This window comes from Rhopalosiphum padi, chromosome 1, assembly GCF_020882245.1.
Source record: "Rhopalosiphum padi isolate XX-2018 chromosome 1, ASM2088224v1, whole genome shotgun sequence".
In the NCBI taxonomy this organism is placed as follows: domain Eukaryota; kingdom Metazoa; phylum Arthropoda; class Insecta; order Hemiptera; family Aphididae; genus Rhopalosiphum; species Rhopalosiphum padi.
Window position 1 is genome coordinate 16,065,134 of NC_083597.1, and position 72,089 is coordinate 16,137,222.

At 28.1% G+C, this 72,089-nt stretch overlaps 2 protein-coding genes across 5 annotated transcripts; both read left to right on the forward strand.

The window, feature by feature from the left end:
• Window positions 1-1,807: 1,807 nt before the first annotated feature.
• On the forward strand, window positions 1,808-6,530 carry LOC132918047 (synaptotagmin-15-like). Of its 4 annotated transcripts, XM_060979108.1 has the most exons (10): window positions 1,808-1,908; window positions 2,086-2,129; window positions 2,211-2,373; window positions 2,503-2,746; window positions 3,162-3,272; window positions 3,344-3,630; window positions 4,891-5,091; window positions 5,152-5,278; window positions 5,411-5,516; window positions 5,656-6,529. In XM_060979108.1, the coding sequence occupies exons 3-10, from the start codon at window positions 2,228-2,230 to the stop codon at window positions 5,985-5,987; spliced, it is 1,554 nt and encodes a 517-aa protein (XP_060835091.1). In that variant the 5' UTR covers window positions 1,808-1,908; window positions 2,086-2,129; window positions 2,211-2,227; the 3' UTR covers window positions 5,988-6,529. The 4 variants fall into 4 exon arrangements, with proteins under 4 accessions (XP_060835091.1, XP_060835092.1, XP_060835090.1 ...); XM_060979109.1 differs by lacking the exon at window positions 2,086-2,129 and having other exon boundaries at window positions 5,656-6,530; XM_060979107.1 differs by lacking the exon at window positions 1,808-1,908 and having other exon boundaries at window positions 1,917-2,129.
• A 5,859-nt stretch (window positions 6,531-12,389) lies between these two features.
• LOC132932339 (calsyntenin-1) lies at window positions 12,390-23,645 on the forward strand. Its single transcript, XM_060998663.1, has 15 exons — window positions 12,390-12,924; window positions 16,543-16,703; window positions 17,326-17,447; window positions 17,509-17,717; window positions 17,826-17,972; window positions 18,059-18,250; window positions 19,367-19,630; window positions 19,710-19,837; window positions 19,919-20,096; window positions 20,198-20,371; window positions 20,440-20,572; window positions 20,648-20,847; window positions 20,909-21,213; window positions 21,307-21,711; window positions 21,785-23,645. Exons 1-15 carry the CDS (start codon window positions 12,843-12,845, stop codon window positions 21,995-21,997), a joined length of 2,913 nt encoding a protein of 970 aa, XP_060854646.1. The 5' UTR covers window positions 12,390-12,842; the 3' UTR covers window positions 21,998-23,645.
• The last annotated feature ends 48,444 nt before the right edge of the window (window positions 23,646-72,089 follow it).

Consider the following 72,089-nt stretch of genomic DNA (forward strand, 5'->3'; position numbering starts at 1 on the left):
CACACGAATAATATGTTATTGGTATTTAAAACGTAAAATAATAATAACAAAATAATAGAAAACCGTTATAAATTATAAAGGTATAAATAGTGTAGAACGTCACTTAAGTTTAAATAAACAGATAACTTTCAAGAATCCGTGAAAAACCGGTCACACGTGCAGTCTTTTACAGGTACACCGTACACTTACTAACATACCGTTACACGATATATAATATAAATTAAACATAAAATATATATATTATATACACATACTGTGTGCACCGACGTTTTGAGTGGGTGGCTCGAACGAGTGTGTTGGAGAAACGACTGTCGTTTCAAAATTCGACAGTGATTAATTGTGGTCACATTCTGAGTAATTGTAGAAATTTTAGTATTGTACCGATGAATAAACTTCATTGTTTTATTCACTAATAAGGGTCCAACAGCTATAATATCATTATAATTTATAATATATATAGCCAATTATATATAAAAATCACATTATTGATTTTGTCTTGTATCGTCAATAATGTTATGAACTAAAATATCAGGTCTTTCAATCAATTTCCCTACTAATAAAATAGGAAATTGATTTTAAGATCCCAGAACGCTTTCTCATTAATTTGTGGTCACCTGTACATCGTTTATAATATGAATACCTATATACTTTTCGTATACTACAATTTTAAAGTACCCTGCCCCTTTTAACTTCTAGTTTTCCATCAGCCTGCTACAACATAATATACAGTATATACCTTCAATCTTCATGTATTACAGGTATTTAATTCCGTTTTTGATTCAACTGCTTCCGCCATAATGGTTTATTGAATTACATCCACCATCCACTAGTGCCACTTCTTTTTCCGCTCATCTTCCTCCCTTTCAATGACCTCCGTCACTAATGTAGTAATTATAGAAGTCTACGATTCCATAATAAACAGCATGACGTTCGTGTTCACGAAATCTCTCTGGTGATTGGTGACTTCCAATCAAATTTTTGTATTAGCCACGATACATGCTGAACACCGATCATACTCAAGTCTTAAACGATACCTATGATCCGCGTTATCTATAGAGTAGAGGTAGTGAGAGTGCACTCAGTTAAAAATTTAGTATTTTCACAGGTAATACGCAAGCATCCATGATCCATAGCAATATAGCATTGATTATATATTAATCAATGTCCATATAGTGCAGCCTGTGTTGATATGTGAACGCCTCGTGCTTTCTGCTTATCCATTTATCGAAATCTCCGATTAGCTGTATTAGTAGATCCATAATAGAAGTACAGAAGTTTAGAAAATTAGAACTAATAAATCTGAAGAGTTTGTGTAAACGAGGTATCTATACATGTTGGACTTTTTTTAAAATGGTAGAGTGGTACGCGTATCTATGTTAGAGCCTTTTCTCAAATTATATATTATATTCATTATTGTGACCTCGATTGCGACCTGTGCGATACGCCTCGATTTATTGTTCTAATTATGTATCATAATATATTATGTGAATAATTTATTGTTTTAGTAATTTTGGTTATAAATAAATTATTTTATAGGTGCCTACATAGTATATTCTAACAATACAATAATATGCAATCTAATCCATTATAACACGTTGAACCTATTAAAAATTATTTGTTTTTTTTATATAAGAATAAATAAGTATTAATTATTAATATTAAATATACATATTATATATAAGGTTCAGATTGGCAAAATATATAAAATTATCACCATAAAAAGATAGGTACTTCCTATGCCGATAAACATATAGTACACCACACTAGCATATATACTTTTGTGTAGTTTTACACCGATAGGGGCCTATATATGCCGATGTTCGCCTGCATAATATACTAAACTGTTTACACAGTTGACCGAAACATCTGTCTACATTGAGGTTTCATTATTTCCAAGAGTGTTTATAGGTAACTACAGTCAAATTTGAGTATATTCGCCGGTAGAAGTACACAAAATCAAATTCTTTCTTTCTTTATTTTTTTTTATGTTTTATACTCTTATGAAACTATTATAAAGTAGAATATTAGTAGGTTTTGTTTATTAACTATTAAGTAATAACTGATATTTTTTTAAATGGCTTATAGACTAATCAAGGTTAGAACGTACCAGTTATAATATGTTTGCAGTGGTGCGTCAAAATGATATAAAACAGATGGTTTGATATTGCAATGTTTTAACCAGAATATCAATGGCTTATTCATTTTTCCAGAGCGAAATTATACTGACATGTTCAAGAATTGTTACCGATGTTGTTTATTTTATTTTGGTTTCGGTCGTCGTTCCGAAGAAGTGGGCCTCAATCTAGGGCTGTTGGAAAATGGAAACTCAGTTGCCGGCAGTACCGAACACTACACTGTTCAAAAGATATCGAGGTTGGTACTTATCAAGTTATTATAACGAAAACCGCATTACATTTAATTTAAAATTGTGTACATAATAGTATAATACTCGTGCACACTACTTTACGTCATATGAAGTTAATTATTACCACCACATTACAGTTTTGGTCGACATATTTCTCATGATGAGGATGGACTTTCTGTGTCAGGTTTTACGAGCGATGGCGAAGACGACGATCCTCCGCCAAAAACACATACCATGAAGAAAAGAGGTAAATGGGGAAAACCAATAAATAAACTCAAAGACCCAAAAACTCCAAATTCATTTCAAACACTAGCTGGTGTCAGTATGATGATGTTACAGCCTATCACAGCGGGAGCTGGTTCTACTTCAACACCAGATTTGGTGAGTTAGGTTTTAAAATACTTAAAATATTACACTCAGTGATATTTAGTAAATTATTGAAAATTAATTAAAATCAAGCAATAAATTATTTTTCAAATTGTTCGTCGACTTCTATTATATATATATATATTTTTTTTAAAAGTTTAAACGTATATATATTAATATAAAAGATGAATATATATAATAAGTGACTGAACATTTAAAAATAATACACATTATTAATTAAACCTCAACACACGATTTTACCATTATATAACACGGTTTTCAAATCAATTATAAAAAGACCTGTCAATTGTAAAAAACCAGATAGTTTTAAAAAAAAACTCAAGAATAAATTGTACGAAAATAGAACATTTTTTAGATATTGACGTCCTAACTCTTGTTAGTGCGTTTTTATCCTTATTATTTTTTTAAGAGTTTAACATCTGGTAAGAAAGAATTTTCCAAGAAAGAAGATAAAATGGATTATCTTTCTCCTGCATCGTGTAAAGAAACTACAGGTTGGCTTAAATCTCAGAGTATGCAGGTAAAAAGGGATTATCCTCTATCGATTAAAAATAAATTAACTAAAAACAATACATTGATTTTTAATTATAGGATATGACGTCGACAACAGACTCCGATAGTTTTGCATTATCGTCAAAAAGTGCCGACGACAATACATCAAATTCAACTGCACGTCCTCATCGTTTCGGATCGGTAGCAACATCAATGATTAATGTCACTAGTAGATTAACATCAATAAGATCAAAATCTAGTGAGGTGGTTTCGAATACTTGGAAAACACCTGTAGACAATGCACCTCCAGTTGATCCTAATGCACACCAAGAACAAGCTTATGGGAACGTTAATTTTAAAATCACATACGATCAACATACAAAAAAGTAATATTACTAACAAAATACAATATACATATTATAGACTAAGGCGCCGCAATAGCATGCTGAATAATTTCCAAACTTGAGGCAAACTACCATTTGATCACACATGCACTCACAGCTTTTAATCTACATTTTTTTTTACTTAATAGTATAAATATTATTATTAAAAACTTGTTATCACACTAAGCCACTAAATCTATTGCCCGGTACCCACCTACCCACCCGCCATTTTCATATTGGGATATTGCCTATTGCCTCAAAAAAGACTACTCCGGCCCGCCACTCCTAACAGTCCTAACATATACCTATTTTATATACAGAGTTAGTACTAAATAAGACTAGAGAAGTTATTCATGATTTATATATTTATAGTACGTAAGTATGATTCAAGTGTACCTTGTAATTGAAAAGGCAGGTCACTTTAATGGATGTATTAAATTTAAATTTAATAATTTATTTATTGCATCGAACAACGATTCTGAGTGGATATCGCATTGTCAGCCTTTTTATTTCAAACTTCCTAAGAAATATATATCATCATTCATTTTTCAATTAGTAATATGGACAGTTCAATTATAGTTTTCCAAGAACATCACATTAATTATATTATTTATTATTTTTATAGTATTGTATCATGAATTAATAATTATTAATTATATACAATTATTACCATATAATTAAGTTAATAGATACGCGTGGTATAAATAACTTAAAATTAGTTTAAACCTTTTACATTTTAAGCATTTCCTTGCATATAGAAAATAATAATTTACTACGTAATGGTGAAAAATTTAAAGTAGGTACCTATTACCTACGGTTAATATTTTTTGAGTTATAACAGAAATAACAAAAATTGTCAGAGCTGTGGGTTTAAAGGGATTTATTGATCGTTCACAAAAAGATTGTACACACCATTCTCTCCTACCTTGCATTATTAAAATACGAAGGGAACTTATTATCGTGAATTAAAGTAATTTCGCTTCTCTCTCCTCAAGTTTCTAATCGTGTCTATTTATAGGTATATATGCTTTGCCGTCTCAATTTATCCCAAATTTCCGCTATAATAGCAGTTAAAATATCATTATTTTTGTTTCATGAACCTCTTTAGATATATCTTAAATATGAATAGTGTTCAATATATTATTGCATTTGTATATAAATATTTATATATAATATGTTTACTGTGATTATTAATATTATTAAGTCATATATTTATGTAATAAGAGAGTTTTAATTAAAAAACACTTTTTTTGTTTTTTGAAGGCTCTTTGTTCGTGTGGAGAATTTGGATGGATTAGCGCCAAAAGGAAAAGATAAACGACCGTATAAGACAGTTTTAAAACTTACGCTTTTACCTCAAGAAAAAACTACTAAAACTAGTAAAACTATAGCTGCGGCTATGAGCCCTGTTGTAAATGAAGATTTTTTTATTAGTACCAAGTGTATTACTAACAAAGTTTTGAGGTAAATAAATTTTAATGAAAATGTTTTATGTATATTTTAATAGTGCAATAATTTATTTAGGATATCTGTGTTTGATCATGAATACCAAGGAAAATATGATGCAGTTGGTCATGCTTTATTTTATTTAGATAATATAACACCCAGTAATGATGGAGCGCAAAGTGTTAAACTCTATAAACATTCTTGGGTAAGAGTTTACTAGTTGAATAGAATAATAATATTTTAAACTCTATACTTATTATATAGTGTAATTAGATACTACTATTTGTGAAAACTTTATTTTTATAGTTATGTTTACTTAAATAATTTTTTTCCACAGCCCGATATAAATCTTTGCAATATCAATATCAGTTTAAGTTATAAAAAACAACAGGAAACTTTACATATAGTTGTTCATGAAGCCAACAACTTAAATCTTCCACACGGTTAGTAAAATAATAATGTATTAATATAGCTATATCAACTATTGGACATTGCATATTTGTATAATTTAAAACTTATAATTTACTTAATAGAACGTTTACTAATATATTTTTGAAATAATGAAATGATATATTTGTTTAGAAAAATCGAAAACTTTTGTGAAAATAGCATATTTTAGCAAGGGTAAACGCATCAAGGAATATCAATCACCATCAGTGCCCAACACAAAAAATGACCCTAAGGCAACATACGAATTTAAAGTTGATTTAAGAATAGATTTAAATTCCACCGCAAATGGCTATATAGTAATTGGTTTAAAAGAAAAAGGATTTTTAAAAAGGAATGAAAGTAATTTAGGAAGAGTAATATTTGGGCCCTTTCTGTACACAGAGAGAGGCTATGATTTAACTCCTTGGGGCAAGGTTCTATTAACTAAAGATGGTGTTTCAGATACATTCAAAACATATTTATAACGTATAGAGAACAAAAATATATATAGGTAAATATTGATATAAAATATATAATATTAAGTAGTATAATATTTTATTGTTAAAATGGAACATTTTATTTATATTGAAATTTGTAGTTTACTATATAGAAAATAATTTTTATAAGCCAAAATTAATGCTATTATGTCTAGGTATAATTTTTTATTTTCATTTTTTGAGATAAACTATAATAATTACTAATTGTAAGATATTATATATAAAACTTAAACTACATTATTATTGATTTAAAAATATCAATAATACAACGTGTAGCTATAAACCTTATTAAATTATATTGAATTAACCTGCCTCCAGAAATAATTGTACTTAAAAAACTATAAGTATTTATAACTTTACATTAAATGTATTTATAATAAAAATATTGGAGTATTTTTGATTTTTGTTATTACATTTTTTTGGCTAATGTTATTATTATTTTTTACATTTATTTTTTTTTTTTGTATATTTTAGTATTTTAGTTTTAATCATTTTCTTTAATTAGTTTATTGTGAACTATAAACGTCCCCATTAGTTATTATTTATTAAAAATAAAATATTTATACATGATGAAATATAATACAACAGTTACATAATTGTATCTAAAAAGTAAAAGGTTATTAGCAAAGTTTCAAAATTATTCAAATAATCTGTAAGATATTTTTATTGTTTTTAATTTAAAAATGTTGCTTGGTCCATAGTTTTATAAAAAAAAGTAAGTGATATTCCTTATTAAAATGTTTTGTCTTTTTATTGATCTATTAGCGATTATAGATTTCTTTATTATTTACATATATGAACATATTATTATGGCAAGTATGTGCAATAGTTATAGAAAACTGTTGTTTAATTTTTTACTATATATATAAATGCAATGGTGGTACTGTAGTAGTAGTATAATAATATTTGAAATGGTTATATTTTGAATTTCTGTTTTTTAAAAACTAAAATAAATGGAATACAATTAAAAAAATTAATACTGTCAATATCTGCTAGTAGTTACTGCTTATCAGATTGCTATTTCATTTTTTAGAAGAATCTTTATTACCAATTTGATATTTCCCTAAAACGCAAATTCCCCCGGTGGTAATTTTCACTAGTCCCATCGGAACACCTATAATACTTGGCGGTAATATTTCTGAAACTCCCCTTTTCAAGCTCTATGAACGGATATACATGTACAAGTAAGTACATGTATTAGGTCTAGAGGGGAAGATATACGGATAGATATATAATTATATATTAAAACAATTCTTACTCTCATACATAGTATATACTATAGCTACAGCATTAAGGTTTAGCGTATATACTAGCTATATGGTAAATCCATATAATATTTATATATATAGGTATATGGTTGAGCCAATACGCATCCAAAATTTTATATAGGGTATAAGTATTTTTACCCCAAAAAATATATTCATTTTTTATACGTCGTATTTACCAGTTTAAACTAAATATACATGAAAACTTGAAATTATTATATACTGGATGATTTTATACTTTTAAATGAGATGGGAATTGATCATAAATATAAATATATTATTTTATATGTGTGTGTGTATTGTGAGTTTGTGTATAAATGTTATGTTATTATATATAATATTGTGTTTATATAACATGCATTGTATTATTTGTACTCGGTATCGGATATACCCTTTAGTTTACGTGTTTATATAACACTATTACAAATAACGATAATAGTTATCCAATATCCATCCGACCGTAATTTAAACGGTTTAATGCGAGATTTAAAAAAAAGTTATACGCTCTCATAATACACATATATATTGTGGAGACAAATCCGAACTGGTTTAAAACTTAAAATTATTTTTGTAATATTTGCTATATAAACGCATAAATAATATATATTATATCATTTTATGAATGATAATAACAATAAAAAAAGTTATGCAGAAGCCATAATATACGAATACTTATTATTAGTATAATTGCGTAATAAAATATTTAACAGATTCGCGTATACTCCAAATACGGATGGCAACCAAAACGCGCGCGCGCGCAGACACAAACACGTATTATTTAAAATATAATTATAGACGCAAGACGCACGTGATCAATTATGTATATACGCTGTCATTTTTTTTTGCCTAATGTACCTACTCTACTCTGAGTAATTGACTTTGATAATAATAATTAATATATTATTACCGTTTAGATAACGGCCGTTACATATAGGTGCTGCTGTGTACCCACACCATACACAGAGCATATATAATAAGCTAAACGTGTAAACAACATAAAGACGGATAATGAATGTTGTTTTACACTGCTTATGCCGTGGTTCGCATGAAAAATTGATTAATTTAATGGATCAATCACGAGTCACTAAATCATATTTAAGGGACCATTAGCTCACGACACACTATAGTGATTCATTAAATGTTTAATGATTGTTCATGCAGCCCGGCAATTATGTTTTAGTTGATATATCATTAAACTCGGTACTCGTCGTCTTCATAATAAAATTGTATCGAGCAATATGGCTACACGCCAATGACAAATGTTATGTAATTTATATCATATAGCTAAGTAAAATACAAGCGTGTACACAATTTCGTGTTCGTGTTTATACAAAAAAGTCCGGTTCAATAAAATTAAGGCAACTTTTCTGGGTTTAACCCGCTCAGTCTTCGAAAAAATACATAAAGTAAATCGTAGGGGGTCCTATATACCGCCTAATTTTAAAACAAATTTTTTGGTAGAGCTCATGTTGAGATTCAAAGATATTTCATAAAATCATAATATTGAACACTTCCATTTGTTAAAAATTAAAACTTTTACGTTGATAAAATTTTTATTTCCCAGTCAAAAAGTTTGAAAATGTTATACATAGTTCCTTTTATGTTGTTTTATAACGATATTTTTTTCCAACAATTAGTTCAACCTATCACATTACTAATAGACTATGGTAGGCAATGAAGTAAAATATTAAAAAATATCATATATCAATATAATAAATCGAGGCTGACACTACACTGTTTGCGTGTTCAGAAATGTTTTTCGTATTGGTTATTGTTACAATATGATTTATCATTGAATTAGAATTTAAGTAACTTAACACGTCCGTCGTCCATTGTAATATTTATGTCTTACTCGATGACCAGATATACTCGAAACCAACTATACAGCAAAGCAATTTATTGTTCATTTAATCATATATTTTTGATGTGAAGACACATTTTATTATGCAGTTTGTACCTGTCACTATAGGTACTAAGTTAAATTAGCTAAACTCGTACTTTTCACTTTTTGTAGATACAACTATACAAGTATTCAATTATACTTTTATTAACTTCTATTCCATGAGTCTATAAATCTTTATATAGCTTAGCAGTTAGAATGCTTACTGCTTAGATAGATAATACACCTGCAATATATACAAAAAAGTATTAATGGAGTTATTCGATGATGTTAAATATTTTATTATGATTTACGATGACTATAATATTATGAAATTGGATAGATATTTAATTTCACATTGGCAAAAAATATGAAAAAGTTAAGAGTCAAGACGCACTGAGTACCTGTGAGTAACGTGTGTGATATAAATAATGAAGACTTAGTAAGAATGTAATTTATTAAAACTCTAAGTGAAAAATATTATAAGTATGAGTATATGCCACACGGCTATACAATTATAATAATATTATAATTGCATAACAACAATATTTCGAGTATCTATATATACTTGATGAAAAATATAAATCGATTAAGTAAGAAAAATGGATTGCCGATCTGTTGTACATCGCTATGAAATGATGCATATAAATATAAGTACGTAATTAGGTGCCTATCTATTATTATAGGCACTATAGGTAATATGTATATACTTGATATATCTTATTATTAATCATATTATATACAGCCGGTGTAGGTGCAGAAGTACCACTAATCTCTAAATAATTCTACTATAGTATACCTACGTGAATAATACTCCTCATGAAATCTTCTGCGTAAATAATAATACATTCTTATTATGTGTTTTAAGCTTTAAATATATATTTGTATCTATTGGCTATTATATATTTATATCTACAAAGGTGCAGTGCTATAAAATCGTATACGGGAATATGTATATATAGGTCCTAATAAAGCTATTGTTGCAATGCAAACGTACAGTACCTACGTCATGTAAATATGTAATATGTACTTATATTATATAAGCACCCAATGCGCGCATTTGGAGGTTTCTCGTAGGTAGGTAAACGCTATTAATTATTGAATAACTATATAATGTCTTATAATATTATATTAGGTATATTGTTTCGGTCTTTCGGGTATCCATTAATTCGAATTAACTTGATTTATACTATAATCATTCGCTTAAATATTCCAATACCATAAAAAATTAAAAAACCGTCAATCACTGTGTTCTTGTCTTTAAGTTTGATATTTTATTATTTTGATAAATCCTTTCGTTATAACTTACGCATGCATATAATAATTCAAATTAATTAGAACTATAACTCATCGTATTGAATCAATGCGAATTAGGGTGCAAGTGTACATGTACAAGCAAAACTATATTAGCGTAATACGCTTTCACTAAAACAGTTTAAGACCGTAATTTGCTACATTTACATGCACAGTTGTCAAACTGATTTACGCCACATTTTCTTATCATAGTAGATAGAAGTTAGGTATGACCTACTCTAAGCCTGATGGTTGATTCGATTGTAATAATGTTTTTAGTTTATATTATATAGATAATATATGTATATTGTGTATTTAAAAATTCCAAAAGTCAGATTTCGAATAATTGCATTATTGAAGAAAAAAGAGATCAGTTATGAGTAATGAGTAGTTACCTATACTTAGTAAATCACCCTACACAGACAATAATTATAATAAAAAAGAAAATGTATATTTAATTTAGTATAAAAGTATAACTATTATAATATACCTATACTGCAAATTCTGCAGGTTACGGCGCATATATAGATAGGTATACTACATATATACAGGTCCTATAAGTAGGGTAATTAGGGTATTAAAACAACTTAAACAAATCTGCGAAGTTGTATAGTATTAAATATTTATTATTTACTAGACAAATTTAAATATGAAATAATATCAGTTATATAACAAATTCATATTTTTCAAAATTATATTTACAGTTTCAATTTTAACCAATACAATTGATATAATATAATATACAAATAAATAATAAATATCGATGTATATTGTATGCATTACATTAAAAATAAATTACTTTAATAGCTATTATATCAAAAAACATGCGAAATATATACTTGGTGATACTATAGGTTGACTTCCGCTCAGAATCATTTTTAGTAATACAATGATTGAATGATGTATCATTGAATTTAAATTTAATACATCACCTTGCATAATATTGACACACGCGATAAGTACCTAATATATACAGGATACAGCAGAGTGGTACCCATTTGTCTCGCTTTTTATTTTTATTTTTATTTTTTTTGATGGGGAGGGTAGGGTGAGCCACTATAAATTCTCTCCTCGATTTTCGCCTAGGAGATAAACACACACGAATAAATGTATACAAGTCCAGTGATGTTCAAACAATATTTTTTTCGATATTATTAGTAAATTGAAGTGGGTAAATAATTTATAATGTGTCTGTGGTAATGCAATACGGCCAATACGGCAATATATCCCAAGACATCAATGTATTCAAACAAAATGTCTATGAAATAAATTTGTATGCGCCATGTGATACACATATTATGCGACACATACCGTCCACTCGTCCACATGGTTTAAAGTTTTGGCGCGACCAATGCGCGATGCTAGTCGGGGTGCGTATATGACGGCGTACGCGCGGGATAGACTACATAGTAACGGGTGTGCCCTTTCAGACCCACGATCCACCCCTGATGCCGCCACTGCGATGGTATATTGCCGCGTGTGTGCACTATGTAATCAAACGTGAAATTTATTGGTCCTTATTATTTAAATTTTGCAATATATAATAAATAATGTAAACATTGATGGACGTTTGCGCGCGCGCACATAAATATAAATTCATTCGATTTAAATATTTGTGTTAACAATTATTGTGTTTTATGCACAACAGCGTTAATTAAGATTATTGTCCGTAATAATACACGTCGTGTGCATAATATTATAATTTAATAATACGCACTGCCGTGTATAGGTAAACGTTGTGTTATTGTTGGACGTCGGCACCGACCTTGACACCGGTGCGCTTAGATTTTTTCTTCCATGACACCGGACAAAAGAGGAAAACGGCACTCTGCGCTCTGACTCATGTAAATTATTGATTCGTCTCGGTGGCGGCGTCGGCGGTGGAGGGTCGCGAACGGTCGTTGCAGAGAGCAGGACGAAGTGGTGGTGGCGTTGGAGGAGGAACATCTATCGTCGGCGGCGGAGTAGGAAGAGGAGGAGAGTCCACCACCGCCGCCGCCGCCGTCGACGTCGTCGTTCTTGTAATGTAACGTTGTACGAGTGTATCGTGTATGGTGAATCGTGAGTGCGTGCGTGTGCTACTTGATTTTTTCTCGTTTTTTTTCTATGTCAGTGTATAGTTTCGCTTCTCCGCGTGCGTGTACGCCGTCCGTTTTTACTGCCGAACGTCGGAATTCTGTTTTTCACGTGTAACCTAAGGGTTGTCATATACCGCGACCCTTGGGAATTGTATTATTTTTTTTTTTCATTTTAGGTAGTTTGTTATTATAGTTTTTTTTTTTTTATATATACATATTTTGTAAACATCGTCATTACCTATGAGTTTTTAATAAATACGGTGAACTCCGTCTTGCGTTATCCGTCGTAGTTTTTCCCCCCGGCCCAGACACCTGCAGTGTTAAAAAAATGTCTTACAAGACGTCGACGTCGGTCGTGGTGGCCGTCGCCTTTGTCGCTCTGTTTGTCCCATTCGTTTCCTGTTTCGACGGTAAGTTAACGATTTTTTAACTCGGCTTTGTCGCCGTTTACGGCAGCTGTATTGTGTATTTTATCTAACACCCTATTGCCTATTAATATTTTGATGGGTTCCGTGATTTTTGTACGGCTATGCACTCGTCTGGCCGCCCGGATATAATTATTTGCCGTGGCAGACGAGTGCGTTACGGGCGTACAAGTGCTTATATATATTATAATATATACCTATACATATGTATATAGAGAGAGAGGGAGAGAGAAAAAGAGAAATATTTTAATAAAATAACAATAATAAAAAAAAACGTGATTTACGTGCCGAAGCTTGGTCACGTAGGTGGGTGGTAGGCAGGTGGTGTCCTGCCGATTGGGAAAGAGATGCTCGACGGCCGGTTAGAGAGAGCGTAGGCTGTGAATCTGTGATGTGATGTTGATCGTAATTCGCCGTGACTGCGAGTCTCTATTTTGGTTTATTTTATCTCCAATGGCGGCGTCATCTGTAAATATAGATTTGCATCTGTTAGATTTTTCAGTTTTTCTGACTCGTTTACCTACCCAATAATAGTATACATTATACAATTTAATAACAAATTGTCCGCTGTGGGGGGTAACGTTGTTTCGTGTTCTTGCACATACCTATTTCATGTTATCACATAACTACCTATATGATACTTAGCCGACCAAAGAACTCGGGCCTTGAGTGTTTGCCATTTGTTCAAACTGTCAATAATGGTGACTGTACTAAAAGATACCGACAATCGACATACCTACATATTTTTGTTTGAGTATTGATAAAGTTAATACTGTCATAAAAAATCGGCATTATCAATTATTTTCTTCGCTGTTTTTTACTTCAGTAATACTATACCGAGACAGGTTATTTCTCTCGGTGATAACAGTTTTAGAGTTCTTTAACAAATACATAATTACCATTGTTCTATGCAATTACTGAACTATCTTATCCTCTAACCAATTGCAATTGCACTCGGTTTAACGCGAGATTTAGGAATATCTTAAATTGTGCCACTTATATTAGTGATAAATTGATAACTGATAACCTATTATGAACTTATAGAATTTGTTTTGTTTGTTATCTACCTTCCTATATAGTAAATTGAAAAACAAAATATTTAGGCATTTAATTATTGATTATTAATTAAATATTAATATAAACAATTAATCATTTTATCATAAAAAGTCATTAATTTAGTACTTATAATTAAGAGATAGCTGAGAGGTAGGGAATCAATACAGTTAATAAATGATCTAAACTTATTTTATTATAAGGACAAAAGTAACAGTTTGTTTTATTTGTTCTGTAGTATTTTTATTAATAGAATAATTTAACAAGACCATTTTTCCCTACTTAATATTTTAAATACTAAAATCCACTTAAGTAATTATTAATTATTCAAAATTCAACTTAATTATTCCTGTTTTAGATTCAAAAAATATATATATATATATTTATGTTATGCAAATTGTAGTAGTTCTTATAACTAATTTTTATTTTTATTCTTCTTTACAAAACAAGTTATTTTATAAGTTAATTTAAAAAATTTAAGGAGTTAACTTCACTGAAATTCATATAAAAATCATATATCTACTTCAAACAAAAAATTTTGGTACCGATTTTACAATCAATTAACAACATGTTATTTATGTAACTATAAACATAAACTCTATTTGCTTAAGCATTTATTACATGCCCTTGAATTAAATTTTACATTAGTATTTAAGAATATAGCAAATTAATAAAATTTGACTTATCTTGTGTTGAAATTTATTTAAAAACTTAATGTGATATTTTTATAATTAGATAATCAGTCAAATTCTTTACTAGAATTATAATTGTTTAAATATGAGACATAACTCATAAGTTGTATTATCTATCTAAAATAAATACTGTCTATTACAATTTACAATATGTTACCTTTTGTTCTATTTTATAAAATGTTAAAAAAAAAAATAGGCAGGTACCTTATACTACCTATTATTAATCTAAAAAGTTAGGTTGGTACAAGATTTGTACTTGTGTTCTTATTGGAAATTTATTACTTTTAGTTCGGTATTTTACTCGGTATTTTGTTATTGAACAAAATAAATGTATACAATATAGTATAGCCACCTAATTAGGTATAGTTTATAAATGTATTATCGATTAGGTATAAAAATAATTAGCTTTCAGAATATCTAACAATTAAAAATATGCATTGTTATAGAGATTGTTAAAGAAAAAAATCAAAATTATTATGACAAAAGTTTATAAGGATAATAAAATCTTAACCAGATTGTATATCTATATATTGTATATTGATATGTCACGTAGAATAATGTATCTACTCTGTTTGATAAAAAAAAAAAAAAAATTCTTTTTCAAATATTTGAAATTATTTCCTTCAATTAGATATTTAAAAAATAATTTTATTATTTATATACACAATTTTAAGTTAATTCTTAGATTATGATAAATACCAATAGTAAAATTGTAAAATTATGAGTTGAATATTGGGCTCAATAGGTATATTATATTGTATTTCTATGCTACTTAATTTATTTTAATATTATTCAGTTAAAACATTTTGCTATTGAAATACAGTTAAATGTTAGATTAAAAGGTATTCTTTTTTTTTTTTACTCAAACAATTTCAAGAAAATTTAAAATATATACTTGATAAAAAAAATAAAATACTTAAAAGTATGTAGGTACTCAATAATTCAATATACCTACTAATTGAGTATTGGTAAAAAACAAATGCACTAATAAACAAATAAATTAGTTGTCAGTTTAAATAATGTTTGTTTAAAAAACAATGTACCACTCAATGTCAAAAACTTTTTGTTAAATTTTCTTTCGTTGGATAGTAAAACTTTTTTTTTAAATATATTCTTTTAATAAATCATTTATGTTGAAACATTTAATAATAACATTATGTTATTGAATAATAAAACAATCTGTTCATAAAATCATTTTAAAGTGATACCTTTTTTAAAATATTTCATTCTTTAAGTATAATGAATTATTTAGATATTGAGACTTTAGAGTAGTACCTAATATTCTAATGCTTTGTAATATTAATTAGGTATAAGCACTTAATACTTAAAACTAATTGTATTGTTTAAAGATAGCCTTTCTTAAAATTAAAATAGCTTTTAAAAGAAATGAGTAGTAGGGTCCTCCCTTAAGATCGTAAAAATTTAATTAAAATTATTTTTCTTTGATTTTTAAATGAAAAATGTTTTTAAAAATAAGTACATTTAATGAATAAATATAAAAAACTTCATTATGTGTACTTAACTACTAAACTCACACTGTTAATTTCACTTATTCTTTTAAAAATAATAGGTAATCGATTACCTACCTATTTTTAATAAACTATAATATTATATTATTATTAATTGGGATAATACATTTCAAGCAAGGTATTAAGTATTCAGTTAGGCATGTTTATTGTTAATCATTATACCTATAGGTATGATATATTTATCTAATAGTTAATTAACTTCAAACATAAACATTTTAAACGTGAAAGAAAGAATAACTATTCCATTTATTATTTAATAATAGGATATACCTAATCAAAATTTTTTTTCATAATAAAGAATAACATGGAAAATAACTTTTGATTTTCAGAAATCTTACCTAAATTGGTGATTGATGATAAACTTAGCGGATATCATGGCTTAGTAAGAGAAAATGAAACGTTAGTTGAAGTTGTTCCAGAAATTTATGCCATTGGTGATGTTTGTAATTTTAACATAGTTAATAAACATCACGGAGAAGCACCTTTTGAAGTAAGTAAAACTATTCTAAAAATTGTTTAAATTATCTATTAGGTACTATTTACTATTTAATTAAATATTATTTGAAAATTTCCTAAAAATTTCTTAATTATTTTGTTTTTTATTTACACATTTTAATTGTTTATATTATGTTGTACTGTTATATTTAATTAGTTTTAACTCTAGTTTAAAATTATTATACTTTAGGTCAGTGTTTCTCAACCTTTGTATTATGGCGACACACTATTAAAATATTTCATATTTTGTGAAATAAGAATAATACCTATTAATTTTTATAAATATAGTGTCAACAAGGTTTGTATGTTTTGTGTAATTTAATATTAGTACTTCCCGCGACACGTTTGGACTTTACCCGGCGACACATTGGTTGAGAAACACTGCTTTAGGTAGTTAAATAATCTTATAATATTGTAGGTACTTATTTATAAATATTTGAAAATTTTAATAATAATTAATAAGTATACTTGTTTAACAAAAATAAGTAAGTTAAATCAGAATAAAAACTTTAAAATATTTACCTAATAAAAAATAAAAATTTATATTCATAATTTATGCATCAAAAATTAGAATTAAATTAATATTTCAGTTTTAAACAATTAAAATTAATTTTTAGATTATTCTTCGTCCAAATGGTTATGCTGAACTTCGAGCTCGTAAAACTTTAAATTGTGAGAAACGTAAAACATATAAATTTGAAATTGCTGCAGTTTCATGTTCTGGTCTGATATCTGATAAGTGAGTATTGAGTATTTTTAATTTAATTATTAATATTAATTTGTTTTTTTAAATATTATAGTGTTACTGTGCATATAACTGTGGTTGACATCAATGAATATGCTCCGCTATTCTTAGATGCATCTTATGTTAAAGATGTTGACGAAGGTCAGTTGTATGAAGAGATTTTACGAGTAGAAGCCACAGACCGTGATTGTACTCCACGTTTTGGTGACATATGCAAATATGACATACTTAATGATGATCAACCTTTCACTATTAACAATGAAGGTATATTTGTATATTTGTTATAATTTTTTTTTTTTTATAAATATTCATAAAAAATATGTAATTTTTAAAATAGATGTGTTTAAATTGCTTATGTGGTTAATTTTTTAGGGAGTATCAGAAATACTGAACCATTAGACTATGACCATAGTCATAATTACATTTTGTCAGTTGTTGCTTATGACTGTGGCATGAAGCAGTCTGCTCCTGTTATGGTCACTATTAAGGTGAATCGAATTTGCAAACTGGGTTGGAAAAGTGTGTATATCAAATCAATCAATAATGAACTATACTTTTTAATATAAATTTACTAATTATATAAATTATTATTATTATTTATTTAGGTATCCCAGAAGAAATTGATTATTACCCTACTTCGGGTCGTAAAGATTTATTTCCTAATGCACAGCTAAGACTATGTGATGATCCATGCCATGTGAAAAATGTTAATGCTAAGCTGACTCTAGCAACATCACATATCGGCAAAGGATGTGATCGTGATACATATTCTGTCCAAAGCCAAAGAAAATTATGTGGTAAGTAATAACTTCAAATATATACATTTATAAAAGAGAAATATTTAATTATAATATTTTTAAAACTATTGTTTATCAACTTTCGATCTAGATCATATGTAAACCTTTATTTTCAATTTAATTATGTAAAGTAAAATACTTTTCAGGAAATGTAGTTTTGTAAATATTGAACATTTTTTTTTATTTATATGTATTTAATATAAAAACATTAGATGAGGAATGAAATAACAAGGTATATCTTTAATCATTTTGGTATATCTAGGTACTTATACCATTTTACTCGGATAAACTAAAAATGCTTTTAAATTTAAAAAAATCTATTTTTCAGTATCACAAATATTAACTCAACATCATTTTTTAAAATCTTAATTTGTTTCAGATTATGAAATCATAAATAAACTATTATTTAAAATAAAATAAATTTGATATGTATCCCTGAGGCTTCATTTCAGATTTAAAATAGGGTTGCCAAATTTTTTATCAGGACACATTTTTTCACCACCAGGCAACAGTTATAATAATGAAAATTGAAATGTAGCCACGCAGGGATTATTTCAGACTAGGGATGAAAATAAATTTTCAAAATGCCTATAGCAATAAAAATTAGAATCTTATGCATAAAATTGAGGTAGGCCTAGTGCATGGAAAAATAAGGTCATCAATATATATCTTCTGGTACCCCAAAATGACACTGCTGGGTTATATTAATAAATATAAGGTTAAAATTATACATACTAACATTTATTAGAATTATGTAATACATATTTTTAAATCCTTATCAAGGGACTGTTTCATGAAATTGTCTTGATCAATCTATATTATATGTATTTATTATTTATACATAATATGTTAAATATTTACAATTGTTAAACATATTTATAAAACTTTTGGATCATTTAAAAAAAAAAAATTACCAAAGAATCCCAGATAAGTTAAAATGTACCAATAATAGAATCACCTAATTTTCCAATATTAATATACAACTTACAATGCTGACTAGGATTTACATTATAAACTAGCCAACCATGTGTATGCTTTTGATTGATGACTAGTAAATAATAATGAGAATTAAATAACGAAATACATTTTTTGTTTTACATTTGTGATCTTGTATAGGAGCAAGTGAAGAAAGTGTAGAACTTTTACCCGCTAACCATGTACCCTTATCTGCTGGAAATGCAATTAAACATGACGAAGGTCGTGAATCTGATCAGATGTATGAGTTTGATGGTAGTAGTACTGCTGTTGCTATACCCAATGATGTTCTTGATCATGGACTTTCATCGGCATTCACTATTTCAACATGGATGAAACATAAGCCGATGCCACACCAAGATAAGCATGTTAAAGAACACATTTTATGTTCTGCTGATGACCATAGTATGTTATTTTTGATTTTAATATAGTTTAATCCGTACTGCAATATTTTGTTTTATTTTTTTTTTATTTTTCCAATTAGAAATGAATCGTCATCATTATGCTTGGTTTGTACGTAATTGTCGTCTTATATTACTTTTGAGACGTGATTTTTCGCAAGGAGATCTGAACATCTTCAGACCAGCTGAATGGAGATGGAAAATTCCACAGGTTAATATTTACAATATAAATAATTACTAATTAGTAATATAAGTGTGAAAAAGGGGAATTATTGCTATCTTATATTTTTAGGTATGTGACAATGAATGGCATCACTATGCTGTTTCAGTACAATTCCCCAATGTTCAGTTATACATTGATGGAGTTCTTTTTAAAACTGAAAACAAGAACCCTGAAGTTATTGATGATTGGCCTTTGCACCCAACAAAGGGTATTAATACTACTTTGACTGTTGGAGCTTGTTGGCAAGGTATAAAATAATTGTCTTGTATTAGTATTTAATACTAATAATATTGCAATTTTAAATTATGATTAATTAATTAATAACAATATTGTAATATATTGTTTTAGGTTCAGAAAATAAAATGAAACATCATCTTCGAGGATATTTAGCGGGCTTATCAGTACTTTTGCATCAACTAGAGAAACCTGAAGTACTTGCATGTTTACATAAATGTAAAGAAAGTCTTGAAGTTCCTGCAATGGAGTTGTTGGAACCTGGAATGGAACTACTAACTAACAGTGGTAAGTCCCATTAATTACACCCTTCTATAAAAATTATTTAATATTATGTTTTTGTATAATTTTTGTAGAGTTAACTGAATTATCAATTGAGGGTGATAACAAAACCAATTTGGAAGTCTTGGTAAGGAAAATTGGTTATTCTAACAGTCGTGACTATCCAACTCCTGGTAGACGTAATCTTCACTTAACTACATCTCTTATGTGAGTTAAAATTTATTTTATTATTTGTTTTATTATTTTGTATTAATTTATAATTTTACAATTATTTTAATAAAGTTGTGATGGTGGTCGTGAAGTGAAGATGCCTCCTGCTGAAAGTTATATAATGGTCCACCGACCTCAACAACCTAATATTATCATTAACGGTACTAATACAGTACCTAGGGAATACCATGAATTTAGACAGGGTGTACAAGTTTTCCCTGATCTTGCCATTAGTATTGAGCCAGAAAGTTATGATTATGAATCTAAAAACCGTAAGTTCTGACTTTGTTTTATTTTTGAAATTACTTTTAATGTTGTACTTTTGTTTTATAGCTGAATTGACAAATGTATTAGAGCGTCGCATTGATTCCTGTATAATTTCTGTTTATCCTTCACTGAATCCTGATCATGAAACATTAACCATCCCTGCTGATATGTTGGCTAAATTCGGAATTTCGGCTAAAGTTTCAAAGGACGGTGTAGCTTTCAACAATGCTGATATTGTATTCCATTATCAAGAAGCTCTACGTGATGTCCATTACACCAACTTTAAGCCTGCATACTACCTAAATCGTCAATTCAAATTGGTGTGCTCGGAAATGAATGGAAGGTTTTTGAGCAATGAATACATACAAACTGTGAGTTAATTTGTTAAAACATTTATGGGGTTCACATAGTATTTATTATTTGTTATCTTGCAATAACTAAATTATATTTAAAATTATTTTCAGTTGACTGTAATCCATCCAAAATCTCCAACCATTGCTTACACTACTACTACAACACTTCCAACAACTGCTCTGCCTGCTGCTTTATTAGTAGAAGAAAATGATGCCGAACCAAAACCAGCTCATGCTCAAATAGTTCAACATTCTGTAGAATCAAAACAAGCACAAACCATTTTTGGAAACTACTTGGACGGATCTATTGATGAACGTGCACAAGCTATTGTCAATGGCGGTGGACATGCTGTTACAATTATCATTGTAGTGTGTGTTGGATTTTTAGTTTTAATGATTACATTAGGTATTGTGCGTATTAAGGCCGCCCACCAAAAAGCATCTCAAGATGAAGTCCAGGACACAGAAATGGCTTGGGATGACTCAGCTCTTAACATTACCATAAATCCTATGGAGGTAAATTTCAACTATTTCTGTCTAATGTCTATTGATTACATTGATACCATTTTCTATATTCTATTACTTTTAGCAATTGGAATGTGATGGCAGTGGATCAGCAGGTGGTGCGTTATCAGCTGGCAAACATAGGCATGCTGAAAATGATGATGATTCTTCTGATGACAATATGAGTTATGATTATGACGATAGCTCAGATGATGGTGGTGGCAATGAAGAAGATGATGGTCTACACAGAGGCTGTGCACCTCGTTTAGAATGGGATCATTCTACTATGTCTATCTAGGTCGTGTTTTATTATCAAAAATCATGCACACTTATTCGACTTGCAGCACCTGACCTTTTATAGGTTACATGGTGATTCTATTTTTTAATACTAAACAAAAATCACTCTTTTTTTGCATATCTTTCGAAAACGCTTGACTAACGCGCTTTAGAATATTTGAAATTCGTTTTTTAGACATACAAGTTTTAAATAAATTAAAGAGTGGGGCGTTGTTGGGAGTCAATCAGACTTAACTTATTTTGCTGTCCTTAAGTTCAAATAACTTACACTATTATTTGTTTGCACTGATATCAATTTATATATTATGATAAACATGATTAAAATAATATGTAACATTATAATCTTGACACTGTTCGCGCAACTATCTATTTATTCTTATAATTTTTTTTTATTAATTTTAACTTGTTTTATAATTTTTTTTCAGACATATCCTAAATTGTATTATTATTTTAACTAGCATTATCCCCACTCTTTCTTTAATTTAGTGTTCATACATAAAATGTATACATATATATATATATAGAACAATTTTTTTTAAAAAAAAATGGAGAAGACTGTAAATAATGTAAAAAGAAAAGAAAAAAAATTAAAAGGCTAATATTTGCATTTTTAATGTGCCATTCGATCAATCAATATTATATGTTTAGTTTTATAGTTTTGAAAGCTTTACAAATCACAACCATTAACAATAATGTTCTCCTCTTTACTCCATAATTCATTCCAACGCACTTGCTTGTCGTCTTCTCAACACCTGAGCAGCCAACTTCTTGCCTATGTTCGTGTTTCCATTTATAAATTTGATACCGTCCAAATAGGTTTCCTTGTGAATTTTTATTTTTTAAAAAACTGTGTTTTTCAGTTTAGTATTATTGGTTGTGCAATAAAGTACTTAAATATATTATAATAATAACAACAACTTTAATGATGAAACTATTGTGCACCTTGTTACTTTGTCAGTGATATTTTTTTTTGTATCATCATATTATGTGACACAAATATAAACTTGGTGAATATTTATAAATTTTCTTACTACGGATAAATATCATCTAATCTTATACTAGTTAAAAAAGTGAATAAATTAATACATATTATATTATGATTTATATTGTTACATAATATATACATTTTATGTTTATTCTAATTTTTATTCAAAATAATAACCAATAAATTAATAACTACGAAATACATAATGAAAATAAATTATCATTACCTTTAAATACATATTTAAAATCTAAAGATTATAATAAATGAATTAAAAGTATATAAGATTATTTTTATGTAAATTTAGAGTAAATTGTAAGATTATACACATACATTTTAAAAGTATTAATTATAACATCTTGCTTTGGTATATCATAAGTATATATTAACTAATTAGGGTGTAGGTAGTGATTGGTGGTATTATAATAGTTATTATCTTTAATGATTTTATTTTATAGTAAATGTATTATTATTTTTATCCTTTATAACTAATGATTATTAGTACAGTTATAATTTAAATTGATTTCTTCCTAATCAAAGAAAATACAAATCAATGTGCAATAATTTGTTAAACATATTTTCAGTATTGTGTGTATTCTTTAGATAATATGCAATGTAACATTTTTTTTTTCTGCTAATATAAATAAAACACCTACACCTGTTATGATATCTGTGTTAATTTATTTTTTTATCTTCCAAGTGCCATTACTCTACTGCAGTGGTTGGCAACTGGCAGCCCGCGCCACTAAGGTTTACGTCTTGCTTTCAGTATTATTTTTTCATAGAAAATAATTTAGAATATATAATTTATATTTTTTTCCAGCCTACAAATTCTTTTTAGTTTGTTAATGTGGCCCAAGAGTGCAAGAAGGTTACTGATCACTGCTCTACTGACCACTTTAATAATGATTTACTGATGCAGATATAATAGAAATCTAAAATGGTAGTGGTGAAGAGGCTATATTTTTTTCTGAAAAAATACAATTAAATTGTATTACATAATAGATTATAAAATCATAGATAACGATATTTGCAATTTTATTTACATTTTAAAACGTATAAATTATTTATTTTATAAATAAATAAATAATATATGAAATTGTCAAGGAAGGACTTCAGGAGTTTTACCTAATGTATAGCGATGCTTGACAATCAAATATACGGTTTGTTTTTACAGAAACATCAAAATGTCAAAAACACAATATAATAAGTACCATTTTTTTTTAAAGACTTCAAGTAGGTAAAATTTTTGATATTTAAATGAAAATTAACAATTTTATTATGTAAGTTGAAACTTTTTAGTATTATGTTTATTATTATTTATTATTTACTTTGTGTAATGAAATATCCAAAATATTAAACAATATAATATGTGTGATTTTTTTTTTTGTAGAATTCAGTTCACCCTACTTACATAATATAGTTTTATAAATACATTTTAAAATTTTAGTAGAAAAGAAGTTGACATTGCAGTCTTGTCCGTGTATGATGCAGTGATTTATGATTGAATTATAATTGCAACATAATATCTAATATAATCTACTCATTACACGTTGGTATACGTTCAACAATTATTATAGGTACCGCTACAACAGATTCTTCCCCAGTTAAACTATATGATGAAATCCATCCATTAATGTATTTCACCTTAAGATGAGTGAAAGATGATACACTATATGTAGATGAGAAATAAACTAAAATGTAGTACTACTGATTCAAACGTTTATAATAATTACTGTAAATCAAAAACTCTGCCTGTCACCATCATTAAATTAAAATAATATATAGGTATGTATTTAGGTACTTTTGCACAATTTTACGAGAAAAAGAAACAGAATACATAATATATAATTTAATACGTATAAAATGGAGTATGTATATTTCAAACACGTTTTCGTATACACAGAAGAAATTAAAAAACAATTTTGTTGAATATTTCCCCATTTCATAGCTTTGTTAATAATTTATAAACTAATATAATATGACAATATCATAAATTACATTATGGATTATTCAAATATTTCAAATTTTTGACAGTTCGTCGAATTGAGGGTTTTATTGTTTATAAGCAAACATTCTACATTTGTCTTGAAGAAATTATAATATTATTTATTATTTTAAATTTCTCGTACTTGGAATATTGTGTATCATTGCGATGACTATAATATTTAAAATGACCTTTTTAAGGCCTGTTTTGATTTTGAGCAAGTTAATTGGATTGATTAATATAACCTACACTATGGAACAATCTGGATTTTTAGTTAAAAACACACACACAACATTCTATGCGTATCTAGAATTTGTTCGCATATTTGTGTTATTGATATGTTCATATTCATATCATGACCCGAGTTTTCCATACTTCCAAGTAATGATATTAATAAAATTTTGGATTGTCATTATAGCAGCAAGAGTGTCAGAAACATGGATGATCAAGTATGAATTTCAATATTTTAAATAATTATTATAATAGCTTGTTAAAAATATGTTTTCCAAAAGTAAAGAGCACGAGGTATTAATAAAAAAATGTCAATACTCAAAAACAATTGAAATAGTAACGCGTTGTATTAAAACACGGGAATAATAAATTGCTTACCGAAAGAAAGTAATTTACACTACGTTTTTATTACAAATTACGAAGACGACGCATTAGAAACAAATTAACGTAGGTAGGTAGATATGTATAGTGTAACGCAGCGGTTCTTAACCATAGGGTCGCGACCCAATTTTGGGTCGCCAATAATCTTAAATGGGTCGGCTAAAATTTAAATCGCCATTGAACATTATTTATACAAAGGTCGTATGAAAAATTTGGTAAATATCTTGGGTCCCCACTACACAAAGGTTAAGGACCGCTGGTGTAACGGACTGTTCTCAAGTGCCTATACCTATAGCTATACAATTTTGAAAATATTTAGTCAATTTTAATCTACTTATGCGTTATTCCATCAATGTATTCCTACTGTTCTGCGACACGTTGATATTGACTTATACATTTAATGATCCACCATCCACTAAAATATGATTGTTGTATCCGTGTATTTGTTGTATGAATTGTACAGTAACGCATTACTTTTTTTTCATTGGGCATTTGGGCAGCCAGTATTGTATATGAAGTGTAATACTTTTTATCTATGATATTTCTCGGCAAGTTAAATTTGGTATAAACTTTAAATTGAAGAAAACCCGTCAAAAGTAGTGTTAAAACGTTTTTTGAATGAAACTTAATTTAAAAAAAAAAGTTAATTCATATTTATGTTGTTATTTTTTCAAGATTCATCAATGGAATTATCAAATTTGATCAAAAAGTTACGAAGCTTTTAACATGTTTGTCGATTCAACAGCGAGATGTTTCAAGTAAAAAGTTTTGGATGACAACCATGATTTTATTACTTGTATACGTTGTTGTATTTGAATTCTATCAATTTTACTTATGGCCTCTAAAAGCAACATTATTGTATTCAATCTCATACTATTTATTTTCTACACCATTCGTTATGGACATTGCAGTTGTAACGTCATCGTGTTTCTTCCTCTATAACTTATATGTTAGATTCGAAGTATTAAATGATTTCTGGAAATGTCTTCCGGACGGACTGGTCGCTGTTTCCGACAAATGGACAAATTCCGAAGTCGCTGTATTGATGGAAAGTATACGGTTGCTACACGCTGAGCTATGTGAACTAATGAGAATATTCAGTCTGTGTTATGGTCCAGTGCTTTTTTTTTTTTTTTTATTCGGTTATATCAATATGATTTTTGATTTTTTATTTTTAATTTGCATGAGATCAACTCCATCAGATTCATATTACACTGAAGATTTCTTAAGAGATTTAATTCCACACTTAATAAATCTACAAATCGTTTTTTTTATGGTTTCTATTGTCATGGCTGTTTCGCTAATTAATGAAAAGGTAAAAAAATTAAATGTATATTTAGTTATATAATAATTAAACGTATGAAATTTAAAAACTTTTAATGGCTTAAATAATTTATACATTCTGATATCATAATCATATCATTTTTTTTTTCAATTAGCAATTTTATGTAATAATATATAAATACTATAATTTGCAACTTATCTAACATTACGAACAACGGTTCTTTAAAATAAATATTAAAAATATTTTTACAGAAAAGAAAGATGATATCATATTTACGATTAAATCGTATTTCGAACTTACCTGAAGAAATAAAACGACAAGTAAAATATTTGTATTATAAATAATATAATATATTATATTATAAATTATTTTTGTTATTGTTATGTATTCAAAATAACAATAACCTATGCATTATTAATTTAAATAAAAATATAACATGATTTAATTTTATATAAATAAATTAACATTATATCAATTATAGGTTAAAATGTTTATGAATCAAATATTAGTCTTGGACGCTGATGAAATTACAGCTTTTGGATTTTTCAATATAAATTTAAATCTTATAATATCAGTAAGTATGTAATAACCAATAAATTATTTTATAACTTATTAGTTATACTAGTGTCTAGTAATAAATAAGTAATAATAATAATAATAATAATAAAGTGACTTTTATTAATTATTAATATGGTTCTGAATTTTTTTTGATCTTACCTATAATCTAAGGTCGTATGCATTAGTGTAAATATAAATTTGTTATTGAGGGGAAGGGGGTGTCTATAACTGTATAGCCCTTTAAAATCTTCTTTAGACTATACAATGTTACAAATCATAATAATTATGAACAATTATCATTGTTAGTGTTTATTCATGTGTCATAATCTGATGTTTTTAACTATATATTTGTATAAAAATAAATATATGTATAATATTTATGCAATGTACATGCTTTTGAATTTTTAATACCTATACATATTATAAATGCATTGCCTTTATACTTTATAGAACTATTAAACTACATCATTGAACATTAGTTGAAGACTAAAATATGGTTTTACTACTTATACTGTATTTATAAAATAATTAAAAAATTAATTTGAAATTTTATCATTTTTTTTTTACAGATACTAGTATTGTTGATATCAGGACTATCCACATTAATACAAATGAAAAAGCATCCCATGATTTCTATATTATTCAACGATACAGTATCATTTGCATCTAGAAGTGTCGAGAATATTGTATAATAATTACAGTTTATTGTCCTTAAAGATTTATTATGTTTATTTATTATCTCCTATTTTTAGTGTAGTTCATTATATTTCTTAAATATTAAATATAAATATTATGTATTATCATTAGATGTATACAGTATAGAAGTATAGTTAAATAGCACATAACGTTTGACGTTTACAACTACATATTATAAATTAAATATAAAAATGAATTATATTATTTATTTATTATCATAATAATTACTATTAAAAATATGGTTAACAACATCACGGAATAGGCAACATATTTTGCTTAAAACCAATTATTATATTGTTCTATTTAAAATTTAAAACAACATTGCCTAATGTTTAGGCTTAAAAAAACAGATTACTTACCTGTTGTATAACAAAGTGTTACATCTGTGGTCTTAGTGGTCTTACAAAAAATATATAGTTACAACAATCAAATTTTGGTGGATGGTAGATCATAAAACTAAATTTATATTATAATTTTATAAATCAATATCGACGTACCGCAGAATTGGACGAATAAATTGATAAGATAACGCTTAAATAGAATAAAATTGACTAAATATTTTCAAAATGTAATTGAGTATACCCATAATAAATCCATAATATACTGTACGCTATAGAGTAACATACGCAGAACGTAATATAAATCTAGTATTGCAATTTTATAAAATTTAACTACAAAAACAGAAAATTTTCTTAGTTTTGATGAATTTTATCAAAATTAAAATTTTAAATGCTAAAAAAAATGTTTCAACAACTGTTTGAAAAATATATTACGGTACTTTGTTTATTTTGAATTTTAAAAAAAGTTATTAATATAAATAAAAATTGTTAAAGTTATACCTAGATTTTTTGGATCAGAAAAAAATTTAAATGCTTTAACTTTAAACTTTGAATGTGGTTTCTGGTAGAATATTAGATTTAGTTGGTACTTTAGAATAAAAAACTGTCTGTACTTTATACTTAAAATATTATTAATATTAAAATTTTCAAAATATTAAGGTTTATCTTATCTATTGTATTTATTAGTTTTAATACGAATTTATTTAGTATTCATGCTGTTTTATGATACGTGGTAGTGCTGTCTAAGTTAACAATAATGTATAATATATTTATATATATATTAATTAATATAAACATATATAATATTATAAGAATGCAATAGTTTTGTTAAAAATAAGCTTTATATATCATTGTACTATAATATCTAATAGAGAAATAAACTAATAATAGTAATATAAAATATACATATTACGAAATATATTTTGAAATAGAGATTGACGAGAATCTATCTTAGAAGGATCGTTTTTGAATGCAATCAATTCATTAAAATTCATTCTTAATAACATGATCCATCTACACAACAACCTTCTCAATGACAAGGTAAACTTGGCATCTATACTATACAACAGAGCGACTCTTCCGGCCGGTTGTATATTTTAATAGTACCTATGGGTTGATAGCAAAGTATTCAATAATTGTGTAAAATGACAATTGTTTAAAAATATTATTTTTTTAAATTTTAAATATATACAAAATTTTAAATTGTTCTAAAACCTATTTATCTAAATTAATATTCTTGTTTTATATTATACTATAGTTATATGTAACCCTATTTTTCCAAGGAAAAACGAACTAACATAAGATACAGCGTTTTAATATCAGTGTATCTCGGTTTTAGTGTACTTCAGTTCACGAACCAATCGACATATACCTCGATTTATGAACTTATTCGATTGAGATGGGCAAACCACCGGTGGTGGATTAGATATAGCACTTCGACTTGGTATATTTTTGAGCGTTGTTCAAACTACTATATGTATTTCTTTTTAGTTTAAAAAAATATCTCTGAAGCTCGTAAAAATTAGTCGAATATTAGTTTGTTATAGCTACAATAAGCATTTGAACATTCAGTTCCAGACAGAATAGGTATCGGCCTACCAAGTTTTAGAACATTTACGAGTCTAATACTCGTTAAAATTGGTTAGAACAATAAATTAAGTTGAATACCTATACTAACTTAATCTACTAAAATACCTATAGTCTATCCCACTGAATTAACCTCGTGGTAACTCGCTGATTCTATCCAATCCAGTAGGCATTGCTTTTTGTTTTACATTTGAATAACAGAATATAGTTAATTAAATATTTTTTTATTCTTACTAAAAAAAATCCCATAGTAACGTATATAGAAGGTCAGCTAGTCTATATCAATTATTATTATTTTTTAATCGCTCTAACTAATGGCAACACTATATTATACAAACTAACTAATATTATTCGATTTTCGTGAGCCACCCTATAGCAACCTATAGGGTTTGAAAAATGAATCAAACTCCCCGACTCTCAAGAAATATGCGTATACACAATTTGGCAATAATTGGTTTAGCACTTTCCAAGTCTAAACAATATCGTTTACAATCATTAATATTATACTAGGGGGTGCTGCACTTCTGTCGTTTCACCACCGCGGTATGACAAGGATACAAGAGTTGCCCGACTTTTCGTCTTGAAATAATTTAAAATTTGTTATATAAAATATATAACCTTTGCAGAGGATAACATCATGTACAATTTTTGTTTTTTTTTAATAATAGATATAAAAAAATAAAAATTTACATATATGAATAATAGCCAATAGGAGACTTCGGTTTATAAATTTGAGGCCCATCAAGTGGTGTAGTTATGATATGACATTATACCTACTAGGGAGGGTGGCAGAATATGAGTAGTTGTTGTCTTATCCAGTTTTAAGTATATAAACGAGTCGATCTAGTAATAGCGAAGTACCTGTGCTCACGAGGTCCTCTGGTCGCAGTGGGAAGCCTATTATCAAAGGTGCACGAGTAGAATTGGTCGCCAATTTTAGGGGGGAGGGGGTTGCAATCTCACCTGCCGTTTGTCCGCGGCGGCGCATCGAATCTCCGTTGCCCCTATTGATACCGCCGTTGTACTACTACTACTACTACTACTACTACTACAGTGGTTGTGGTGACGGTGTGCGCCGCAACGTAGAACGTCGTCGTCGTCGTCGTCTCGCACTCGCGCGTGATACCAGTCCTCGGTCAGTCGACAGTTACGTCTCGCCGTCGACGGTTGTCTCTTCTGCCGTCATTTCACACTCGATCATTTACCCGTCTCCGAGTGGTTCCGCACCGCAAGTATCGTTGTACGCTCCATACCAATCACTTCCCACAATCGGAAACGCGTAATCGTAATATTAAAACATTTACGCGGCCTAATAATTAGATATTGATATCATCGTCCGATAACGATTGTATACCGTGTTTGTACGAGAAACATTCGACGATCGACATCATGCAGGAACGTTTGACCACGACGTGTTTGCTGAAGGAGGCACCCGCAAACGAGGTAAGCATAGTATGCGATGATAGATATTTAATAAAGTAATCACTGTTAGGTCTATTAGAATAAAATGTACAACTTACGTCTTTAATTTTTAAATTCACACACAATTTCGGATCAGCTTTTGTAATCCTTTAAAAACCGTTTATTACAAAGTATACAGCTTTAGATATTAATTGTATATCTACCTAATAATATTTAATGTTGATTTAAAATTATTATTGAAACGTTTGAGACATTTTCATCCGTAATAATTATATTACTTTTCAGTGTAAAATATAAAATTACGGCATTTTTTTTTTAAATTATGTGAAAATATTTTGATCTTATAGAAAAAAAATAATTTTGAAATTTTAATATAGTATTCTTTACCAACAATATATTATTTTAACTATATTTTAGCTTGTTATGAAAAAAACAATTTTTTTCTTAAAAAAATAAGGTAATTCTTTGAAACACGTTTCAAATTAATTAATATACTTGCCCGTTGTTTTTGTTTTATAGAAAATATTGACATGTTGTTTTTAAAAAACAATAACCATTTATATGTCATGTTTGTTTTGTTATTTTTACGTATTTTTACTTATTTGTTACTTATGCCAATTGCTTATTATTTTATTTTACGAAAACAGTTTTTGAGTAGGTATTTAATTTGATAAATTCAATTAATAAAAATATGTCATTGTAAAAGCTTAATTATTTTTTTGTATAAGTTTTTATATACTATTAGTTTTTACTTAGTAGGTTTATTACTATTAACAGTAAGATTACACCTCGGATTACACTATTACCTACATATTCTAGATTATAGTATACTATTATATTCTTAATAATGTAGGTATATTAATTATTTAATTATCAATACCTGATTTGAAAACTTAGATAATATTATTGTATGGTTTGGAAATTTACGAGTATTTCAATAGGTATGTGAATAATTAATATAGATTGTGTGTTAGGTAACTGTAGGAAGTTAAATGTTTTTTACGTATGTGATTAAAATTTAGAGTAACAGAAACTTTTATACAATTTTGTGTTAATGTTTAATTACACATGTAAAATGTAAATTAAATTTTCCTTTATTAAATTAAATTCCAGCAATAGATACATAATGACGATGGGACCGGGATAAGTCAAACCGCGAAAATGTTCGCATTGTTCCGCATGTACCATATTATACAAACTAGCATATAGATGCGCGCAAACTTTAAATAATATTATGATAGTTTAAAGCCTCTTACTAACCAACTTAAAATATAAAACAATCAATAACAAATTTAAACCTTTTTAGTCTGTTCAAACATTTTTCTAAAAAAAGCCCATTATGGGAATTTTACACCTTGATTCCTTATTTTTAAACTATTGAATTATGTATGTTAATAATATAATCATAGTTAATAAAAAATACCTATAACAATTTAACACCTACGTATCAATTTGTTAAATTCGTTTAATAATAGTGCTTTAAACTTGGCATTTTATTAAAAAACAATATATTTTGATATATGTGGCAATATATATTAATGAAATCTGACCTTTTGACACTATAAAAAAAATATAAAAATGACATGTATGCTTAGGCATAAATATCTCACTTTAAGTAGGTCGTCTTGACTTGATTTTTGACCATGTAATTACACTTTACCACAGCGGTATTTCAAGGAAGTTAGTGCTTTACAACCACTTTGAAACTTTCCGTTTGATATTCCAAAATTAACTCAAAACTTTCGCTATGCTGCAAGTGCCATGTAGCAATATAATATATATATGTAATAAGATCGACCTTTACGCACATTATAATAAATGCATTAAACTGCGTACAATAAATAATTTTACAGAATTACCTGTAACATCGGGTGGTTGTTTTTGAGACACCATAATTATAATATTATATTATCCATGCTTACTACAATAACTGTATATTTTACTTTATATTATTATTATTATACTGTGAGCACACAATGCTCATCACTGTCGTGTTGTCCGAACTAAACAGCACGTTGCATTTGTATTTTCGTATAGTTACACTAGTACGGCGATGACAATAATATATTGAATAGGTGTATTCACGTGAGAGAGGGTACATATTATATATTATTATATTATACATTGGTGCGTATGATTTTTGCAGATTTATCTATAATCGGTACCTATACTTCCAGCTACCAATATATATATATTATATATTTTAATATAAGAAACCCTTTCTCAGGGCAAATTGTGTATACCTATATGAAAAGCAACCCTTTTTTTGCTTTCGTATAGGTGGAATTATTTGCAAAATGCACAATATAATAACGCACCCGCACATACCTTTTCCTAAGACGAATCTGCGTGAACATTTGTATTTGTTATTTATCAGCTTATATATTATATTATATTATACCTGATCGAACACATGCAACGATGTATAGGATTATTAGTATACCTACGTTTGTATTATTATTATAAGTACCTATGCGAAATGTGGCTCTTAAAAATCCATTGAATTATTCCAAAAGGATTGCACGGTGTTAAAACAGTAATACAATAGATAACAAAACTTAAACTTTTTGTAGCATTCGTTGAAACTTACTACTATATAAGATTTTTTTTTATTTTCCCCGGTGCGTTCATCTACTGAAAAAATGGCAGATGGTGAAACGGCCATGTGGGGTTGATGTATATAGGCTTATTATCAATAATATAATATACACTTATATTAGGTACGTTTTTTATTCTATGTTCAAGCTACGTATATACTCATCAGCCAGCTGTGCTTGTTCTCTCCATTAGGAATTCGACATGGTCGAAAAATAAAACAAGTATACGTACGCAGATGCCTGGCAATATGATATACGATTTAAATAAATCGAACTATTTTGTTTTTATGTGTGTTTTACGTTGTATTTTTTAACTAATTGTACTATTGTATAATAGTAATTACAATAATCTTAACGTCATACGATAATTAGGTTTCGGTGAATAACAATTACTTATCTGTAAAGGAGGTCTTAAAAATATCGTGTTCGTGTCGCTATAATATTACTGCAGAATTACAATATACGTATTATATATAATAAGTTGTCTAATATATTGATATTTATATACAAACAGCTATATAATTATATTTGGCGAACACGTATTAATACCTACGTCCTGATTACGTACCAATACATTTGTGTGATGATATTATGTGTCGTACTTGTATGTAATGCTGTGTTTGCGATTAATTTACCATGTATATATAGAGTATTAGAGTGGGTATATAAACTATAGGACCGTATATTATACGAATATACGGTATGTAAATATGTTAATCATTAAAACTATAGCATGATTCGGGATTTGCGTTGTGTACATGAAATCGTCGTAAACAGGTAGAGCTTTAATAATAATAATAATAATAATAATAAATTCACACACGCGTATACGGTGTCTCGTAAAACGTAATGCACGGGCCTGTTGTCCATCAGTCTGCAAACACGCGACCATGTCCACCAACACAGTCATCGTTCATATTAGATTACTATTTATTATACGCCCGAAAAATTGAACAGAATACCTTTTAACGAGTTTGGGCCATTTGAAATTTTGAAGTGTGTGAAATATAAAAACTGGAGTTTGACGAAGAAAAAAAAACTGAAATATTTTTTGTAACGATTATTATATAGGTACACGGATTACGGGAGTCATAATACTATTATTGTCGCCGCCGTAAAACTAAATAATTATTATAATTATGGACCTTCACTACACATATAAACATTATATCCACCATCGGCAGACAAAAATGATAGTTATTCGCTATCTTAAAAAATAAATACCTACACCGTGCGACGGGAGGGGCTGGCTATGAATTTCGGTTTCGACCATAATTATACACATATTATTATAATATTATATGATGGCGCCGGGTAATTGTGACCGGGGTATGGTTATATGGATCAGAGATGGGTGAACAATATACTATGGTATTCATAATTCATAATAGCATTAAAATATACTTATTGGTATGTTTATGATGTCGTTATTATTAAGATTGGTTTTGAATTCATGCGTGAAGCGTCCCTCTGCTAGGTATGACTGAATATTTCAAATGTATAGCCGAAACCGTTTTTTTCTCGCTACATACAACAAAAATAATAAATAGCTATAATAATATTTATTATGTCATACCTACGGAGTTTCTCGATGAGTCCCCTGGTATTTTAAGTAAAGCCTTTTCGATTCAACATTATAAACGTGTACATCGATTATAGTAACAATTATATCGGCTTTACTATAGTTGTCGACGTTTTCGTCCAAACATCGGAAATTCATCGAATAAAGGTTATAATAATATGCATCACTTTTATATACTCTTGTATAACCGGTGCGATGTTGTTTTTAATCCATGTAAGCACCGCGTGTAATAATATAATGGACTAAACTACTATAAGTTGTAATGCCGCCGACGATTTGTCTACGTAGTTTTTACATAGGGATGCAAATGTTTAGTGCGTTAGTGCGGAGAAAAGGCCGCTCATCCTTGTCAGCTGCACATTAAATTATAACATACATTATAAACTGTGTATTATTTTAATTTATAAATTATAATATTTTACTGTCGATGGTATAAACACGTTATCCTTTTCTGTTATTAGCATTATTATTACTATATTACTGGTATATTATAACAGATAACCCTCATTTACCGGTCTCCACTGATATGCGATTCACATTAAGCCTTAATCCTTTATAATCTCTTCATACTTATATTACCTATTCATTCATACATATATATTGTAGGTGCATAAATATTTTGGTCATATATTGAAACAAACATTTTTTTTTTGTTTACAGCTAATGGCCGTCCAAGAAGAATCGGGATCCGCCTTGCCCGTCGACATTTTCCGTAAGTATACCCGGCATTGTAATTTGTGATATTTTATTAGGTTATTTGGGTATTGGGAATATCGTAAAACTCTACTACACTTTGTAATAAATTTGTATCAAACAGACATCATGACTCGTTATTGTATAAAATCCTTAACTATATTAACGTGTTACGTGTATTAACATGGCGTATTTATTTAACATTAATATCAAGATTTATTCAATTTTACAGAAGTGGCAGAACTCGTAGCCGGTTACATGGATTGCATGGAAGAGGCACTCAGATACCTACAAGAGGTCGAAGAGTATCCCGAAGAACACCCCGCGGTCCAAGGGCTCCGCAGCCACCTGGACCGATCCAGGCAGAAGCTTATGGACCAAGCGCTTATGTTGCAGGCTTGAAGCTTGAAAAATCATTTTATAACAAACGTTAAATATCATTATGGATTACCCACTGTAAGATTATATGTGTACGGTTGTATTTCCGCGAAGGGGACAACCGCGTTTGTCGTTACCACAACCGTATGTATTATTATTATTAACTATATTTATAGTATTATTTTTTTTTCTCTTTCGTTTTCACGTGGCTGTGTTGTACAGAGCTGTGGGGCACTGTTTCTGCTCTAGCTGGACGAAATCGCTATTAAAAAAAAAACCAATCATACTTAAATCCCGTTTAAATAAGTTCTGTTTGTATATAATATGTAGTAGTATGCAACTACCTACCCTAGAACCGGCACTTGTTTATATTATGACGTATTGTTTAATATTTTATTATTTATATATTATATAGGTACATTATTATACTATATGCCCATGACGACGTATTTAATACCTATAATAATATAATCGTGGTGGACTACGTCTCGAGGGCGCGCGCGTGTGTCCGTTTTTGACCGCATAGGAATAATATAAAGGGAGAAAGAAATCTAGTTTTTTTATTTTACATTTTTTCCGAGAATTAATTACCGTCGCAAGTATATAGCTGCTCTTCAACCCAGAGACAACATAGTGCAGGGTGACCCCGTCAGGCATAATACCATATTTTTTTCCTCTGATTGATTTATCGTTTGTTATAATATATTATATATATCATGTATCCTCTCGTCGTCGTCCGGTGGCTATTTTATAATCGTTTCAATAATTATTATAATAAACATGGACGTATTCCCGTTCAATTTATCTTTTTTTTTTCGTTCGGTCGCGAAAAAAATTGAGTTTTTTAAACAAATAGTCCTACGACAACCCAATAATAGCGTCCGTCCACTTCGACGACCAGACCACACCTATACTTATACGAGTACAGCGACTACGTGTTATTATTAATATGAAATATTATATTGTGGGGGGCCCAGCTGAACGTCATAAAACGATTTATACGATATTTACGGCACACGTGTAATTAATTTCGATTAATTGCGCCGCGGGGAGTCGCGCGCGCGCAATAAACTTGTTCCCAATAGTTTTTTTTTATCTTTTATAATTTTTTATCTGTGGTAAGACCTAAATTTAATTCGTAACACGCGAGGAACGAAGAAAATGTCGTTATTTTTTTTTTTTTTTTATATATATATTTTCGTTCATGCGCTTCACCTTATATGTATATGTATATTTATAATATAAAATATATTATAATGTCTGTAAATGTAATCGGTTAGATATTCGCACTCTTGCAACGCGTTATCCGTGTCCTTATTATTAATTTTATCTTTTACAATATATTTTCTTTTTTTATGTTTACTATTTTTATTATTATTATTATGTCACTCGATTTTAAGAAAGGTGTATTTTTGTTACATACTTCATTATTTTGTAATATAATAGCATTATTGTTATCGAAAATGTTTAAAAGACTTATTTATTTAACTCGTTTTATAACCTATCTATGTTAAATGTACCCGTGTGCGAGTATTATGTATATATACGCAGGTAAGTTTAATGCATCGTCATAACTAATAAATAATAATACACAATCGTTTTTTAAAAGTATAGATATTATTATACATATACTTGAAATAAAGTTTTGAATTTGATTATCATTAAGATAAATGGCTTTTAATCATGTGTGTGGGCTATCATAACGTCATCAACGTCGTCGCCGTCGCAAACACGCGTAGGTGCATAAAAAAAGATAATATTTAAAGGGGATCGCTGCAGTGTATCGATTACATCGGTTGCGCGCCTAATGAGAAATGGACCCCAATTAAAACGAGTTCAACTGGTTTAGTTTTGTTTTATTTTCGCAAGTCACAGACGACGCCACCTCCGTCGTTATAAAGACAAGCCCTTTCGTTTTTATTAATCGTCGCGATGTATAAGGTGGTATTTTTAATAATAATATGATGTATATAAATAATACTCTCGAGTAAATAACACTATTAAAAAGTATAGGAGGCGGCGGCACAGACAAGGGGCCGAAAACCATATAATATGATAATCGAAAAACGGGTCATTAGCCAGCACTTTTTAACTCCTTGGACTTATATCCTAACTCTTAAGTGTATTATATAATCACCTATAGGCTATAATATACTAATAAACCATAAGAATATAACGTACTGCGTGTATAATATTAATTAGTTGAACAAACAAATAATAAACGGTGTTTACGTTGGGTTTTCATAATAATTATATCGTAATTGGATATAGGCGGCTGCGGGTGCTGACGCTGTGGTCTGTGTTTTTATTGTTAGAACGTACACTTGAAAGGGCTAAAAAATCGAAAGATAAACGATAAGGTGAAAAAAGCCGATAATGAATGGACGTCTGGATGACCTGGCGTTTTATGGCGACGACGGTAACAAGAACAACGCGTGAGCCAGTACCTATACAAACTACTGATAACAAATTTCTTTTAAATTAAAAAAAATCAAATGCTTTTAGGTCATTTATATCTATAGTATACAATATACAATATACATATATCAAATACACTATAGATTGGCTGTTTTTATTGTATAATTTTTTTTTCATTTGTTTTAAAAAGCAAACAATTTTTTACGTTCACCCAGGTGCATGGAAGATATAATAAAAATAATCATCAGTTTTTACATTATTATTATTAATATAAATTTAATATTATTCAGCTGCTGACGCCGTACCGACCTTAAACGCGGAGTCGAGGGATTGGTTGCGATAAGCAATGAGGATAATATTATAATAGTATCATCCGAATAAAAAAATACCGGAGGAAAAAAAGTAAATGAAAAAAACAAACTAAAGTATACATATTATATTATACGATTAGACCTCCTATCCATGTTTTTGATGTATAGTTACTATAAATACGAGTTTTTGTTTATGCACGTTTCGTCTGTAAGTATAAGAGTAAAAAAACAAAATTATTTCAATTTTGTTTTTTTTATTCAAGAACCAAGCAGTGTGCTGGATTATTATTATTAGTTTTTTCATAGGTGGTACACATTTTAAGACTCACTCGGAAGAAAAAAAATGAAGTGTAGTTGTACAGGCACCTAAAACACGGGCTATAATATCCCAGTATGGCAATCTGTACGCGTAAAGTTTTTATTTATTTTTTATCATCGTACGGATCGCGCTAAGTAATGGGTCAGTCGACAGTTTAATATATTATTATTCCGTATATTAGCGGGATATGTGAAGACGTGTAGTTAAAGTTTGATGAAATATTACACAACAATTGAATCGTTAGATCATTTTTATTACGTGCGCTTTTATAACATTATGGCACACTTAAAGCACATACATTCTCAACTCCGGTCCTTCGAAACGCACGCGTCGTTCGTTTTCCGAGGATTAAGTACCAAGCGGTGCTTGGATAGACGAGGATAAACGCCTATAAAGCTTACAGGTTCCTCCATTTTTCGTAATGGAACAATATTTTACATCTAAACTCAGATGGATCAATGTGTTCTGATCCCGCTCTAGACAAATAAATCTTTAAACACTGCCCTTTTAATGTTCTACTAACTAATCAAAAATATACACATTTTTATAATTGTGCTCAACATTATTTTCAGGAAATTTAAAAAAACTTCACACGCCGCGCAACAGCTGTATTATATCAGGTTTATATAATTCATCACATTTTGCCTTTCTTCCCTTTGCTCAAAAAAGAAACCTTCCGGCCTAAGCAGCTGCTTATTCTGCTACCGTGTTTGGTTGGCCTTATATATGCCATTATTACAATTACAACGGGATTGGTATTAATGTAGACGCAAACACGTCGGGATATGTATTTAGGATTTTTAAGGCTTTTAAAAGGAGAAATATTTAAATTTTTATTAAAGATTTTGTCATAAATAATACTATAGCATAGCACATACAATGAATATGAAATGGCAATATCAAATTACTGATTAATATTTTAATAATTACTATATCCATAATTGGTTATTGAAGAACATAAAAACTATTAAAAATTAGCCTTTATCTTTAAAATAAAAGAAAATATTGATACTATTTTAATTACCGTATTACTCTAACGTATATACGAATATTTATATTACCGTGCCCGTAACCCTAATTTTGGTCAAAGTTTAACGTTTAACTTATAAAAAAATTATTACTTTCTATAATGATATAAATTTATTTTAAATCAAATTTTATATTGAAAAAAACATTTATAATGTGAAATGTAATTTAAATTGATTTAAATGTACATTTTTAACCTATTACAATTACATATTTTAAGATATTTAAAAACTAGTTAGTAGGTACAATAAATGTTTGCCGTCTCAGAAGCAAATAAGCAGTAAATTCAATTCAGAGAGTAAAATGCGGTAAGTGATATAATACTGTATTGAATTAATATTTTTATTCTCGTAGTATAATAGGTATATGTATACCATTGTAAACAAAACAATATAATATCCAATTATTCCATTATAAATCGTTTTATGCGTGTCTGTGTAAAATATGAAGTAACTTGTTTTTTCGTCGATAATATAAATTATAAATCACAACGATAAAATATTATTTATTACTTGATTTTTGATGAATTAGTATTATCAGTTATCACTAAAAAAACAGTAATTTCCTTCTAAATTTAATGTCAATATAATATGTTTTAATTTTTAGACTTATAGTTAAATATTTTTTGTGGTTTAAAAAATATAATATATTATATATCTTATATAATATTTTACTAATTGTTATCATACGCTAATATGTTATATTATTTTAATACTTCATGCTATATAACAATAATTAATTAGATATAATTAAACTAATTTTGAATATGAAAACATACTATTTCAATTAGTTTATATAAAGACAGTTATGTGTATAAAATGGATTTAGCTTTTTTCTCCTTTAAGTATGTACTTTGAAAATAAGGTTTGATTGACGCCTTATTTACTCATCATTTTAAAACTTTAAGGCAATCAATCAAATCCAAACTATACATGTTGCGTGCCCACTAGTCCAATCTAAAACATCTCCCAGGATTCCAGGAATAAGCTATTAATTTATAAAGCTATTATCAACCATTGTGGTCCTATGGTAACCAGACATGAGATTTTCCATACCAACCAACTATTAGAATATATTAGGGCCTTCCAATCAATTTGTCTTTGTCAATTTGTTCTGCTGCTTGATTCATCAAAAATAATAATCTCAACATTGACTTAAAAATTCTAACGCTCATTTAATACTACCTTTCATTTCATTCAAAACTTTTGACTTTATCCTCCCAAACAATCACTGATAACCCATTACATTAACCCCTATAGACATCTCCAACTAACCTGGCCTAGAGATTTACTAATTTAATCTGCAGAGTGGCACTACTGAGTGCTTTTTCAGATTATATATTTATGTGATTTCAGAATGTTATCAATATTGCTTATTTTACTATTTGTGTATAAATTGTTATTATCCATTATCAATTTTTAATAATGACCAAAAAAAAAAAAAAAATTGTAAAATAGCATTGAAAGATGTTATATAATAGCTATTTTAAAGTGGATTTTCCTTTTTTCTATTCTGGTTATTAATATTAAAACAAAGTGTTCAATTTAACACATTAAAAGTAAAAATACAATTTTAAAGTACATTAAAAAAATAGATTTAGCGTTAAGAAAAACAATTAAGATAATAGCACTTTGAAAATAATTAATTAAATATAAAAGACTTATTTATTTAACTCGTTTTATAACCTATCTATGTTAAATGTTATGTAAGTGCTAGATTAAATTATATTACATCTATCTTATATTTTAAACACAGTCATCATTATTCTTACTGTATAATTAACAATGTTTAATATCCCTGTATAAACTAAACGTTTGGTTTTTTTCAATTGTTTAAAAATGTACTGCACGAAAAAGGTGGATATCATTTGAAATAAAGATATCCTTAAATATTACAAATATATGTATTTATTTGAAAATATGGTCTTTTAGCATGTTTAGAAATTTATAAAATTAGAATTTGAATAAATGTATTGTAATGACTAATGAGTAAAATAAAGGAATTTAATCTATGTATAATAAGAAATAAAGTATTTAATGAACCAATTAAAAATTAATTACCTAATGAAAAATTATAAATAAATATTCTTACGGTGAATTATTTGATTATTTATATGTTTTAAATTTTATACATAAAGTAGAATTATTAGTTTAATTTGAAGGAGGATGAGTATACACGAACGCTTGACGAATCATTCATGTATATATGTATGCAAATCACGAGTCGAGATATATGAAAAAAATACCATTTTATCTCTGGTGAAAACAAAGAATAGAGTTGGCGTTGTTTATTATAATTTATAATAATCCAAAATTGAGGTGAACACACTATATATTATATAATACAATTTATATTATATTATTATGTACACGCGTATCGTGTAACAAAGTATTCATTTTTGTGCGAGCGTTTGGGAAAAACTCGTTTTTCAAACGCAATTTAGTGAATGAAAATATATTATTTCGAAAACCGAGCCAACATAAAAATACATATTATTTAAACACAATAGTTTTGTTTGAAATTAATTTACGAGCGGATCCAATTTGACATATTGTTTTTGTTTTTTTTTTTGCAGAGGCATTTTGCCAGATTTTCTAATTTCAGTAGTATCCTAAATTGTACCTAAATGATTTCGCGTATATACGATGATCTTAAACGTATACGGTATTATATGCTATAGGTATACTATACTGTTTTTTTTTTAAATACAATTAAATACTATAATACGTATATTAGGTATTAACTATGACTATTTAGTAAGTTATATATTTAAACGCCTGCGATCAATTCACTGGTTAGTGGTAACCACGTTTATTTTGCTGGTAACATTCGCGTATAATGATAAAGCACGATTTAATTAGGTACCTGTCGGCAGTTTATAGGCTATAATAATCTATATTATATGTTTTGAGATATTAGAAAAAAAAATAAATTGTATATTAACACATTTAAGAACTGACTTTCATAAACTATTTAAAAAAAAATGTATTTTGTCGAATGGGTTAGTGGGTTACTCAATTTGGTTATAGATTTCTCTCCTCATTGTCGTATTTAAAAATGTACCGGGAATTTTTGATATAAAACTAATTGAACTAACATTGTAGAGAGGATTTGGCATCATGGTATACTATCTACGAGCCATGGCACTGCAGTGTTATCGTAAAAAACGATTTCATCTAGGGTACCTATACTTGGTAAAACATGTTTTTGAAATCGTGTTAAAACCTTGCAAATATATCAGAAATTTGGACCTTCAATAGCAGAGTTTTCTGGTTGAGTTATGAATTATACAGCACGAGCCCGTTAGCTATGTAATGTGTATTTAAAAAAAAAATCGTTTTCACCCTGTGGCCTCAACCGGTCTCATGTATATATTTTTGGTATAATTACAGATTAGTTATAACGCGATTTTTGTAATTTTTATACACATTAGATAACCTGTGTTACCCATCTAAACGATTATTTTGAAAATATAAATTTACATATATTTTGAAAATAGTTGCAAAAATTGCATAGTAGCCAGAATAAAATTGTTTGGAATTTTTAAAAAGTTAAAAAAAAGGCAAAACATGCAAACATATTTTTAATTTGGTTAGTATCAAGAATCCAGTTGTGTGGAGTTGAATCTATGTTACGCCGCCTCTGCACTACAATTCAGATATTACAAACGGTTATAATTGTTATAAACATGGGCGTAGGTAGGAAATATTTTCGGAGGCGGTTTTTGTCTAAATCTATATTAATATTATAAAATTATGAATAATTTATTTGTATGTATTAAATAATACAATTGTTTTATATAATTTCGGGGGGTGTTTGAACACCCAAAACCCCCCTCCCCTTACCTATGCCCATGGCTATAAACATAGTTATTTAAGTAAAACCTTCGACATAATATACAATTTACAAATTAAAAATTAATGATTTCCGTTAAATTTATCTTGTATCATTTAAAAAAAAACGTTGAAATATGTTCGTTTCAAAAAAAAAAAAATTGTAAATATCAAAATAGCGATAAACTATATTTATTCTCTACAATCTCTTTATCCAACTGTGGATACTGAAGTATTTAATAGTTAGTGAGGTTGAAATTAAGTTGTTTGTGTCATTTAATAAGACGGTGGTTTTTTCTAACGTAAAATTTTACGTTTTCGGAACTGCACAGGGCGTGGATATGTAGACGAATATTTACTCGGAATGTCGCTAATATCTATAAATAAATATCTACGTGACAATGACTGTCTGGTCATGGAAACTATGTAAAATAAAATAACAAATGGAACATCAGCGTTTATTATTATTTTCCATTTGACATTTGAATAACCAGATGAAAATAAAAACGTTAATAAATCGCGCAACTTGTTATGGCGCAGTTCAACACAGAAAATAAGCAAAGTCAGTATATATATTATTCCAATTAAGTTCAAAAACAATATTGCTGAACAAGGCGACACGAGAGCGATAAAAAATATTTGAGACAGATTGATGAAACTTATTAGTTATTAGGTTTATCTATGTGTCACGCGTATCAATTTTTTATTAAAAATAATCGTTAAAAAATATTTGTTCTTATAATAATAATATTATAGTAAATATTTTGATGAAATATACTTCGTATAGGTGCAATGGTGCTGAAACGTCTGATGTACAATATTATGTTCGTTTTAAAAAGTTTACGATAATATCATATATTAATATCATGTAGGCGGTATACCTATATACTTATACCTAATATAAATAATGATGATCGGCCGTTTCCATCGAAGGAGATCCACGCTCATAGTATATAGTATACGTTGGGGACGGACGTACTTAGTATAATACTATTTACAATACGAATAACCTCCAAATATATTATACAAAAAATAATAAATCTACTAGAAAACGTCGGTTTAAAATATATATATATTACGGTGTTGCATGTTCGAAAAGTGTAATTTTCTACATATTTAGAACTGTGTTCGTTTAAAATCGCAGGCAGGTAAACAACTATTACTACGCATTTCGAGTAAAATAATTTGAAAACTTTTAATGGATATTAATTTTTAAAGGAAACAAAGCTCCTTTTCCGAGTTTCATTATCCTAATTGAACCAAACACGCGGTACCCACAACGATGCACACACGCACACACACACACATACACACACTATAAGGTGGTAGGTCCTTTTATAAAACCTTTATGAGGTATACCTATATGTACTTTAACCTATATAATATATTATTATAAAGAGTACTCACCGACTTACGAGATAATCCCATTGAAAGTTGTTCATAATAAATTATTTAAAATATTTTATAAGCTGCATAATATACATATATACGCGTTTGTACAATGTTATAATTACGTGCGTATTAAATTATAATATAAATTATTATAAGTGTATATTAGCAGTACAACAATTAAACGAACATAACTTTATGTGTATACAAACATTTAATTTTCTTTTTCTGTGTAACTGAGTTTGGATACAATAATTATCTAAATAATTGGTGTATTTTATTTACTTATTACTTTTATTCGAAATCGTTTTATAAATTTATCGTTTATCACGTCTCGTCAGCACGTCCACCACGTACCTATAGCTATTATAAAGATTTACGATTCATTCGCGTTTGGGTGTTACCAACGTTGGTTTTAATTAAGTAATAAATTAAAAGCGTGTAAAAAATAGATTAAGCTAGATAACACGAGAATTATATCCATTCTGGATCTGTGTGTGTGCAATCATAGACATGATTTGCGCAAAATTATAACTACATTCTAAATATTAACCAAATTGATGAACATCGTTCCATATTGTATACAAAGTAAGTCATTTATCTAAATTGTATTTATGCTTACAATGGTTTTTTTTTAATCTAGATTTAGAGGTAGAACAGGTATACTTGTGTTTATAATCATTTATGTATTTTAATATTATACTTCAAAGTTGACTTTACAATATGGTTATAGGTAAAATATAATATACTCGTATATTATAACGTATATACGTATATAATATTTGAATATATATATATTCAAACATAGGCACAATATCGTCAAAATGTGACTTGTTTTCATTACGTAAACGTGACGGTTAACTCACTGCTAAGGTAGCATTAAATTTCAATAAGATTAAAAATTGTTCAAAAGTTTTTCTTCTAAACTCATTATTTTATAATAGGTTTTTTAAATTAATTTTTACTCGATTGTTGTACACAAGGTACACCTAGCTGGTACACTTAAGTAGATAATGTATCGATTTTAATATTTTAACGATTTTTTTTCGCATCACCTATGATTTTTATTAACCATTTGATTATAAGTATAATTCGATATGTAATTATGAAAAATAAGCTATGTATAGGTACGTATATTATGTATTTATAATATATATTAGTTAAGTAGAAAATTACACTTATAGCGCAGGCTTGAAGTAACTGTAGATTCATGTCAACATGAAACTTTTAGAACGCGTATTTTAATTTTTAATCTACTGAAATTTAATTTTGACGGACGATGTATTGTGGTGGGTGTAAGGTGCTAATTTGTAATATTAAATATAACTATCATGTTATATGCGTCGTGTATTCAATATTATCAAGATAAGCTTAAAAACTGCGGCAAAGGCGGGTTTATAGTCCTTCCGTAATATTACAAAAAACTTATCGACTAGACTAAAATAATTTTGTTCAAATTCGTCCTCACATATCATTAGACACTATATTATAATAACCACAGCACGTTGTTATAAAATAAATACATTTACCTAACACAATTTAATATATGGCATGGTGTTAATTTGTAGATTGTTCTCGCGCATTGACTTTCCTATAATAATAATATAATGTATAAATATGTTTATATACGTTTGACTTTTTGAATCACAAATTGATATTATATAATATAGTGTAATATTCATATTATGGAGTATAAACACGACAATCGACGACGGTTAAAATTTTACTAAAGAAGCAAACGAAAAAAAAAAAAAATACAAAAATGACAAGTTTTTTGCATTATATTGTTCAAAGCTTCAGTCAAGGTTTCACGTGACGTGTCTGAAATGTCGTATAAAAGCCACTGGCGCAGCTGAGAGGGGGGCATGGGTGTACGGCACCCCCTTGGAATTTTTATCGGTGATGTTTTAATCACGGTTACAGTCTATAGCTAATTCCTCACGATATTTTGTGGCGTTTAACAATCTTTAAATAGCCCCTCTCTCCTAGATTGAGCTCCAGCTACGCTACTGTATAAAAGTGGACACTACCTATACACATAATATTATTAATTACGACATGAATTTTGTATATCTTATTTAAATACGCTAATTTATGATCGATGTGGTACCGTTAAAATGTATTTAATAGCGTACGGATATAGATAACCTGTCGATTATTTTTTATTATAATATATATGTAGGTATAGGTATAGGAACGAAAAGACATATTTGGCAGCACAGCATATAAATCGTAATAATAGTAGATTATATTATAAAATAACACGGTTATGAATATTTATGAAATGTCTTTAAATAAAATTAATTTTCGACTTAATTATTCCGTACATTGTCGCACGTCTTGAAAATGTATATTTTTTTTAATCTCATCACTGCGAGTTTATAGCCATAATTATTACCCTGTAATCATAACAACGACGAAATCCAATTTGTTTGTCGTCTCGGATATACATATATTCTGCTTTTCACGACCGTGTCGTGGTTTTTAACGCGTTTCCCGACGGAAAGGAATTTAATTACTACGCTGTATTATAATAAATTAAAATATTCTCGGAAAAGATACTAAAATCACTAAAAGACACTCTATACAAAGTGATTATATTTACGCGTGTTCTTTAAAATGTAGTAATTACAATGATTATGAATTAACAAATATAATTAAAATCTGTAATAATTCTACTGGAATTAATGCGGTCTTTATTTTTTTTATGTCTCGACACACATTTACATTTTATAACAATCGAAATTGCCTCTTAACTGAAAAGAATACGTTAAGTAGTTACAATATTTCTTACGGGATTCATATCAACAACAAACCCATTTTCACTGATCGTCGTACGTTGTATTACACTGACCAGTGAGAAATTCAAAGCTTCCGGTATCATAATTATTGGATGGCACTGATGAATACTGATTTAGCCAAAATATTATTCCAGGCAAGATATTAAATATATTCACTAATCTAAATAACACACTTTTAAATCACATCAATCAATATCAATTCGCAATAAAATTAACAGTACACGAAGATTTAATAAACTTAAAATGTATGTGACACCCATTAAGCCTGAAAATCTCAGCGCTCCAGTTAAATATGTCTATATAGACTGCCGTTACGTAATCCGTGCCTGTATCAAAGGTTGTTTCATCAGACATCAAACATCTGGATCTTAACCAATTTCTCAAAAATAAATCTTAATAAGCCCTCTCAGAGAACACACGAATGACATGTTATATGTTCACGGAAACCCAATAGGCGGATATACATTATATCGCTGATTTTCCCCTTCGTGTTTATTAATGGTTATAATATGACGCTTTTTGGCATCCGCAGTAGGCGGAATACTGCTATTTAAGTACAAGCAGTAAGCACTGTAATACACCGCTTACACTCGTTCCTGATAATTTTGGAGTACAAAAAACGCGAATCGGTCGCCTTTTTAGCCTTATTATTACCCTAATTAGCGATATTCGAGGGATTCGAACCAAATCAGGAAGGCATGCAGGAAAACGGTACAGTCCGCGGTGGAAAAGGCCATTTTACTAGGCTCTTGAACGTCGTCGTTGAACACGACATATATTTATGATATTATCGTTAGTGAATTGTTTGCGTAAAATGTAACTATTACAGCTTGTCCGTCACACATCGAATGTGTCTCTTCACCGCCCCGAACGACAAAACGATATTACTTTGCTTCAGCCAAACTCGCGTGACCAAAAATTGTATAAAAATAATTGTTATTAATTATACGATATCACGCGTGTTGTTGCAAACATATTGTACCTAAAACCAATTAATATCACGGATGCTTGGAAATTGCGTAACAACCCGATAACTTTTAGTATTATTTTAAAACTCATTGTGTCTACACAAAATGTAATATCAACGTCACGACATATTATTTATTAAACGTTAAAAATGTTGCGCGAAGCATAATCATCGCCATCATACATCACGTTTCCACGAATTCATTGGTGATCCATCGCGTTTTGACGCAGCTATACAGTAATAAGGACTCGCTATCGCTAACCGTGTCAGCAATACTTGTAAAATAAAATATCAGGGACGAGGGCACTGAAACTCCCCTTGAGAATTTCGCCTGTTCGCGCCACTGGTTGCTGGCAACTTCCGTAATAAAATATACAGTATCACTTAAACGATTGTTAAGTTGCAATGTGTATAATGTTATGTGTATACATTATAATATGAAGTATTATGACGTCATATATACGCATATTTTGTGTAATGTAACTTATATGTAAACAAACTTTGTAAATCACACCCAATGGCCACTGTTGCCGAGTGTCGGAGTTTTCTCGAATGGAGAATGATAATAGTTATAGTCCCGTGCTATATCTGCACATCGCACGGGATGCCCCCGTAATATCTGAACAAAATGATTTTCTTGAAACGTCGTCGAAAGTTTTAAATAGATACCTCATTTTTGTTTTGAAACTTTTCTGATTACATTATATAGTACGCTGTTATACAGACTTTTCACCCTAGATATAAAGTTTCAAAAACGAAGAATATTATCGTATACGTATATATTTAAACTTGATCTTATAATATATACACAAACGGCCGTATTTTAATACGACTCGTGTCCGATACATAACTATATAATATTATAATAAAATGAGAATAAAATTAAGAATTATTCTTGAGAGAACAAAAAAAAAACTCCTTCCGTTTCAAAACCGCACGATAACGCAACCGACCTCGACGCGTGCACATATTATATTATTATATAATATTATCGCGTGTCGGTATAATAATGTTTTCATTTAATTAAGTTTGGAAAAACGGGTCCAGCGCGTGTAATACGCCAAAGTAACATTATGACGTGTATATAAGACAGTATACACGTATTTTTATGGTATAGGTAGGCTCGTCAGTTTACTACTACGCGTGTGACGTGAGTGTGTGTGTGTGTAATACAACTGCAATGTGTACAGTACACGTAGAGGGGCATTTTTGTAATTGCCCTGTATTTTTGTATCAAATTAATGGACAGTATTATATTATTATTATTATTATTACGGTCATCGTAATAAATATATAATATTATAATATCAACGTTACGACGTTATAAGTCTGGTACAAAGGGGTGGGTATTATGGTCGTATGGGATGTAATATCTCTTTTAATAAAACATTTATTGTATTATTATATATTCAGGCATATTAAAACTAATTACGACGTCTGGAGAATCGTAACGCGACTCGGTTGGGTATGTATAATAATATTATTATTATTATTATTACTATTATAATGATCGGTATATATTTCTGTTTGTATGATTAAAAAGAATGTGTGTGTGTATAAACGTTTCTTGAATATTATACGATAGCTGAAGTATAAAACTCGTTGAGTGGTTTTTATATTAATCTAAAAAGAAATTAAAATTTATAAAAAAAAAATGGTTTTCGAGGTTATACGTTTTGTCGTACGTGACATGCGCATTTATGTTTCTGGAAATCTTGGATGGATTTTATATCGTTTAAAATACTGCGAGGGATAATTTCCGCAAAAACGTTCCGTATCTATTCTGCAGAGAATAATATATTGTGTAAGACTACATTTTTTTGAAATTTATTAAATAATCTATAACAGCTCATCTGTGATGAGTCGAGAATCGAGATATTAAAAAAGATCAATCCAAAAATAAAATAGCATCTAAACATATTAATTTTATTGAAAAGTGTTAAAATAATATATAGGTACTCAGTACTAGTTTATAATGTTTATGAGCGTTTGAAGTTCAAGTTTTTTCTAAATTGAATACTTATTCCAACGTAATAACATATATTATTATATAAAATAATTTTGATATTTTCAAATATTTTGACTTTTTAAAAATTTAAAAATGATAATATGGTGATTGAATTATCTTGTAGATAAAAACTAAAAGAAAAATTAACTTTAATAAGCTTGAAATTATAATTTAAGGTTTCTCGAAAGTTGTTTTTATAGAAATTTAAAAACACAGGAAATACATAGACATAAATAAATAAATACATTGTCTTATAAGTGTTTGAAATTTAAATTTTTACAAAACCATAGATATTTTCAAATTTTGTAGATAAAAATTATACATTTTCAGTTTGAATAGCTTAGGAAAATATAAACAAGGGTTTTCATCAGTTTAACTTGTATCATTATAGAAATATGAAAACTACATATTAATATTATTTTTATAGTTTGGTACCAAGTTAAACAAAAAAAAAAAAAATTAATGATTTTAGCTATTTTTTTGTAATTTAAAAAATATATTATAAATTTTAAAGACTTAAAACTTCTTGGCATTACCAACATGTATTATTATTATTATATAGATACAAAATGGAAATTCTAAAATATTTGATTGATTATGAGCTTACACGCCTTTATTTATTCACAGCATTCAATGGTATGTGGTATTGTCTTACATAATATATTGGATTTGATGATTTTGCTGAAAATAGTTTAACCTACGAAATAGAGAAAACAAAAAAATAAATTAGTTATAATAATATGACATCAAATAATTTTATAAATAGTTACTAATAATCTATCTTCCTTCTTTGTTCATCAGAACCTGTTTTGCAGTTTTAATATAAAAAAAGGTTAGGATTTTTATTTGAAAAAAAAGCTATAATTTCAGTATTTAACACTTGGATACCCTTATCACGTAAAAAGATAGGTATACAAATCTAAAAAGGATCAAATAATATTGTTTTTTTGTGTTATAAAACCAGTAGTCAGTAGGTCGGTTAGTATTTTATCAATATCTTATTTAATCCCTAACAATTCTCAAACAAGAAATTTGGACGACTCTACGTAGAGTTTTTATATTTTCTCGACCCGTATATCACTATCAGGTATTTACGCATACATTATTAATACATAATGCACATTACTCAATTAGGTAGCTATAAAGTTACGCTGTTAACACTGCCAGTGGCTATCACTGCAAAAAAGTTTTCTGTTTAACATAAAATCTCGCATTGGTTGCACGTTTGCTATGTGCGAGAAAACTGCACCGACGTATCGTGGAAAACTCTAAACTAATCGCTTCCAATAATACGGGCAGTCAGAACAAGACAAGCTATAGCGAATACGTGAAGGTTTTATAAATTACGGTTGCAGCTAGCACATAGAGTGAAAAATATAAGTTCGTTTTCGTATCAATGTGTGCCCATACAAAACGTATTAAATAATACATATTCTAACACGGTACTGCCAATTTTGATTGCCGACGTAGAAAACATTTTACACTGCCCGGGTTATTCTATATAATGGCCCAGTCTACCCCGGGCAATGTAAACTATAACTTTTTTTGTTGTTTTATTTAATATACTTACCAGTTGTTATTAATTATTATACTTAATTATATTACGTATAAGTACAATTTACATTTTTTTTTTAAATCAAATATCAGCAATGTTTACATTTTTAAATGTTGCTTTCTTATTTTCAAATTTATTTTAATTCAACATTGCATAAACTAAGATATATAATATTATATATTATTATACTAACGCGTAACGTATGATTATAAAAATGTTATATTGTAATTACCTAAATACATTTTTGTTTTTCCAGAAGATACCGAAATATTATAAATTGTTAAATCGTAGATTCAAATTTTGCTGAGAATAATTAAATGTCGTATTATATTAAGACTCGTGACACAAATTTCACGAAAATAACCACTTGCATGCATGTAAATGATTTCGTATTCAATGCGAAACAATAAGTTTTTTTTTCAACCGATCCCACCAGATGTGGAAAATGTCTTTATTTCTATATGTTATTGGTAAAGGAAACCCTATATTTTGTAAACGGGGCAAAAAAAAAAAAAATACTTTCAGAATAATAATAATAAAAAGGTTCAATAATGCTCATATTATTATCGTTACACTTCTGTAGACCGTGGAGTAGTAACGTACTAACGTATAATATATTATATCTACGGAGTTTTTGACCGAAACGAAATTTTAGGCGTACGTGAGCGAGCGGTAATAAAAAACGGTAACCGTTATATATCAGTCCGTGTGAAAGAATATAATAATATTACGTATTCTGAACTGCTAGATTGTTATGTTTTATAAAAATAATGTTCTATGATATTACATTAATAAATAAAATGTGTTTAATACAGTAAAATGGCATGCTATTAAGTACAACAATGTCAATTAATGACATGTTTATAACATGTAGATAATAAGACGATATTTAAGTTGAACAAAAGATAAAAAAATAAAAAAATGATTTAAGATTAATACTTTATTATTAATTGTTATTTGAAAAGTTATAAATTATAATATTATTATGTGGGTATTCACGTCATGTCGATGTTTTTCATTTCATCGAATGAATAAGTATGGTAAACGCTTTTTTTAAATATTGCTATAGGATAAAGGTAATATAGTAGTATAAACTTTATTTTTTTAAATCCTCATGATTTAAAACAAAAATTAAATTTTTTTTTATAACTTAATGATATTCTAACTTTAAAAATAATAATATTACTATAGCGACAATACTACAACTTGATCGTTATTGAATTGTAAATATTAAATTTAAAAAGGTGGGCAAGTGAATATCGCTATGTAGTACAGTAGGTTTCGAGTAGGTAAATGTAATGGATATGTTTAATTTGAATTTAATATTGTTATATCATCGTTGTACACGAAAAGTGATTTTGCGCGGAGGACCGTCTGTTAAGCTATATTACTATATTTATATATAAGTTTATTTCATGATTTGTGTATTGATATAGCTATTAAAACAATCTATTTCAATATTAGTAATACAGTAGATTCGGTTTGGTTTTTTAAGTAGGTTTTGATCATTTTCTAAGTACAAAGATACAATATATTATATTTTTGGCAAGATAAGTGTAATAAAGGCAGAATATCACAGTCTTTTATTTTTATGCTTTTGTTAAATTTTAAAGTGCTGAATTTTTGATTATCGTCGAACGTACAATGTATTGGTAATAGTTTTTGTTATTTTTAGCTACCTACATAATGTATACAAAATACTAAATCGTGTAATAATGTTTTAATATAAGCGATAGGCAATAGGCATGTGTATTATCAGTCTATTTAACTATGTATGTCTGTTTTAGTTTTTAAAAATACATAACATTCTATTTATATATAATACTAGTGAATTCTAAACACGAGATACTATACAATGTTAAAATTATCAATGGTATATTATTATGCTAAAGTTTAGGTACAACTAAGACATATTTTATCCCGCCATAGATGTAATTCTATATTATTAATGTATTTTACTGTTCACGAAACATTGACAAAGAGGATAAAATAACTAATATTATCAAAGTTTCAAAATTTAACGATTTAATACAACAGACTATAACACTATAATGTACACTCACTAATCATACAAATAAATCTTTAAGTGTACCGATAAATCAATAGGTATTTGTTTTTTTTTATTTTAACGATCGCGAGTGTCTTAGCCAAAAATGTTTTGATAATTTTATAACTTTTAACTTTGTTTCACTCTCACTTTTTGAAATAGCAAAAATGGTATTGTTACAATTCAATTTATATTTTATATTCATTCGTAGATTTAATGTTAAAGCAGAGTCACAAAGTCTTGGTATACAATAGCACAGAAAGTTTATTAAAATATGCCAAAAGGCAAAAAGTTCACAAATAATTTTTTTTATAAACTTTTGTGACAATGGTTGTTATAGTTACACTGTATTTACATATTATATTAATATCAAGTTGGATATGTTAGTTATTAAGTTAGATAATGATACTTAATAATTATAATCCTCGGGTTTGCATAATAATAATAATTGTAATGTAAACTGTACATTTTGCTATAAAAAATGTAATGTAATTACGTCTAGCTTTATTTAATTTAATTTGAGTTAGCTGAACAGTTTTAAATTTATATAATATCAATATTTATGTTCTAAATCGGAACTTTCTATTTCAAATAATTGTCTGTTAATGTATTATCAGAATGTGTGTTGTTTTCAAAAAAAATCACCTAATCTTCATTCAAACTTTGTTTTATTGATTTTTGATGTTTTCATATTACCAAAAGTGGCTTCCAGTGATATTTGAATCTCAAGTGAAAATTTGTATGTTATAGATATAGACACCAGAGACAATCTAGGCGGAAGATGTGTTATAATTTCCGTAAAAAACAATTTGCTACTTATTTTGATTAATTCGCATTGTGATTATGTGAACAAGTATTTGTGTCAATTTTTATTTGGATCCTTGTCCTCTTAGCTAGTTTATTTTTCATCGAGTACTTTGATAATAATAAATTGTTTGTCAATGTTTAGTCCTTTAAATACTATTTTAGATATTTCATCACCGTTTGTGGTGATTAAAATTTCATGAATCAGGTACATACAATGTGGATGAATTTGTTTATTTGTTCATTGTTTAAACCAAAAAATGTCTTCAAAATTATTTTAGTAGATTTCAAACGATGAAGTATAAATAGTAAATTCAATTTTACATTTAAGAATATTCCGAACTAAGCAAAAAACTTTATTTATTTTGTTGTGTTCAAGTTTAAGCGGCAAATATGTCGGAGAAAAGCATACTAGACCACGTACTTAATCGAGAGTTGCATAAAAAAAAATTGACTGCAAGACCAAGACTAATACAATCTACATAATGTACCAACATAATATTGTTATGGCCGAGTAAAACTGTTTCCTTTGCATCAAATCACGTGAGGCGTGACTATACTGTGAAGCAACTCCAAAAAGATTATATAAAAATAGTATTTTATTTCTTGAAATCATAAGTCTTGCTTCAAGAAATAAAATTACTAAATAATTAATGATATTGTTAATATGTGTAAATTAGTGCGTATACGCATCGAAAAGTGAAGATTTTCACCTGCATGTCTTGTGTGCACCTAGTCGGTTTACGCATTTAGTGAGTTAGGTAGATAACAGTACCATGTCGAAATACTTGACCGACATACTAATTTGTCCCAAGACCACCACCGCCGCCGCTGGACTCCGTCGACTTAATAATAATAATAATAATTGATCGTCTGTCCGCGTGCACCGTTCAACGTATGCGGTAGGTGGACCGGTCGTTGCAGCCACAGCCAAAATTTAATGGACTAACCTGCAGCCGCAGCCGCAGCCGGCGACGTCGACGTTATAATTATTATTGACGTATTAATTACTTACTACGCACGTGGTTGTTGTTGTTACCTGGGTGGGGAATAAAGGTAACAAACAAGGGTCGACGACGGCGACTATATAAAAATCGTCTGCTGGTTTATTAGTTCTGTGTTCCTATACTTATAATATGCGACAAAAATATACGTATTTATACCAATAAATATATTTGTATTTATATATTTTGAGAACGATAAAACTGTAATCGGTTTACGACTTTCTTAGAAATATGACCGCTTTATATATATAAAAAAAAAAAATCCAATATAATATAATATACAGAAGCATTAATAAGCTCTCAATATAACATCAAATTAATTGTAATCACATTAAATTGTGAAATGGTTAACCCATTAAGGACAAATAAAAAAAATATATCTTTAAACATATTCCTAACCAACCATTCAAAAAAGATTCAACTACAAACAATTACAAACGGACATTTTATGAAGAAGAACTCACTAATTATAAACATATCTATACTGATGCATCTAAAACCGATTAGGGGACAGAAATAATAATTCTCAATTAACACAACAATTGAATAATAATAACATATTAGTTTCCTAATTGTTTGCAATATAATTTTCAATACAAATATAAAATACATAAAACTGCATAATCAACAACTGTACAATTACATCATTATTACAAATTATTTAGCTCTATTAAAAGTATATTTAACTATGAAAACAAAATCAGTCTAAAATTAAAAATATAGCAGTATCGAATAACCATAAAAGTTATATCACTATTACCCGGGTACCAGATAATAGTGCTATTGAAGGAACCGAAAAAACGGATAAAATGGCAAAAGAAACGGAAAATAATGAGCTAATAAAGAAGATAAATTTAAAACGCTGCATTTAAGAAGATATTTTAAATTTATTTACATTAACATTAAAATGAAATGGTTAAAAGTTAGAAATGAAATGAAAACAAACTAAAAGTAATGAACAAAATATATGAAGTAATCTAAAAACGATTAGGAATAAGGCATAACAGATATACGATAATACGGTTATCTTTTATTGGCAAAGAAGATCAAACTAAATGCTCAATCTGTGGGGTTTAATAAACAGTCAAACATTATCTTGTCGATTCCAGACTAATGGAAGCTGCTCGAGTTTAATAAAATATTACTGAGTTCTTCCATCAATTTTCAAGACATAATTAAATAGCCAACAATTGAGACACGCTCTAAAATGTATAAAAGAAATTAATATAGACAATTTATTAAAACAAATATCTGTACACAAATCATTAATGATTATATTATTATTATAAGTAAAAAAAAAAAAAATAATATCAGCCAATAATAAAGCTTATTTTATTTTTTATAAAATACGTTTTCTTCTCATCAAACAATTAATGAGGTAACTATTTATATTCAGCATAATATATTATTAAAGTCAAACAAAGTAATTTTGTAAATAGGTACCTACTTAAATTTCGAGTAAAATAATAATAATGGTTTTCGCATTATAACAGAAATGTATGATAATATTTTGGTCCTTTTGTTCATAGCTTTTATGTTTTGGTTGTATTGATCTATCTAACACCTTTAAGCATTTTAATAGTATAAAAGAAAATGAAAAAAGATGACTTATAACTTATGATCTTGGAAATTCGTTATAAACGGCATTCAATTTATTAAGTATATTGACTATTTTTTTAAATGTTATATAATTGCGTAAAATAAACACACTTTTCCTTCACACAACTCATCTCGATAACAAATATATATATATATATTCTTAGTAGCTTAACGTTTAAATATTGTATACATATAAAAAAAGGTCTAGAATTCAATGAATGGGTAAAAATAAACTGTACATTTTTTGTTTATTGATGTATAATACATAGAACCATCTTTGTTTAAGCTTGTAAGCCAAGAAGTTAGAGATAATGGTTAGATCATTGAACCCTCAATAACCTATAATTATCTATACGGAAACTATCGACAAAAATCGTTGAACTGTATTTAGTTTTTTTTCCATTTGTCTTTCCGTTTAGGGTGGTTTTCGGGACGAAAATTACAGACTTACAAGACATCTCTATCGATTATGGCTTAAACCAAAAAGGTTTCTCTGGTGATTTTATTTCATACATATGCCCATTTAAAATGGTATTATAGTGCGTGCCGGGTCTCAATGCGTTCTTCCCATACATAATATTGTAACATAATTTTAATAGAGTGCGTGGACCACCCCGAGACCGGGCACGCAAAACAAACATTTTATTTTTTTTATTTTGCTACGCGATGTAATTATCCGATCGGCGATATTTTATTGGAATTATTATACAGACAATAACAATTATAATTATAAGATGTAAGCGGCCCACGAAGATAGTATCTTGTATAATATTATTAAAATATTACATCATAGTTAGTAGTTACTGTCTAATACAATTTTTATAACATATTATGTGCGTACGTCGAGAGAACAGAACGAGTTTAAAGAAAAGTGTGTAACCAAGCATGTGTGTGTCGTATGCTCGTATAAGTTGGCTTTGGGCCTTTTGGAATGAAAATACGTCCAGATATTAACGATACGCTATTATTTTTACTTTTAATGTTGTGAGGCGTGTATATAAACTGTCCAACTGATATAACGATAGCGAAACGAATTAATCGTTGCCCTAAGACGGGATGATGTTTAGAAATATCTCAAGATCTCGAACGCTACCAAAAATAAAAATAAAAGTAATATGTACGTTATATATATCTTTATAAACAAATATTATTAATGGTAGTTAATTGTTAAAGAATATTACTTTCGTCCTCTAAGTAAAATAGTTGCAATGGAAGGTTGGTAATTATTGCAGTGACTATACATCGTAATGACTGCGTTACGATGATAATAATAAAAAAAAATAATCCACTTAAATCTTTTAAAGTAATTAAAGAAAAAAAAAACTATGGTCAACCACACCGCGTGGCCCACGAGGATATATAGTAAATTATGTTTATAGTACAGTACAATAACGACCATATTAAATGGTCCATAATATATTATTATAATATTATTATACATATAGGTAGTGTCCTAGAAGCATCACTATAATAATGGGTTAATAATGTACGCATACATTTTCCCTGTCGTAAAACCAGTGGTTTTTCGAAATAAAATTGTGAATATTTATCACCTCACTATACTAATGTTGATTAAGTTACATTAAACAGTAAATTACGAAAGTTAAACGATAACTTTCAAACGGTTTTTATGATTGTTATTTTACGATAATGTTATGTTTATGAACAGTTTACCGTAATAATTGTAAAGCAACTATAACATGCATTGATTTTGAATTAGTACTTAATCAATTAGCAAAGGCAATAAAAGGTTACTACTTAATAGAATTTGTAGTTACCCGTTACGTATGTGTTTATATACTTATTCATAATAATTTCATCAAATAGTAGATAAGAACGTTCGGACATTAATTAAAATATAAATATAATGTAGGTATAATTAACATTTTAAAATATTAAAACATATTAGTAATTTCAATTTAATTATTTGTTAAATATTCATATTAATTGAAATCATAATCTATACATACTACTTACTTACTACGAAAATAAAAATACTATATACATTTATATTATAGTTATTATACTTATATTATACAAACATTATTTATGTTATCGTAAGGAAAACAGAACCGCATAAAAAAAATAAAATACAATTACGTTATTGTGTGCATTGTAAAGTAACATGTAATTACAATGAAAGAGAAAAACAAAACACGTAATTCAATTTTTTTTATAGTGTTTTAGAAGCATACAATTGTATGTAAGTATATTTAGAAATAAAAAAAAAAGCTATAAGGTCGTTTTTAATTTTAATTACTTAATAAATCATTTTTAATGTTAATAAACAACGCTATTTATATGTATGTGCGTAAACATACAAATTTATCTTGTTTCAATTATTATATTATTACATTAAAAATGTTTTTCAAAGTCCATGGCCCAGTTTCTTCGTTGGTATTCGTGAATATTTTCATGTACGTTTTAATTGTTACTAAATAGTTATTAATAAATTATTATTAAACAAACCTGTTGTAAATATGTATCTGCTCACACCACTCGGTGTGAATTAATATTTAAAACGATCATGAAAAATAAATTTAAATGTATATTTCAAATTATCAATTAATTTGTTAAAAATATTTAATTTAAATTAGTTTTATTTTTTTTTTCGTCGTTAAAAACAACCAAGATAATAAAATTAATTTCTACAATCCATTTAATTAAGTTACAAGCAATATAAGTTTCTGTTAAGGCGGATGAAAAATTATATTTTAAGCATAAAAAATACTATTTAATTATATTGTAATACATATTATTATTTAAGTATATTTGTTTTTCATGTGTAACTACAGTTGTTTTCATGCTATTTAATAAACTTTATTTAGAGGTTGCTGTATGCAATATTTATTTTTCAAACCCAGGCCGATCAATATTTGCCAATTTATTTTTATATCCTGTCAGACCAAAACTCGAATGAACTATGACGTTTTTTGAGTTTATCCATTTAAAAGAAAATTGCTTCTTTGACCGTTCTACCATGATTATGTATACTGTAAGTATATATTTTAAAATTGACATAAATATCTTCATGATTGTACATATTATGTATATCGTACATGTATTAGTAAGTTCGTGAAATCGCAGCGAATATTTTAATAAACACAATAAAATTATTGAATTTAAAGTAGCGAAATATTTTGCTAATCCAAATAGGCGTGTCAAAATACAAAATATATAGTGAGCAGCACATTAATAAGCATATTATAAATATATTCATGAAGTACTTATATTATAAATTATATAGATGTCTGTGTTATTATTTAAGTTTTATTCACGTTTAAACATACAGAAATAATTGAAATATTTTTTGAGTTAATTAAAAAAAAAATCTTATTAATAATACTCTATATTTACTACGCATATACATGAATTTTTTCGAGTGGGAGTGGATTGAATTTATGTTTAATGTTCCATGTGTACGATTGATCAAAAATTGATAAACATTTTAATGAATATTTATTATTTTAAAATGTTAGTTAATTTATCTTTCATGTACAATCTTGATGGTATACCTTATGATAATATGTATCAAATATTGGCAATTTCGGAAAAGATGTACCAATAAGGAGATAAACAGTAAATAAGACTAATTAATGTCCTCATACATTGATTATATTAGCAATATTATACAAATATATAACAATAGAAATAATACTATTTAGAATATTAAATAAACCAGTAGGCAGTAAGTATATCGTATTATATCATAATGTAACTTAAAATAAAATCTTTTTACTTTTCGTTTTAACGGAAAAAGAATAAAAAATATATTATATTTAAAAGTCATAAACATCATTAATGCTAATTGTCACTGATCAGTAATAATAAGGTCAGTGAGTGAATAACTAATATTTATTTTAAACTAATCCGTTGGATAATGGTTTTTATAGATGCAACAGTACTTTTTTAAATTATAAGATTGTTTATCTATTTAAATAATATTTTTATTATTAGCCGAAGTTCAAATTATGTTTAAACCAAATCTATTATTCATTTAACAACTTATATATACATTTATGAATTTATAAAAAATAAATAAAAACGTACGAAGAGAAATTATTATTTATTTTCACGTTTCAAACATAACTATATGTATTATACATATAATTATAATATTATATTCGATATGTAATAAATAACTAGAAAATATTAATATAATAAATAAATATTAATAATATAATTGTAATCTTAATTAAAACTGTAATGGGCAAGCTGTAACCGTAGTTAAAATAGGCAAGATGAACTTTCTAAATTATGACGTATATTAGAAGTATACAATTAATCTTAGAGGAAAATGTTATAATATATTTCATAATTTTTAAAAATGAGTAGGTTCTACTCACTTAAAAAAATATTATTTAATTTAAATTATAAGTATATTTTATACTAATACAAATTAAATTAAAATGAATAGAATTTTTTTTAACTTTTGTTATTTTTAATTTATTGCGCTTTTTGATCAACAAATTTGAATGTTAGTTATAAAAATAAATTACCTAATAAATACATTTAAAAATATATGTTGGTTTTATTGACTGTTCAATTTTTACTTTCAGATTTTTAACTTATGAAAATTTTCTCATTACCGTCGATCAGCGCACAAAAAATATAAAAGTATTATTGTATAGTTTTCACCCGATATATATAAGTTATATTAAGTATATGATTTAGAAAAATAGGTTTTTTCTAATAAAAAATACATTCATCAGAGATTTATCTTAATAAGTTGAAGGATATTTTTTTCTTTAAAGTCCAAGTCTAATCAAGTGTAATAAAAGTGTGACCCTTTCTTTTTTTAAATAAAAATAAATCTACACAACAATTTAATATACACAATTTATACAAAATGTACTTTATAAAACCACAAGTTCATCCATTTTTATATATTCTTTTACATAATATACCCCACTGATTTATAATAGGGAATGTTTGATAGTAAATATTATATAAAATATGATAATATAATGGTTGTATATATTATATATAACCTATATGTGACCTAAGGAACAAGGCTATTATTTTTTGTTTTTATATTCGTGGAATTCGTTTTTCTATTTTTCTATTATCTTTTTTAAATAATGAATTTTGACGTTGTATACATTTACGGATTTTTTAGTATTTTTAAATTAAATATAAACTATTCTTGCTTGTTTTGTGAATATTTTAAATTTGTAAGTAGAATTATATAATACACTCGTGTATCGTATATACAAATTATAGACATTTAATATCATATCAATAGGATCACTAATAAGTATATTAGGAATTTAAAATAAATTATTATTTTTTTAGAGCTGTTTTTTATTTATACTTTTGTATAAATATTTTGATTCTTATAGTACCTATTAGAATTCTAACACATATTGCGCACATAATACAGTCCATTGTCCATTTATTGTTTCATTTAAACCATACATTTATAAACAATATACATTGTACATATTACATTCTATATAAATATAATATAAGTTTACACGACTATTACCCTAGCAAGAAATTGACACGTTATATTATTATAGCTACCCTTTTGGAATATTCACGTTAACCATAAGGTGACGTACTTATGTAACACAATATTACATTTGTAACCAAGTTTGTCACTGTCACCCGTTGTCGGTAATCAAATAATATCATAATAATTTGATGTATATTGTAGCGTTGTGACTACGACGGGCATTAACCGTTATTGGAACATATAGATTTTTTTTAAATTAAATTTTAGTAATTTTACTTACAATAACGAATGAAAAAATAGACAGAAAAAAAACTATAGAGTGGTCGATTTGCAGTACTGATTATTTTTTATGCACTTCGTCACTGAATAGTTCACTATAATTATCGAATGTGTTGAATTTGAATTTAAATCATTGTATCTATAATATGAAAAAAGTTCTAAACGAAAACGATGAATCAGCCTCTATTATTATTAGGATATTTTAAAATTTATTAAAAATACGTAGTAATTAATTTATACTATACATGCAGTAGGTTGAACTAATTTTTCTCAAAATATTGTGCATTATTAATTTATTACACCTACGTACAGCAGAACGCGATGTAAGTAAATAGGTTCCGTATACACAGTTAAAAATAAAACTAAATATTCTAAAAAGTAATGTTTTATATAAAAAATGGTAATGTAATACTTAGTTAAAATGTTAAATCCCACGTTTATTAATTTTGTTTTCTATAACTACAAAATCAATTTTGACGAAAATGGTTATTAATTTATAATAATGTTATTATAATAGTTTTGTTTTCTGTATTTTTTTTTCAAATATTAATAAAAAAAACGTTTGATGTCCCTTTGTCCTTCAAGTATCATCTAGATTACATTAATTGATATCAGAAAACATATTATCTAAAGTTGAAGATTAAAAGCCTCTTTACGATTCCTGAAGGCAAAAAACATGCATCATTTTAAGACTAATACATTTTGCGCTTTGCTCAGAATCTAAAATAACTACCTATACAGAATTACAGAATTACGACGTATTTAATTCGAGTTATTAGTTAGCAAATTTAAATAATGGGTTAACGTGTAATATATATACTGTGTATCTACTTAACGTGAGCATTATAAAATAATATAATAGTTATAACATTTCAATGGATTTTATGCCAAACTATAAATGGTATAATAGATTAAGCTCCAGGTAATTGAGTAGGTATAGATATTGGTATTAAAAATTTCGATGGAATTCTGCGTCGTGGAATCCGTCTCCCGTCATGGTTTCGAATAGTTTTTCATCAAACCTAATCATTTTTACCTCGTTGTATGTAGGTACACGGGGATAATAATATTTTAAATAACGGCAGAGGGAGAGACAGAGATGGGTGCGGCCGGAAATGCGCAAATTACCCAACGATCGAGCACCGTAAGTTTTAATCCTACATATTATTATATACTAATATTGATATCGCATGTTTATTATTATAGTGTTCGGGTATATACGCACACTGCACTGTCGCACTAAAATACTTTAAGGACGAGGATTTATCGGGATTACGACAGTAACAGTGTTGTTATGTTTGTGTGTATTTGCATTACACAGTGTTGTTATCATACAAATTTAATATTATACATTTTTTTCTTATAGTTTTTTTTTGGTTTGTGAAAAGGATTAATATATTGTATAGTGCGCAGTGCATACCTGTTTGAACGATGAAGACGTCATCAAACTAACCAAAAATAATACTTATCTATTTATTGTATTATTTTTTTACGCGCAATTACGTAAGCACATTATATAAGTATAAAGTAGATGATTAAATATCGGTCGTATGTATTTTTATAATAGAATATAGGTATGAAAATGAACTTTCCTTAAAACTCTAAAAAAACTTTCAAAAAAAGGCTTTTATACCATAAGAAATCAAAATAATGAAATCATAAAATGTACTGAAAGTATTTTAATTTTATATGAGTTTTTAAGGGACACATTTTTTTACAAAACTACACATTTTTGACTTGAATTAAAAATTTGAAAAATAAAACAATTTCCATATAATTTTTAATAGAAAAATTACTATTGCCCTATAATAAAATAATAATATTTTATCATTTATTAATTTGTCATGAAAAAATGAAGGTCAGCGTAAAACCACATACCTGTCATACTCTATTTAATTAGGGCCTATAATATTATTTTCTATATCTACAATGACATTTTTAAAATATTTAGAATTATAATTAGCTTTTTATTATCATAAACCAATAAACCTATTATACGGTACGTTACCACACCGGTATTGATTTATCAGTTAATAACAATAAAATAATATAATGTAATATATATCGATAATACTTTCTTGACTTAAAACGTCATTAATCATAACTACTTATTCATATTTAGTAAGCAAATTCGAAACCAATTGAGACTCAAATTATTAATACCAAAATTAGGTAATATCTGTCATATTATTGAGTGATCAACTATGTCAAAAGCTTAAACTAAGTCCAAAAAAATAGATATCACTTTGTTACCGTTATCTTATTCATTATATTACCTATATCAATTGCATCGTTTTATATAGAGCGTTCTCCGTCACTATGCCAGGTTTGAAAGCAAACTGATTTGCAGATAATAGTTTGTTTGCATCTAATAGAAATTTAACCAAACGTGATATAATATTTATGTTTTTTTTTTCAAAATTAATTTATCTTACCGTATTACCTACTAATATAATTTATAGTAATATAAATACAACGTGTCCGCCAATCGTCTCCACTCAGAATAGTGATTTCGCATGTATTGATTATCACTGAATTCAAAATAAACATATTACAGTAACCTACTTATCGACGAGTTACACTCGAAGTCTGGAAACTTATTACAGAGCACATTTAATTTTCCGGATTTGTATTTGAATTTAAATTGTAACCTATTGAATCAATATTGCTTTTGAGTTTAGAGTTTACAACATCAATTGAATACAATAAATCAAATTATTATCATATATTAAAATATAAAATATTATATTTTACCACTAAAGTTAAATTTATTGTTATTTATAGGTACACAAATGTACTATACTTGGTGTTTTGGTACCTAATATCTATAATACGTAGTACCTACGTATATTATTATAACGTACATATTTTGAATTTTAAAATTATTGAATATAAATATGTTGTATCTTTATAATACTACATATCTTATATACTAACATTCTAGGTACCTACCAAGTATGCACGCAGTCAATTCAAATTTAAAACTAATTAATTTTGACATAACAAAAATTATTCGTTGAAACGTCAAACTGCATTCTATAATAATTATGGTGAACGGCAAACGCGCTTTCATAAATATAAATACATAATACTTTATTATATGTTTTTTCATATGGACAACCAGGGATGATAATATTTAGGAAATTTACATTTCTGTATTATATAATGTAACTGAAAATATTAGCTACACATAAATAGTTTTAATTAATTACTTAAATGTATAATATAATATCACAAAATGTATTATATATGGTTACACATTTCATATTTTTAAAGCGCCGATATATGCATACTATTCCTATGCACCACGTGGCATTTTTTATTTGAAATATTTCTATGTGAAAAAATTTGATACAATTGATTTTATTTTCCCCGGACGATGCTGCGGACACTTGCTACGAATCAATTATTCCGCGGTAAACTCGTTTGGTGGATTAACATTTAAATTGTCCATTTACACAAATGAACCCGATAACGATCAGGGATTGCAGTCAATAATGTGGTATAATATATTATAATATATAGATGTAATATTGCTGACGTTTTGTCGCAAACACGACATTACGACAGAAGAAATAAAATGTAACAAATTATAATGCACCGTTGAAGCTGTTGCATGGCAAAGAGAAATTTACGTGGAAATCAATGGCTTATCAACAATATTATATATTATAATAATATTTTAAATTTTAAACACACGTCATGTATTATTTGCATCTGTCATCAGCATCTCCACGCCATGTACGCGAAGGGGTGAGATCTTTAGATCTGTCACACAATTTACATATCCGTGTTAGTTGTTGCTCGATCTTCGTGTAGGTAAACTATAATAACTAATAAAATCATTTACCTGTGCCACTGATAGTATATGGGTAGAACGTAACTACGTGCGTTTGGCAGAACTCATCTCATTACCGTTACGAAATTGCGCACATATTATATTATACATAAGTATATCTAAACATATTATTGTTATGATTTTGTTAGAAACGATGGTGTATTTTACCCATGTAAAATGTTAACGGCTAAATTATCAAATAGTTGTCCCGACATGATTTTTCGCAAACTAATCGTGTAGTGGGCGTACCCGTGGCCCGTGCACGGTGCCTGTTTAGTATAAATATATTATACATCATAAATTATATTTTTATTATAGCCACAGTTTAATTATTATTATAAATTGTAATAATATGCCAAGAGTAGTCGAATTAATTGTAAACGAGTTGAATCAAAATGTAATGTTCTATTTTTTTTTATATGTAATTATCGACTGCTTCGTCAATTTAATAGCAGAGTATAGTATTTTTTTTAAAATTTAAAATTTCGCTAATATGTTATAATAATATTACATATTAAAAACAAAATATCTGAACTAGACGATTTGAATAATGAAAACATAGTTGTAAGCGGAAATGGATATACATCATTGAGCATAAAATTAAAGTATTAAAAAACTAAACATGAAAGCGATTATAATGTTTGAATTAAACAATAGAAGGTAACTTTGTTGAAATATGATTAAATTATTCTGCTATAACATAAAAATACAATAAAGGAATGGATATTTTTTATTTTATTAAAAATAGATGCAAATTTCATCAGAATTATTTTTTTTTTATGCAGTAACTACATAACAGAATAAGTATTTGACGTAGATCAAATTAAAATCACCAGTGTGGACCACGGATAAAAAATGGTTGTCACAGGATAGTACTGTATTAGTTTATTATTTATTATTGACACAATAATCATATTATTACTATACAGGCAAAAACGAATCGAGCTTGATTAAACCAATAACACTAAACGCGTTAAAAAGTCTATCTACTGTTGATTAAATTATAGGTTTTTATTTTTTATTTTGTGCCTGTCATTACTTTGAAGCAGTAAAAATGCTTAGATTTTCAACTTCGAGTATGGTGTTTAGTAATATATTGAATATTTTTAGAATTTCGGGTTTAAACTAAAAAATGTACAGAAAATACTTTTCAAAATCATCAAAAAAAAGATAGGGAAACAAATATTTTTACGTAAAACCAGTTTTTAAAAAGTGAATTTCTTTATTGTGTTGTAATTTATAAACGAATTAAATATCCTATAGGCTCTTTGATCAGGAGATCGTCTTCGATAATAATCGTTTTTGTATGTATAATAGCCAATGATTTATCGTCATTAGTTTTAAATTCAACAAGTCTTGATTTCAGTGACTTACTCGATTGCTATATACTTGCACCACAACTATAATTATAAAATAGAGTAGTTACCCACTTACCCACTTTTTAAATCAAAAATTACTCAACAAACATAAAATAACAAAAGTTTTTTCTTTTATTATTCATTACATTTTTTTTATAATCCATGTATGATTACAGTAATAAAAAATAATGATACAATATTTACAATGAAATTGACAAGTTTATTACACTTTTTTGCGGAAACTATTAATTAATAGTATCATTTAAAAAATATCTTAAATATTTACAACTTACGTACAACTTTAATTTGAAAATAGCAGTCTAGCAGTCTCATAAGAATTTACTAATTTAAAGTAATGAAATAATATCTAATTTATATATATTATATTATACAATATATAATATTATGTAACTTTAAATTTGCATATAAATATTAATTATTAAACAAAATATATAATCTCTTCATTGGATATATTATATAATCACTCATGAATTATAATTAATCGTAACTATTTATTATACATACGAGTGTCTCATCACATCACCGGTATCATGTTTACATGACGTCCTCGTACATAGAATGATCCCAAAAATGTAAATTAATATCATTCCATCTACTGACCAACATTTAAAAATGTAAACAAAAATTTCATTAAAAGTTTGTATGTGCTAATTGGATTTCAGTTGGTCAACTGTAATGATTTGAATTAATTTATTTAGAAAATAAAGCGCACCTATAACGTTTATCACCATAATAATATTGACAATTAGTGTGCGACAAACAGCTGAAACTGTCGTTGCGAGTAATACAAATCGATCATAGACTCGTAGTCAATATACGTAAACGATATAATAATACACAAAATTATTTGAGAATAAATAAGTTTGGCCGTAACAGACGATAATATTATGGTTGAGCGTCGTTTTCATAGAAATTCTTATAGAAAATACGCGCTGGCGCATTAAAAAAATAAAAAATAAAGACCGTCTCGCGAGATCCGTCGAAAACCTCACACCTGGGTAATATTAGTCAGTAAGGCATATAATATATTTTATATATAATACGTCGAAGACGCGCATTGTACGGTACGGGTCGTATTATTACGGCGTAGTACAACAGAATAGAATATTATAATGGCAGTTGTAGTACACCTAATCCGTGTCCCAAACGACTTGAGCCTCACGGATCAAGGTCGTCGCAATAATAATATTATAGCATATCTCACCGGTGTGCCGTGGCGGGTGCACGTCGGTGTGGTTCCTTATCCGCGAGCGCGCGATATTCAAATGACGTGCACTCGCGGTTATATTATTATTATTGTTTTGTCTCTCTAAGCATGACCCAGACCCCTATGCGAGCCAGTGTGTGTGTGTGTGTGTGTGTGCACATAGCCGTCTGCACGTGGGGCGAACTACGCACACCGGCCAGGTACATATTATGTTCGTTTCAGCAGCCGCGTCGTCGTCGTCGTCGTCTGTATAGGTGCGGGTATTAGAGGTGCGCTTTTTCTCTCTCGCACTCGGTCGTCGGGCACCACCGCATAAAAGCAGGTGTCGGGATGGGGGGGGGAGACAAATCATCCGTGCACATGAACACACACACGCACACACGCCGTTTTCTATAGAAGAGGCTGGCGGCCGACAGCTGACGGTGGGAAAAAAGTGAAAGAAAAATAATAAAGGAAAAAAACGAAGTCGTCTGATAGCGACCGCAGTGGATCGTCCGCGTAAAGTCGGAGGGAACCGTCGCCGATGGTACGTGATGCGACCATTGTCGAATCCGCAGTGTAACGGTTTCTCGGCGCGACCCGCGCCCGAACGAACGCCTCGCGGACTTCCGAAAACGGCAGCTGCGGCGAAGAGCCGCCGAGAAAAACACGAGAATACATATTTTTGGTACACAAACGCGCACCGTGTAATGCGTGTGTGTACGCGTGTGTAAGCGTCGTCTTCGTCGTCGGCGAGAATGAGTGCCGTTTCTATACTTCTGCCGCTGTTCCGGTCGATCTGATCGATCCATTTGCATTCCAATTTATAGTTTTTTTAATTATCTGTTTCCGTGTATTCGCCGTTGCATAATATATTATATTGTGTACAATAATTAACGATCGGTTGCTGTACTCGTTTGTCGGGCTGATCATCGGCATCAAAGATGTGTTCTATTAGCGGCATTATTTTTCTTATACTGACTGTCTCTTGTTGTCAGATAGAATGACCCGGAGCATTTTATTGTGTACACACTCCGTCGGTCGATATTCACAGTAATTATATTACTATGTGGCTTACATATTTGTTTGGGAGTACGATTTTTCCTACTTTGAACAACATTTCGATTTCACCTCTAACTGTCGAGTGTCGATACT

Bases quoted from the DNA above. Each gene is read 5' to 3' on its own strand.
- LOC132932339 (XM_060998663.1), top strand. From the start codon at position 12,843: ATGTCTTACAAGACGTCGACGTCGGTCGTGGTGGCCGTCGCCTTTGTC. The intron at 18,251-19,366 runs GTAAGTAATAAC...GATCTTGTATAG, and splicing joins AAGCCAAAGAAAATTATGTG to GAGCAAGTGAAGAAAGTGTA. The intron at 20,372-20,439 runs GTAAGTCCCATT...TAATTTTTGTAG, and splicing joins GGAACTACTAACTAACAGTG to AGTTAACTGAATTATCAATT.
- LOC132918047 (XM_060979109.1), top strand. From the start codon at position 2,228: ATGTTCAAGAATTGTTACCGATGTTGTTTATTTTATTTTGGTTTCGGT. The intron at 5,279-5,410 runs GTAAGAGTTTAC...TTTTTTCCACAG, and splicing joins AACTCTATAAACATTCTTGG to CCCGATATAAATCTTTGCAA. The intron at 5,517-5,655 runs GTTAGTAAAATA...ATATTTGTTTAG, and splicing joins CAACTTAAATCTTCCACACG to AAAAATCGAAAACTTTTGTG.